This window comes from Aphidius gifuensis, linkage group LG5 (assembly GCF_014905175.1).
Source record: "Aphidius gifuensis isolate YNYX2018 linkage group LG5, ASM1490517v1, whole genome shotgun sequence".
Classification (NCBI taxonomy): Eukaryota; Metazoa; Arthropoda; class Insecta; order Hymenoptera; family Braconidae; genus Aphidius; species Aphidius gifuensis.
The window spans coordinates 12043023-12115111 of NC_057792.1; the positions used below are offsets into that span (position 1 = coordinate 12043023).

Genomic DNA, 72089 nt, shown 5'->3' on the forward strand with positions numbered 1-72089 from the left:
GGGTAGCAAAAAAATTCGAGGCCCTGCTACCGTTACGCGCTCGCGTATACTCTGGCGTTTATTCTCGCGTTTACTCTCCCGTATACTCCCTTGTAGACGTTCTCTCGTATACTTTCTGCTATACTCTCTGCTATACCGGCAAGCATTATACATGCACTATATATAGCGTATAAACTCGGAGCGTCAGCTGCTATGTGTGTATGCGTGTGCGACTTTTTGTTTGTTTATTTATTTAGATATTATTAAACAGTTCAACTGAGTTTAATACTTAAATAATTGATTTTTAAAAAAAATTCATTTGAACGTATCAAGCAATAGTTATCTCGCGGGTTTAAAGAATCATTATTATAATAACAATAAAATTATTATAAATATATATAAATGATAATTATAACAACAATAATTTTGATAATATTACCAATTATTCACAATAGTATTGATATTAATAATAATATCTATAATAATGATATTTTGAATATAAATACTAATAATTGTCAATATTTATATATGAATGTTATTGTCAATGTTATTATTTATATTATTAATATCACTGATATTATTATAAATCGATAATATTATTGTTATTATTACTAATATTATATTGATATTATTATTATCGATGATATTTTTGAAATTATTCTTTTATTTATACTATGGTTATATATGAATAATATTATTATAAATAATAATAACTCCACACTGCAAAAACTGCGCCTTTGGATTATAGGCACTGGTTCCATTGGATTCATGGAGCACGCGTTACAGAGCGCGCTGCTCAATGATATTTAAGGAACTCCAATCCCAGTCTAGTCGCTCCGCTAATCCAAAAGCGCTGTTCAGCTGTATTCGTTGAGCAGCCTGAGCACATCGCTTGCTCAATGAATACAGTTGAACAGTGCCTATAAATACAGAGAGCGACGCTTGTGCATGTTTGCATATATATTATGTATATATAGAATATATATTATATAATGCATATATATAAAATAAATTTTATGAATAAAGATCTAAGTAAATGAACTAATAATAATAAAAATAATTTTTTACATTATTTATCAAAACACAATTAATCGTTTAATAAATATGAGTTCTTATATTTAAATAAAAAATATCGAGGAATAAAAATTGATAAAATTATATTAATAATATTAAATTGATTATTATATTAAAAATTTTATTTATAATATTATATATTCATATTAATAAATTATAAAATAAATTGTCAAAAAAAATTTTATTTTATCATCAGTTATGTTTATTATACCATATCAAATATTTTTACAAATAAGATTTTATTAAAATATATTTAATATTTTTTTTTGTTCAATAAACTATTTGGTCGTGAATCACGTAATTCATTATAATAAATAATATGATGTTTGTCAGCAGTTTGAATTACTTTGTATGCATATACGTGGTCATCAAAAATAGTAATCATTTTTTGATAAATGAAAAATGGTAAATCAGAGTCATGAAGAGATACAAATTGAATTACTCCAAAACATGGAGTTTCATCGACATTATCTTCCATATATAAAACATACCTGGAAGATATTTACTTCCATTGATTTCTATCCAGTTGTAAATGTTACAATTTTTTTTAGATAATTGCTTGTTATCAATTAATAATTGATCAATTTCATCTAACGAAATATTTTTCGATGGTCCTGTTTTTACATTATTTGAGAGAGGATTATCAAAATACATTTGATATGCAAATTTTAATTGAATTCTAGTTGCAATAGTTTGACATAAATTTTTTGTTGAATTAGCTGTGATTGCAATAGCTCGTGACTGTCTATGTTTTGACTCAAAACGCATGCTCCAAAAATTAATAAATGGCCCAGACACATTCATTATAGTTGGATAATGTATCAAATGATGTTCTGTTGGTTTTAAAGTTCTATTTAATAATTTTTTTGCTAAGTAATGATGTTGTGCTACGAGGTTTTTTAAAAGTAATGATGATTCTTTTTGTAATGAAGTAGCAGTCGTGAGTGAAAGAATACGACGCAGGCTTAGGTATAATTCCCAAACTTCATCACCCTCAGGAATTGTATCACCAATAATTAAACCAAAGTGTCTAACGAAATTCCACATTTCAGAAGCTGACATTTTAATATTATTCTTTTTTAAACGTTCAAGAGTTATTGCTGGTGGAATGTTGCGTGAATCTATCATGCCAAAATCGTGATCTTTTAAACGCTGATTTAGCTCAGTGAGTGTGAATTTTTTTTGTGTTATATAATAATTAATTATCATAGGAATATCAGCGTTACATACATGCTCTAAAACGTCATGCATTAAATCTGCTGATAGATTTTTTAATACATGAAAACCTGGAATTTGATTGAATATACATTTACCATTGATTCCAGTAGCTGATGGATCATTCAGCTCTATATCATTATTATATGATAATTCAGTTCTCATATAATATTTATCTTCTACAGTAGCTAAAGAGCGTTGTATTTTATTTAATTTGCAAAACCGACATGAAAAATTTCCCGAAAAACCTTCAATAAAACCAAGTATTGAATGAAGACCCAAATTATCACCTAATATTAAATCAAGTTTAAAATACAAAGTTGTAGTGGTTTGAGGTAACTTTATAACCACTCCTTTCGTCTCTAATAATTCTAGCTCTTCAAGTAGTGGTCTAAATACTGCAAAATTTCCATGAATAATTCTATCGTTGGTTTTAAATATAAGAGCATCAAAAATTGTATTGAGTGATGACGAAAATTCAGGAGGAAAACATGGTATTTGAACGTACACCCCAGCCATTTTGTTATATCCTGCATGACTACCAAGAGCATTACCAGTTTCATAATCATCATAATAAACGAATAAAGGTAGTACTTGATTAGAATGAAAATTACTTGTTATTGATTTCCATAAATTACTTTGAATAAAACTACTGATTACTGATGTTTCATTGTCTAATTTTTTTGTACTTCATGACTGTATCAAAACTCCTGGTTTTCAAAAAAGTTTTAAAAATTTTATTAAGTGGAAAAAAATATCCTTTTGAAACATTATTTGATGAAAAAGTACCATCATGAGAACGTTTTAAGGCTTGATGATTCTTACCAATATGGTATTCAACTGGTTGAATATATTCTTTTTGGTTTTGTATTATTTTAATACGTTTATAATCAGAATTAAATTCAACAAAACTAGTAGTAAATACATGAAATAAACTACGAACATTTTGTTTGACATCTTCAATAGTCGATGTTTTTTTTGAATTATTTGTAACTTCATGGGTAATAATATTTACTACTAATTTTACAACACTCCCGATAATATTTGAACAAACCTGAATATCATTTTTTGTTAAATTTAAATTATAAAGTTCTAAACTCACTTCGCGAAGTTTGTCATGTAATGCTGTTAGTAATTTGAGCATTGTTAAAATATAATAATATCAATCAAATAAAATATAAGAAAATAAAAAAAAAAAAGTAAGAGAATTTTACTCAACTACTCGAGCCAATAAATTGTTTGAAAGATTTAAAATTTTACTAATTGCTGGTGATAATGGAGTATCACTGCTAACACGTATTTCGTAAAATTTTTATTGAATTATTTTCTAAATATTGCATGCAACTTTCGGGTAATCTAATTGAAGACTCAAAAAGCTTTTAAAAACTGTGTCAATTGCTCGCAATGTTGATGGTACTTCATATTGAATTCCATTAATAAAAACAAAAGATTTGACAATGTTTTCCAAGCTGTGTCCAACAACGATTATCATTGGTTGTGCTGATAAACCATATTTGTTTAAATAATTTGCTCTAATATCAATTTTCTCTTTTAAATCGTTTGTTTCATTCTAGAATAAAAACAAAAAAAAAATGATAAATATTTTTCTATCACAAAAAAAAAAAAAAAAAATTATTGCCATTAATAATAATAACTAATAATTAATAATAATACCTTGACATGCAAAATAAAATTTCGAACGATGTCTTTTCTTTCAGGACGCAAACTATTTTCTTTACTCAAACGAACAACTGGAACTGGACATAATGTTGTCAATAATAAAAATATTATTGTAACTCTGGAATCTGAAAATTTTACGTATACATTTAAACAAAATGTGATGCATTATCAAGACAATTTACAAAGAATAAATTTAAAGATAATACCTTCAGATGAATTAGAATTTAATGTATTTAATAGTTCTTTAACTTCATTCGTTTTTTTTTTTTATTCGAGAATAATAACTCAAAATTTGTTTTTCAAATAACGTATATTTTTCACTAAGCAATGATTCCTTGTCTGGATAAATGGCTTCAAAATCAATGTTTATCTGTAATTTAATTATAAACATTAATAAAAAAATTGTTTTTATCTAAACAAGATGAAAAAAAAATTAAACATACCAAGTCTACTCCCAAATTTTTATGTGCCAGTGCAGGATACTGTGAATAATAGTCGAAAGTTTCCAATCCTTGATTTGTCACTAATTCTTTTATTCTTACTCTTGATGTAACTGTCCAATAATGTTTCACAACTTCTGGAGGATCAATACAAGTATGAAGTAATTCTAATTTTTCTTTGCAATCATCATCAGGCTCTATAAAAAAGAATCAAAATTTTTTATATGAATTTATCAATTTATCATTATCATCAAATTTAAAAATAAATATTCTTCGTTAAGACAAAATACAATTGGTAAACTAAACCTTCTGAAACATCATCTAGTCGTCCTAATCGTACTACTCCAGTGTTATTAACAGATTTTGGTTTTGCTCCTTTTTTTTTATATGTCACACCACATTCAATGGCAATTCCACGGTACTGTTGATATATCTCAACAAACTTTCCTTTAGCACCAACTTTTTTTGAATTTGCTGTTGCAGGTGTGTATGGAATATAATAAGTTTGTTCACTTTCAGTTGGAAAAAGTTCTTTTATCATTCCAGTCAATTCTATAAATCGTTTTGGAGTTATTCTAAAATAAAGGCAATAAACAAAATATGTATATGAAATAAATATATAAATTTAAAAATTAAAAGTATATAAAGATAAATTCATCGAAGTATAAATATATGGTATACTATAAAAATTGTTATTACTATTGATTGACAATTAAGTTTTAGAATTTTAAAAATGGTAATAATTGTCTTACAACAAATCAGGATAAGCTCTGATTTCAATGTCTAAAATTTTTTCACACAAAAACCTCTGATGCCTTCCAGTTAACATTCGATTTTTTATATAATAAAGTAAAATGCATCGACCTATGAAAGAGTCATTCAATGTTGACAGTAAATTAGATATTGGTAATTGATATTCAGTTTGCTCCAAGTTTACATTTTCAAAGAGAATTTTTCAATTACTGAGAGTGAAGTCGATTCCAGTTGGTCATGTGAGGTAGCTAGATCTACTACTATATTTTCTTGAAAACAAATGATTTTAATTATTATTATTATTATATATATAATAAATAATTCTAATTTTAATTCGAGAAAATCACTAATTTATATTTTCACCTTCATCAGACAAAACCGAATAAATTGTCTCTGACTGTTGTATCACACTGTGTTGAGTATCGAAAGTAACCTGTTAAGATACCAACCATAAACATTAAATGTAAAATAATTGAAATAATTGAAATACTGATACGATAAATATTTAGAAAACAAATACAAATTGATCTTTATTTTTATCTTGAAACTCTTCTTTCCATTTTCTTTTGAATATAGCTAATGGCCCTGTCTTTCGTATCAGTTGATGCATCAGCTGATCATCAAGAGCCTTGAAAGGTTCTTCATCGATTTGCTCTTCTGTAATTTTTATCATTTTATAAAACAACTATATTTTAAATTATATAACATTGAATGAACTTTGAATCTGGGATTAAAAAAAAAATTGACACAGGTACATTTTAATTTCAACAGAAAAAAAAAAAAATATATATATAACAATCTATTACACTCATTTAAAATTATATATTTTAAAAATGGATTGTTTTTATTGTTTTTACCATATATTTGTTGAAACACAATTACCATTTTTAATAACAATTAATTAAAAAAAACATATTTATCATTTATAGACAAAAAAAGAGGTTATGTTGTCAATCATATTTATAAAATTATAACAAACATTGATATAAAAAAATACTTACGTTCAAAAACACTTTGAAATTGCTTAAGACCCCACTTAATTAATTTATTTTTAACATAGGTATCCATTTAGAAGAACAAATTAACAATTAAAATTATAAAACAATATTTATTCAAAATTTTTATCACTTGTAATTCATGATAGAGTGAGATAGCGAGAGAAAAAATATAGAGCACTTGTACTTGCGCATGTGTGCCGAAACGCAAAATCTGCTCAACGAATATGTTGGTACAGAACTTATAAATTAAAGGAGCAACTGTTACGGAGCAGTTGGACTGTTGGATTAATGGGACGGCTCCTATAATCCAATGGTCTATCAATACCGGAGCAGTGCTCGGTTAATCCAAAGGCGCAGTTTTTGCAGTGCAATAATATTATGTTAACAATAATATCAATATAATATTAGAAATAATATCGATGGTATCAATTATATTGTCGCATTAAAGAATGAAGTGCCAAAAACGTCAATTTTAAAGGAAAAAGGGAGTAAGTGCAAATTTATAAATTTTCGGGTTATTCATCTAATTTTAATTTTTTAAAAAAAAGGGAAAATTGGCGTAACAACCTTTGATAAAGGATAAAAGGCGTATGTCCAAGGATTTACGCCTTTTTTCCCGTTATCAAAATAATTTTTGATAAAAGATGAAAGGCATATTTTCAATTTTATTTGAAATTTATTTAATGGCAGGATTTTTTAAATTATTGATTGTATACTGATAATTATACATAATTTATTATCAATACGAAAAACATAAAAATAATTACAAATCTTCATCTTTTATTAAAAATGATTTTGAGAATGGAAAAAAGGCCTAAGTCCCTGAACATACGCACTTTTTTTTTTCTTTAAGCCTTAAAATTAGATGCAAAGCCCGAAAATTTATAAATTCGCACTCACGCCCTTTTTTTTTTAGAAAAAAAAAATTCCTAAAAGTGGCACTTACGCCCTTCTTCCATTAATGTGACGATATAAATAATAAAATTTATAGTAATAATATTCGAAATATAAATACTAATAATTATTATTAACTAATAATATTTATATTTGAATATTATTGTCAGGATTAATATTATTATTATTATTATTATTATTAATATTCAGCGTGACATAAAACTACTCTGAAAGAAGTTTCACTTCCCCCGCGCGTACTCGCAACACGCTAATTTTTTTTTTTTTAGTATAGTTTTTTCGGCTTAGTATTTTTAGTATAGAGTTTTCAGTAGAGTTTTTTTCGTATAGTTTTTTTGGTTTAGTTTTGAAATACAGGTGTTTAGTTTTATAGTAGGAAAAAGAATAGAGTTTTAAGAAAACATAAATAAAAGTAGTTTTTTTAATATAGTTTTTCTGTTTAGTTTTTTTAGTATAGTTTTCCGGTTTTAGTTTTGAAATACATGTGTTTAGTTTTATAGTAGGGAAAAAGAATAGAGTTTTAAGAAAACATAGATAAATGTAGTTTTTTTAATATAGTTTTCAGTTTAGTTTTTTTTAATATAGTTTTTAGTTTCGTGTTCAAATCGTATAAAGGTTCGGCTGTAGAATAGAAAAAATCATCCCGCTGTTAATTTAGTTTACGAACGACATAAATTTTTCTGAAGTTTAAAATGCTGCTTTTGTTATTCTATTTTTACGACTTGCATGTTTTTCAGATTTCCCTTTAAAAAAGGTAAGTTTTTATTTTAAGATGTTGTATAGGATTTTTTATGAACTGATTTTCTAAAAATTTTTTTGAAGTTTAAAATGTTTCTTTTGTTATTTTATTTTTACGAGTCGCATGTTTTTCAGATTTCCATGCCGACGGTTAATTTTTTTTCGATAGACTTTTTCTAAATGTTCCTGATTTTTATTATCTAATTTTACGAGCGACTTGCGACGGGTATTTTCAGATTTTTGTACGTGGAAAAGAGTCATAAAAACAGTGGGTTATTTTTTTGTATTTAAGTAAGTTTTACCGACAAATTTCTAAAAATTTTAAGATACACTTGTTATTTTTTTTGCTTTTTTTTCTGATTTTCTATTGGTAACATCTTAGCAAAAATGGACCTATTAGAAAAGATAAGTATTTATGGTGGTGGGAAAATGGGCCTGACTCAATTTTGTATACCTTCTTCCTTTTGTATTTTTGTGTCTTTCTTTTTACAGATATAATTTTGTGGATAAAAAATATATTTTTCAGGTTTTGAGGATAAAAAAAAAAAAAATTCGTTACCCACCATATTTTTTGTTTTCTTTTACATCTCTCAAATATAATTTTGTTTAGAAAAAAAAAAAAAATTCGTTATTTTCCCCCCTATATTTTTTTACACCAGAGGGCCAAAAAAAAAAAATTTCAATTGTGTCTGCACAAAAATATTTTACGAAACAGACGAATCTAAAAAAAAAAACAGTTTTACTGTGATCATTGCAGTGTAAAGATCTTTTTTTAAGTTGTTGGTAGAAAATAAAAATATATAAAATGGTGCGTGTTTTAGATGATGCTGAAATTGACATTAATGACAGTGCGGAGTGTAAATTTTAAACTTATAGTCTACTCGATGCTAGTTTAACAAATAATAGTATAGAACCCCGTTTACAACAAGAGCATTTAGATCAGATTTACGTGTATTTAACAAATCTGAAGTTCAACAACAACATCATTTGAGTGAAATTTCACAAACAGGTGGCGGTAGTGATAATAATTTTCAGCGCATAGATATTGTTGATGAAGTACAGACATTTGTGGCAAAATATAATTTAAATAAAGATTTGATAAATTTTAAAGTGGAAGAAATACCCGAAAATACTGTACTTGAAACATGAATTGAAGAAGCATTTGCAGAAGTATACAAGCTGATCATAAATTACTCAAATGATGCGCGTGATAATGTTATTCTCAGTTTTAAAACCCCTTCTATGAACTTGGAGGGACATACTCACTTGACACCCACATATAATTTTATATTTGAAAGTTTATGGGAGATTTAAAGTAGTATTTGCCAAAGTAATGACCCAGTACATGCCCACGGTCTATTTACTATTGATTTGGTTGTACTGAAATCCAGTGCCGTAACAAGGAACTTTTGCGCCGTGGGCAAAATTATATTTTGCGCCCTATTTTTATTGATATAATATATAAAAAAAACATCATTTGTCAGGTTTATTTAACAATAGTAAATATAACAAGCAAAACCGCCAGAATATATTGAAATTATTTTTTTTTTTTTACATAAAAATTGTTGTGAATAATAATATTAAAGACAAAATATTTTAAAAGTGATATAGATGAAGAATGAATCATAACAAAACCAAAACGGTTTTTGTCTTCTGGCGTTGTCGCTGAAAAATTCATCTATGATATTATCGAAGTCTATTGAAGATACAATCAATTTGGCTCAATGATTTTATTTTATTATAAAAAATATTGCAGAGAAATTAATCTAGATTATGAAATGATTTATTTGATTACATCCATTCCTTAGCAACAGTTGCCAATAGCTTTTTGATTAATTAATTATGGCAAAGGTTTCTAAGGAAAGGATGTAACCAAATGAATTAATTTGAAATCTAGATTAATTTCTCAGCAATATTTTTTATATTAAATAAAAATTTCTGTGTCAAATGGCTGAGGAATAAATCTAAACTAATAGTCATTTTATTTTGTTACATTCTTTCCCTTAGAAACATTTGCCATAATTAATTCATTGAAAAGCTTTTGACAAATATTACTAAAGAAAGGATGTAACCAAATAAATTAATTGAACATCGAGATCAATTTCTCAGCCATTTAGCACAATAGGTTTAATTTAATATAGAAAATATTGCTGGGAATTAATTTAGACTGAGAATTAATTTATTTGGTTACATTATTCCCTTAGCAACATTTTCCAATAGCTTTTTAATGAAATAATTATGGCAAAATTAGCTGAGGAAAGTATGTCACCAAATAAATTAATTTATAATCTAGATTATTTCCCCAGCATTATTTTATATATCAAATCAAAATTATTGTGTCAAATGGCTGTGGAATTAATCTAGATTATAAATCATTTTATTTGGTTACATCCTTTCCTTAGCAACATTTGCCAACAGCTTTTTCAGTAATCAATTGTGGGAAATGTTGATAAGAAAAGGATGTGACCAAATAAATAAATTCGTAATCTGAATTAATTTCTCAGCCATTTGCCATAATCATCTTAATTTATGTCAATAAAAAAATGATAGGCAAACCTTTAGCATATAGTCAATACAAGTAGAATAAAAATCGGTCCATTATTTTAACTTGCGTTCGTGATTAAGTCGGTTAAAATACGATGTTAGTAATAGGTAAAATTAGGTAGAATTTTAGAGTATAGAGGATCGTGTCTTGGCCGTTGTCAGATGAAACAAAAAAAAAATTTCAATCGAAATTATTAAGGTTGATTCCGAATATTTGAATTATTGATAGACTTTCGATTTTTTTGGCTTATTTTCTAAATGAAAATAGCGTTATTAATATACGTGCCCTTCGTGGCATAAATATTGGTACGGCGATGGGACTTGGAAGCAACCTTAAGTATTTTTTATTTTACGTTTTATTTTGCATTTTGAATATTGTTTTAGGACGAGTGTCTCTAAACGAAAAATAACAATTATAAGGACGATTATCTTCAAATTTAGAAAGACAATCATGTTTATGTAATATCCGAATGATCATAAATGACAGTAGTCAATTTATTTCCTGAAAACATAATTTTTTTTTTTTTAAATGTTGAAAAAAAAATATTTTTTTTATAACTAACATCTCTAAGTGCGCCCCCATTACACTGCACCTGGGCAGTTGCCCCTCTTGCCCACGTTGGAACGGGTGCATCATGTATTTATGGCTACGAATATAAAATTCTGGTGTGATTGGTGTCGTATCGGTTTCACAAAAAATGATTATCATAAACAATGTTGGACAAAATGTGAGAAATAGTTGAATTTCCTGTCATTTAAAATGAATAATAATAATGATGATTTTGAAAAATGTTTGATATGTAATCGAGTTTTTTATAGTGAACAGTGTTATGAAAAACATTTACAACCAGACTCGAATTAAAAAGATTTTTCAGTTTGTAATCGAATTAAAAAATGTAATGTTTGTCGTAAAGTCTACGACCATGACAGTGAACATTTGTGTGGTTATTATCATTGTGCATCATGTCAAGAACATATACAACCAAACCATTTGTGTTATATGAAGCCTCGACTGATAAAGCAGGGTACTCGTAAAGATAAAAAAGTTAACGGATTTTTTTTTCTTGATTTCAAAATACTGTGTTAGCTGAGACCATACAAAAATAATAAACAAATAAAAATCTATATCGTCGATTATTTTTGTGCGCAAATAGTGTGTGCGATTTGTTTGGAGTCAGAGAGTACGGAAAATTTTTATTGTAGTGAGACGCGCGAATTTAAACATCAGGGAGATGATGCCATTGAAAAATTAGTTGATTTAGTTTTAAAGTCAAAATCGAAATATTCAAAATCAATTTGTATAGTGCATAATGGCGGAGGCTATGATGCCCCTGAACCAATGTTGGCACCACTCAAAAAAGTACCATTATCAAAACAAACATTGTTAAAGGAACTCGGCTTACATTAGTTCAGTCCTTTAGAGGGAATTGATTTAGATCCCACAAAAATTGAAAAAAAACCTGGTTTTCGCCAAGATAGTAAAAATAATTTGAATACACTTTAGGGTAGACTAGCTATGGATAATATCAAAACAATCAATACCAAAAAGTCGATTTATGGCTAACATAAATAATACATTGCCACATGGCTATAATACTTCGTGTAATAGCAATAAAAAAAGACATTCAATATAAAGTAAATGAGCGTATGCGCTCAGTACTGCGAAAGGCGAATTCCAGAAAGGGTATACCCCTTCATGGTCTCAGGAAGTATTTAAAACAACGAAAGCTACATCATGTCAAGGCAAACCGATTTATGAGTTAGCAAATTCAGCTGGTGAAGTTATTGATTGTATGTTCGATGAGGGTGAATCGTCCCCAGTTAACAAAAACATTGAAGAAAGTGTATTTAGAATCGAAAAAATTCTAGAGACCCGTGGTAAAGGCAAACAGAGAGAATATTTCGTACACTGGCTAGATTGGCCATCGAAATTCGATAGCTGGATTCCTGCAGGTTATCTACAATGAATAATGACAGAAATTTTTACCTAACAAAAAGCACTGAATTTTTTCCTAATAATAATGCATCAGAATTTAGTATACAACTACTACGCGCAATCAATTTGGAGGGTGAGTGGGTTGTTGGACTCCGTGATATAAATATACCTATCGGTTTTTTACATATCTATCCTCAAGAAGGCTGTATTAATGTTGATGTAACACCGTCTGGCAGTATTACGGTGTTTCTACCTCATGGTTTATATCAAAATACCGAAGCGATAATCAATGCCTTGAATAGAGATCAAATACTTAATCAACATTTTGAATTCAAATTTAATTCTCAAACACGTTTTACCAGTATGAAAAAAATTTGTGGAAAACCTGTGCTCTAAATTTAATAACATTAACAGAAAAACTGACAGATATTCTAGGTTTTCATCACATAGACTCTGGATTATTATTTTCCAAAAATATTGTTATACGTGTTAGTGGAAAACCAGCCAGTTTGTTAAGAGCATTGCCAAACTTATTGTATGTTTATTGTGATATTTGTTTACCATATATGATAAGTGATAGAAAGAAACAAGTTTTAGGGTACAATTGTACCTTTTGATAGTAATGAATATAAAAACAAAACATAAATTTACAATTAATGTCGCCAAAAAGCCTCAATTTTTAAATACCTGTCTATTTATCATACCTTTAATAATCAAAAGACGTGAAATATCTAAAAAAATGTCAAAATTTTGAAGTATAAAGTTGAATAATTTGCTGAATAAAGAAAAAAACTAAAAAAAAAATTAGGTGCTGCAGTTTTTATTATTATATTATTATTATACCATGTATCGAAAAAGCGCCTAATTTTTTTTTTAGTTTTTTTTTTTATCCAGCAAATTATTCAACTTTATACTTCAAAATTTTGACATTTTTTTGGATATTTCACGTCTTTTGATTATTAAAGGTATGATAAATAGACAGGTATTTAAAAATTGAGGCTTTTTGGCGACATTAATTGTAAATTTATGTTTTGTTTTTATTTAACTTATTTTGTTTGAATTAATAATAAATTATATTTGTAATTCGTCTACTTTAAATTGACCGTGAATACCATAATAAATAATAAATAATAATCGAATACTAATTTTCTGGAATATAAAAATTTAAACGTGTATGTATACTATATATGTACACGGAAAAAAATTTTTAGCTGCAGCAACGAGCTGGATAGCTGTCTCTCGTGTCTCTCCTATCCACGGCTAACTAACCTTTGGATAGTTAGCAGAGGATTGTTATTTTGGCAATCCACATTTGACAGGTTACTATTCTTGTGAAAACAGCGTGCCTACTCGTTACATTAGCTACACTTTGGATAGCTGTGGTAGCTATCCAAAGCCTGACAAGCTGGTATCGCTGTAGTAGCTATTTAGGATTGCGTATATGCATAACTATAAGTATATAGACATACGAAGTACAAACAATATATTAATGTACATTTACTAATTTTTAAAATTATTATCTAATTAATTTTATACTAAATTTGATGCACCAAATAAACGCCAACTTGAATACAAAATCTTATGCTAAATTTTTAATAACTATATGGATTATTTTAGTCATTGTTAATAATAATTTGGTGGATCTGTCAAAAAAGAGAGGTTATGAACACAACAGCTGTTGACATTGAGATTATGTCGAACCTGACGAGTTGGTTAGCCACGCTAGCTATCCAGTCGGCTGGAATAACTAACCGATTGTCGTTTTAATATATCGGGCTTGATTATTAAATCAACTATCCTTTTTTAACTATCCAAACGCCTCGTGACTGCAGCTAAAAATTTTTTTCCGTGTACGCTTTAAATAAAAGGAAAAAGAAACAAATTCTGCTATACCATCAATGATAAATAACTAATACATGCGGCTGCATACACACACATATATGCATGTAAAAAAAAATTCAGGAGTAGGGATAGGCGCGGGGTATGCGCAACGTATCCGAAGAAATTAGACATTTCAGCTTGAAAATTTATTTTTTAGTAAGATTTAATACCTGGCTTTTACTGACTCTTATATCTTTTTTATTATTTGTTGGAAAAAATCGAGAGTAGGCTCATTGGAAAGAGAGGCATCGATATATATAATGAAACTGTTTTTATTTTTTTTTTTTAACAAATAATTAGAACGACATTTGATAAATTAAAAACGACGACGTCACGGACCACTGACTTAAAATACTTATACCCGGTAAAGAGTCTCGCTTTTTAAAAATTGAGGCGAGACTCTACCGAGTCTCTTGATAAGTATGGTGGGAATTATAATGTGAATTTCCAACCTTATTATTTACCAGTAATTCAACAGTCTTTTCAAACAATATCATGTATTATGAAAGATTCTAATGACCACTTAGTCTTATTTGGGAATGATCCTTTGACCATGACAGTTCATTTTTGAAAAGTTAATTAATTATGTCAATGGATTTAAAGTATTATGATAATCAAATTGGTGGTGGTGTAACAACCCATCAACGTCAATACATTACTCATAACCAGCGAGGAAACGGTGGTTTTCTCAAGGGATTGTATATTCTATGTTACAAAGAGTAGCTAGACCCGTTGGTGAAGAGCTGTGGCAGGCAGGAGTGAGTGTATCGGATGATGCACTGACCCATAAATCTGATTAAAAAAAAATTATTGGAGACACGATTAAAAGAATCTGGCCATCGACTTGGACGTAAAGCAGTAGATAATTTAGAAACATTGTGGAATAACCGTGGTGGTAGTAGCAGCAGTCATAAGAAAAAGCGACGTCGAAAGAATATTTAAAAAGGCTCTGGTATTAATAAACAAAGGGTTGTGATGAAGAATAAACGTAATCAGAAAAGTAGTGGTCGCCCACGCGTCGAGAAGCAAAAATCTCGTTCTAGAGTCCAGAAAGGCAGGGGTAAAAAAAAATGTGTGTGTTAGCACTACGTGTGAGGAAAGTGGAACTTCTTTCGCAGTCTATCGAAATATTTTATCGTGTAGGTGAACATGGGGCCGGTTTTTCCGTCCACTACTACAGTTAACTATAAAGATTAAACTCGTCGTTAGTTGAATCGTTTAAACCTTCTTCGACCTGCCAAGTCTTGAATTGACTCGATCAGGAACCAATGGATTTAGTTACCGACTGCGTTTTCATACGTATAGCTTCAGTATTGTAAATATTAATCGGTAAGGAATAAATTCTGAGTCAATAAAATTTTTTAATGTATAGTTAACTGTAATTGTGGACGAAGAAACCAGCCCTCAGAAGTGAATAAGTAAGAAAAAAAGAAATATAATCAAAGAGGTTTTCCGATGGTTTAGTGGAAAAAAATAAAAAATCAAATACGATTTTGTTTTTTTTCTTTTTGATTTTAATTTTTTTAAAATGAAGAATCTAAATCTTTTGGATCTTCAATTTTTTTTATTGATTCTGCCATTTTTTTCCTACTAATCTGTTAGCCTTTGAATTTGTGATAATTTTAATAATATTCGTCGCATTAATGTGAGAAGGGCGTGAAATATCGTAGCCGGATCATTTATTAGACAATCAAATATTGCCCTGTAAAATAACCTTGCCTGATATGTAATTAATTAACCCTGTTTATCCTGCTCACTTAGGACACATTAGAAAGGTAGGGAGATAAGATACTGCGTAATGTAGGGAGGTGTAAAAGGAACCTGAAATACACGCAAAAATAGTACACAAATTGAATACAAGTAATTTATAAAAACTTGAGTCAGACACAAAAAATATTATATATAATAATGTTAAATAAAATGGTAAATTTATTATTGAAATGCCACATTTTTACCAATAAAGTATTGATGTTGAGTCAAAAATTGTTAATATTTTGACCGACGTGGACTTTGACTGTACACGTGAACTTGATTGACTTCTCAATAATTTGTTACAATAGTTATTTTATTACCAATAAAAAAATTGAACGGTTATATGTCACTATTATGAAATAATATGGTATAAATTTATGTGTACCATATTGTTGGTTGAAATATATGATAATTGACGCAATTGCGTCACATTGAATTTATAATAAAAATTATAACGAAGATCACTTTTCTTTGTGTTTAATTTAATAATTATATGAACGCTTGTCTGGACTTCACAGATCGTGGTTGAAACAAAATTGATGACCATGAGATCGTTGATTTTATATTTAAATAATCAAATATTGTTAGCTAGCAAATTAATGTTTAAATCAGCCAACTACAATTTACTTTATTTAATATTCATTTGATTAAATAATTTGACACAAAGCATGCACTCGAATTTAAATTGAAAGAACAAGACAACTTAGACCATGCGGTCAGAATTTATTACAAGTTAAATCCAAGATGATTCTAATTAATTCGAATTAATATTTACGTAGCCAAATATTATGTAAATATAATTGAAAATATTTAAGTAAAATAAATCAGTAAAATATTGAATAAATATAACTTAAGTTGTTTCAAAAACAAATATTAAAAGCGGTTAAAGATGGAAGAGCTCGTAATCACTGGATCAAAGATGATCCAAGCGAAATGGGTCAATGGCACAAGCTGACCGTAGGGTAGGTCGGGAATATTCGAGGGTGCTCGGGGATGCGTTTGCTCCCTTAAATGTGTTACCCTTATAATGCGTAAGGTGGAGCTAGAGGTATCCAATTGCACCCTGAATATGTAATTTGGTAAAATATAATATATCTAAAATTAAATAGTTCAGCGCTTACCGCAGGATATTACAGGTGTAAGTGCCATTTTTTTTTCATTGAAAGAAAAAGGGCGTCAGTGCAAATTTATTAATATTTGGGGTTTTTATATAATTTTAAGGCCTAAAAATAAGGAAAAAGGGCGTAACAACCTTTGATTATAGTGATTACCTATGAATACATTATTTTATTATTTCATATTCTTGATAAAAAAAAAAATTTTCAAAAAACTGATTGAAATATTTATGTGACTTACGATTTGTAATTTTTTTTATGTTTTTCTTATTCATAATAAATTATTTATAATTATCAAGAAATAATAAATAATCTAAAAAACCCTACCATTGAATGAATTTCAAATAAAATTAGAAATACGCCCTTTATCTTTTATCGAAAATTATTTCATACATAGATAACAAATATTTTGTATGAAAATGAGTAAAATTGAATAAAAATGAGTCATTTTATCTGAGTATTTAATTATCAATACATTTTCAGTATAATCGAAAAAATTCTTCAATACGTGAAGATATAAAATTATTGATAAAATTGGAAGACAGTGAGAGAGGTAAAAAAAATTTTTGTGGGTTTTTAACATCTTTTTTTTTTTTTTTTTTTTATTCATGAATAAAACAATTTTTTCTCCTTTTTTTTTGTTATAGAAATTGCTTGGTGTCAATACGAAGCTAAATTAACACCAATCACTAGAGATGGAACTTTTAAGGACCTGCAAGGTCTCTTCCCTGAAGAAGTTGAAGAGTATAAAAGAGGTCCAACTACATGCAACGTGAACACAACCCTCAATCAGTTTGAAAGATGTCTTGAAAGAAATAAATAAATGTAATAAATAAGTAAATGAATACAGTTGAAATAAATAAATAAAAAAAATAATAAAACAGGAAAATTCAAAAAAAAAAAAAATCTTCTCATTTTTACAATTAATTCTCTAACCTAGAGAAGCTATGAATAATTCAATAAATAAATAAATAAATAAATAAATAAACAATAAACAAATAAAAAACAGAAAACGATTATGAGACATAAACGAAAAAAAAATAAAAAAAAAAAAAATGGAAAAATAAATTGAATTTTAAAAAGAAAAGAAAAAAGAAAAAAAACACACAATTAAATATATTTTTACAATTATTTTTTTTTTATTCAAAAGAATCTTATTATTATTATTATTACAATTATGAAAAACAAAAAAAAAAAAAAATATGTTTCTTTTCTCCTTTTTCATCCTATGGTCCCTCACCATCGGAGTCATGGATAGGGTCATCTATAGGGCATGGAACATCTGGCCCTTTTTTCTTTTATTATTTTAAACATAAAAAAAAAAAATATTTAAGTTTGCCTTTTTTTCCTCAATTATTTTCAAGAATGTTAATTGACCAGATTCACCGAAAAAATAAATTTTCTCAGGCATATGCTCAGCTTAAAGAGAATCCGAACGCTTTGGGAATTGTACAGAACATTTGCGAAATTCAAGATTACATAAGACATTACAATAGATCATTAGGTGGTATCACAGGATGTAGAAAGAAAATGACTGGTGCAACAGTTGCATGGTTGACTACTTGGAAATGTAAATTAGAGCATTTGCAGAAAAAAGACGGTATGGTTGATGAGTCTACAAGACACCAAAACCATGCTGATGCTATTGATGCAAGAATCCAATGGAGTGACTTAGAAAGTGCTTTTAGAAACCGAATGCGAACTGGAATGATTATTAATATATTACATAAAAATTTAGATTTATTTCTCGAAGATGCAAAAGTGATGTTGATTGATCGTTTAGAGAATGAATTGAGCAAAAAGAGCGCTATTAAACTTAATACAGTTTTGGCTTGTAATTTTCAAATTGTTAAACAAGAAGAATTGAGACAAAATATTTTAGTGATGGATGTATGGAAATATTGCAATCATCAAATCTTGATGATATTTTATCAAATAACTTTGAGATACTTAAAGCTGATCTAGAAGAGAAAGAAATGCGTGGTTCAGGTTGGACCTTGCATGAAATTCTACATTTAGAAATAAATATAAACGACTATGTACCTTTACGTGGTGGTTCATCAACTTTTATTGAAATGCCTGATTGGATTATAAAAACAAAATCAGTTGTAAACGTTATAAATTATAAAGATAATTATTGCTTTATTTGGAGTGTGTTAGCTGCCATGCACAAGGTTCCACATCCAAACAGAGTTACCTCATATGAGAGATACAAGAATGATTTAAATCTAGATGGAATAACATTTCCAATGAGTTGGTGTAAAATAAAACAATTCGAAAAAAATAACAATTTAAAAATAAATGTATATGGTATTGATAACACTGATGATTTAGATGATGAATCTAATGATGAAGAAGGTGATGGCGTTGATAATTCAAATGGTACAAATAAGAAAAAAAAAAAGAGACGTCAAGAAAGGATTGTTCCATATTATTTGGGTAATAATGATGCATCAAATCATCCAACAATTCATCTTTTAATTATTGAAAAGCCTGAGAAAAAAGTTGATGGATTCCAAGATGAATCAGCAGATGAAGATGATGATGAAGAAGAAGAAGAAGATGATGAAGATTATGATGAATATGATTTTAATAATATTACAAATAAAAGAAAACTTGGTGAATTCTCAAACCATCACTTTGCCTACATTAAAAATTTATCTAGGTTAATCAGTGCACAAGTTTCAGCATATAATGGTAAAAAATTTATATGTGATCGTTGTTTATCATATTTCCATTCTCAAAAATCAATTGATTCTCACAATCCTGCATGTAGAGAAAAAATATAATGGAGATGCCAACAGAAAAAAACAATATTTTAAAGTTTAAAAATTACAAATACCAGCTTCGAGTGCCTTATGTAGTATATGCTGACCTGGAAAGTATATTAGAAAAAGTAACAGATAATTCTAATAATTCATTGAAAAAAACAATTAAACAAAAACATATTCCAAACAGTGTAGCATATTATGTTAAATGTTCTTACGATAATACGCTCTCTAAATTTAAATTAAAAAGAGACGAAAATTGCATTGAATGGTTTATTAAAGAACTTGAAGAGCTCTCACACAATGTTGATAATATACTGGAAAATATCAAACCGATGAATCTTACTTTTGATGAAGAATTGCAATTTTTTAATGCAACAAAGTGTCATATATGTAAAAAATTGTTCACAGCGAAAAACATTAAGGCACGTGATCACTGTCATCTCAGCGGGGTGTATCGGGGGCTGGCCCATGTTGCGTATGTATAATTACTCTAATTAATTTTTTAAATTTTCAAATTTTTCAATTTTTCTCCGATTTTTTCCGTTTTTTTTTTATTTTTTAAATTATTTATTTTAAAATAAAAATTTATTATTTCAGATGCAACCTTAATTATCAGACATCTTGCATAATAGCTGTGGTGTTTCATGGTCTCAGTAATTATGATAGCCATTTCATAATTAAAGCATTGAAAAAACAATTTCCAGGTGATATTGATCTTTTGGCTTTAAATAAGGAAAGTTACGTAAGCTTCACTAAACGTGTCAAAAGTACTAGGATTAAATTACGTTTTATAGACTCTTATAAATTCATGGCTAGCTCAATAAGTACACTGGCAAATGAATTAGAGGATAATGATAAAAGTATAAGTCGTAGCTATTGTGAAAATTTGGAAGAATTTAAATTAATAACAAAAAAAGGTATATTTCTATACGATTATATTTATTGTTGGGGAAAATTTGATGAAGAACAATTGCCCTCAAAACATGATTTTTATTCTCAACTTAATGAAGAGCATGTAAGTGATTACAAAAAGAAAGATAATAAAATTAAATCTTTAATAAGTACAAATAATACATTGTTAGGTAAAATGGAGGCTAAAGACGAGGAGATTGAGACTCAAACAAATGCTTGACGAGTCTGAGAAAAAGAGAAATGATACATTGATAAAGGCGAGAACGATAGAGAAAGAGAGAAATGACGCGAGAGAGAGAGTTCGGTTTTTGGAGGGAAACGCGGCGAACATACAAGGTATGAATAACTAAAATCTGGGGGACCGGTTGGAAGAGATTAGAATGCAGTTAGTCAATCCGGACGTGTACCCACAAGTTGAAAAAATAAAATACCAAGATACCATGCATCCCAAAAAATTCATAAGTAAATTAGAATAATATTTAAATAATAAAAGAATTAAAAAAGATTTTTATTTATTAGAAGTTGAAAATATTTTATCGGGAAACGCGAAAGCTTGGTTTTCAACTAAAACATTTGCGAGTTTCGAAGCATTTAAAATTGAATTTATAAATAAATTTTACAATGACCCAATGAAAACAAGATTTAAAGACCAATGGATGAATCAGAAATATGATAACAAAATAACGTATGATGTATATTTTGAAAGTCAAGTTAGAGAAGCGGAATGTATAGAACCGGCAATGTCAATTTGGGAAGGAAATAAAAATATAGTTGAACAATTACCAGTAGAAATACAAAATAGAGTCTCTATTATAAGTTTTGATGAAACAGAAAGAATTATTAAAGCATTAGAACAGTTTAGTTTGATCAAAAATAAAAATACTGAAAGTGATAATAATAATAATAAAAACACTAACACTGAACAAAATAAAAGTAGGAGTTATTGGCCTCAAAACCAGTTTCTCCAAAACATCTGGCGCGACAGAGACAGATATAGGGGGGGGGGGTAACCATACATGGAACAGACCACAAGGTCCAAGTATGCCAGTGGTAGATACTACTCGGCCTCCACCTATGCACAATCACGTGTCACAATTCAACACAACTCAAAATAATAATGATAAACAAATAAATTCAATAGAACAAGATGTAAATTTTAATAATTTACATTTTGATTATGATGATGAATTAAAAAATGAATTATTAGGTAATAATAAAGATGAAAATAATCGGGTAGTAGAATGCCCAAAATTAATTGTAAAAATTGGAGATAATAAATTCTGTGGATTGGTGGATACCGGTAGCCGAATCACTGGCATGTCTGAACATGTATTTAATCAGTTGCCGGAGTCAAGTATATTGAATATTTTGCCAGTTGTTAACACACAAATCATATTGGCAATTAATAAACACAAAACCCCAGTGAAAAAACAAGCTTTTATCACATTTAAAATTGGTGACATAGACACAAAATACGGTATTAGTTATACCAAACCTCAACCAAGACATATTGTTAGGTAGTGATTGGTGTTGCAATAATTATGTCATGATTAATTATTCCAATAATAATATTATGATAAATGAACAAAATATTGATGCTAAATTGATAGCATTTAATAATAAAGTTGTTGTAAATAAACATAGTCAAATACAATATGAAGATGTTGTTGCACAAATAATTAGCAACATCACTGCACAAAAGATTATTGATAATAATAATAATGATAATATTATTGAGAAAATAATTAATCATGATAAAGAAGACAAATTTACACTAAGTGAAAAGCAAGAAATCACTTTTAACAATTCAATTAATAGTAATAAAAATAGTTTAAAATAAAATAAAAGTTACCCAGTACAATTTGCAGTAAGAGGTCCGTGTGAAAAAGAATTAGAAAGAATGTTAAACTTAAATGTCATCGAAAAATCAAATAGTCAATTTTGTAATCCAATTAGGCCAGTATTAGAATCAAATGGTACTGTAAGAATTTGTCTAGATGCAAGGGGTATAAATAAGTATATCGAAAATGATAATAAAAAACCACCAATAATTTGCGAGGTGATGCAAAAATTTAATAATAAAACAATATTTACCCTGCTTGATTTAACAGCTGGATATTGGCAGATACCGTTGCACCCTGATTCCAGGAAGTACACAGCATTTTTATACAATCAAACTATGTATCAGTTTTGTAGGTCCCCTTTTGGGATTAAAACCTCAGGCAATGCATTTATTAGGGCATTGAAAATTGTTTTTGGAAATGATTTTGATAATTTTTTAACATATTACATAGATGATTTGCTAGTAGCATCAAAAGACTTTGATGAACACATGATACATTTACAGTTAATTTTTGATAGATTAAACGAACATGGGTACAAATTAAATTTAACAAAAGCAAAATTTTTATATCACACAGTAAAATTTTTGGGGTATATTACATCAAGTCAAGGGTTTTCACCAGATCCCAGTAAATTAGAAATTATATTAAATTTTCAGGAACCCAAAAATAAAAAAGAGCTACAGCAATTTTTAGGGGTGTGTAATTATTATAGTAAGTTTAGTGTATCACATGCTTATTTTGTAAACCCATTGAGACACTTGTTATCTGATAAAAATACTTGGGGTTTCGGAAAAAGAACAAGCTCCAGCTTCTAAATTATTGAAAGAAAATTTTTGTAAAATCAATTATTTGTACCATTATAATTTTGATAAAAAATTTATTGTACAAACTGATGCATCATTAAAGGGTATTAGTGGGGTTTTATATCAGAATGATGATGATGGAAAACCTATGTTAATCTTGGTTGCTAGTAGATGTTTGAAAACAGCCGAGAGTAATTATAATACAACAGAACGTGAATTACTTGCCATAGTATACTCGCTAATTAAATTTAGAACATATATAATTAATCGAAAATTTAGTATTGTTACTGACTATCAGGCATTGACATTTATTAAAAGTAGTGCATTCCATTCTGGGAGGATTGCTAGATGGAATTTGCTTTTGCAAGAATATGATTTTGATATAATACATTGTCCGGGAAAAAATAATATTGTGGCTGATTTTTTCAGTCGCAATCCAGATTGTAAATTTCATGATGTTGAACCGAACAACGTATGTATTCCATCATCTGAGTTAGATAGAAATATTGAAGAGGGAAATAAAATCATAAATGCATTAATTTTAGAAAAATCATTTGTCAATGATTCAAAAAATATACACAAGATTCAAAGTAATGATAAAAAATTAATTAATTACGTGGAAGATAAAATTGTACTGAACAAAAATGATTTCGTAAAACATAATAATGTCTGGTTTCATAAAACAAGAGTAGATAACCACTGGAAAATAATAGTGCCCGAAATGTTGATAAATAAATTAATAATAGAAGAACATAATAAAATAAATCATGGTGGGGTTTATAAAACACTATCAATAATTAAAAATAAGTTCTGGTTTAAACACATGAATAAACGTGTTAGAAATATATTAAAAAAATGTGACACGTGTCAAAGAGTAAAGTATCTTAATAAAAATATCGAGGGTGATTATGGTCATGTATCAAGTGAGAGTCGAGGTGATTTAGTAACAGTGGATTATTATGGATCATTACCCAAATCACGAGGTAAAGTCCAGTACACATTTGGTCAGTCAGCACCAGATAAAATAAATGAAATCATAATGTTTCCAGCTGATGGAAATGTTAATAATGAATTTGAAAATATGATTGTTAAAGTAAAAAATAATTTAACACGAGGGTATAAAGTCAGGGGATTGAAACAAAAAAATAATAAACTTGAAGATATAGAAATTGAAGATTTAGTACCTATACGTGTGCCACATATATCAAACCTCAGTGATGGTACTAATCATAAATTTTTTAGACTGTACGAAGGGCCGTACCAGGTACATGAAAGGATTGATACGAATGTTTTTAATCTCTCTTACCCGGTTACTCACGCGGTAATGAAAGGTACATATAATCGTGCCACTTTACGTAAATATTATCATTGATCTTTATTTCAGTCACTTCGGATATTTGTCTAGTCTTAATCAATTAATAATAATGTTTTATAAAATAATTTCAAATTTTAAATAACTTAACTTGTAATTTTATGTATATTCGAATAATATGTACTCAGCAATTAATTTTATTAAATGTACAAAATGTAAATAACTATAAATTTTATACTATAAATAACTGTATATATATATGTAATGGGCATATTAAAATAATGTCTTATTGCAATGCTACGATTGTTTTGATATTGTTAATTGTTAGAAAAAAACGCTACGATTATTTTCATTAACCATGAACAAACATGTATAATGAAAAAGGGGGGTAGTTATAGCGTGTAACATAGTCACATATAATAATATAGGTATACTGGTGGCCTTATGTGACATCGGTGACTGATGTATGTGTGTAATGTGCGAATGTTTGTATGTAGAGGAGAGAGGAGAGTAACATGGCGACGGAGAGACTGTCTAAAAGGACGGTGCTATTTTTTTCCATGCTGCCGTCACTTGTGTAACTACCGGCGTGCCGGCAAGTAACAAACCATCACAAGTACAATTAAATTTACAAATAAAATAAATCAAAGAAAAACGTGGTTGAGTAAAATTAAATATACATTGTACGTACAAATTTCTCAATTAACCTGAAGGTTATTGTATCAATAACTATTATTACAACAACAACACAACAATAATTATATTTTAATTTGTCCAAGTGGAAATTATCTGAACAACATTATTGGCATTCAGGACGGCGTCCATTCGGTGAAAATTCACCGCCAATATTTTGTTCATACCAACAACATCAACACAGTATTTGGAACAATCTGGTATATTTTTTGTAACTGGCTTTGGAATAAAGCAATCAATATAATTTGTCATCATTGGGTCTGATCAACCCGGACAACATCATCATTCTTCTTAACGTCATCATCCAGAGCAACACGTAAAACAAGGTTGTAAAATAATTGTATGAATAGTGTGTGTGTGTGTGAGCATGTGTGCGAATAGGGTCACCAAATTAATTTAATAAAATTACAGCAATACTTGATTAATATTATATAAATTGTTGCGCTATTATTATTTGAAATACCTAGACATTTTCAGGTTAAATTTAATAGATTTGTTCGTTAATTTTTTTTTTAAAACAATCTTCATAATATCACATAAATTTAAAATAATAAAAATAAAATTTTAGAATATTACAAAATTATTAAATTAACAAATGCTCAGTATAGATATTTCAAACCTAATGGTGGACTGAGAAAAAAAACAAATGCCAAGTATGAAAAATATATTTTACCATTCATAAAATCCTCAACAAAAACTGGTACATCTTCACCTCGTTATAAGATTACAAACAAAAGTAACAAATTGGACTACGTTTATTGGAATGATCCCAACGAACTTGTTGATCGTCTCCGATTAATGTTAGCTTCTCAAGCCGCTGGTAATCTCAGTCATACAAATGAAATCATTTCTATAATTGAAGAATTAAGAGAAGCTGAAATTATCTATTAATTTATATGCATATGAGGCTTGAGCTTAGTTACTCACAAGCTGTCAAGATGAGTATTGATATTTTTGGACGACAATCAAAAAATAAAAGTTCATTACAAAGTGTTCGAGGTCCTCCAGGTGATGGTTTCAAACGAACATCAGATGGATATTATAATATAAATAATAAACAATTGTGTAATGTTGCTGATCCATCGGAATCAAATGATGCAACATCTGTTAAAATTACCAAGACAATTATAAAAAAAGAAACACGAATTTTATATCAATTGAATAAATCTCTACGTGATGATGTTGATAATAATAATATAGTAACCAATTTACTTCAGTCTCAATTTCAAGAGTTCATTAAGAATTATCGTCTTGAATTTGATACAGCGCAAAGTCTTCCACTTCAAAATATAGAATCTATTCAGACATTGGCGTCCAGATTAACTTCATCGAATAGAGCTTTTGAGAATTTTAAACTAAGTTTTGAAAAATCACTCAACACATTGAGCACTGAAATTGGAAATTTCGAAATTAAAATAATAAAAAAACTGACAATCTTGGATAATCATCTCAGGATACTTGAAAATCGTTCTAATGGATCATAAAAAAGCAGTAGTTGCTCATGAACTACACAGACCTGCTCTCAAAAATTATACTCGTCGTCATGTTTATATTTATTTTTATACATTAAAGGATTGGATGAAACTTGGCAAGCAAATCTTGTTGATATGCAAGCTTATACGTCTGTTAACCGAAACTATAAATATTTTCTTACAATTATTGATATATTTTCGAAATTTGCATGGGCTATACCAAGAAAATCAAAAACTGGGAAAGATGTTACAGCAGCGATGAAATCTGTGCTTGATGGACGTATACCACAAAAATTACATGTTGAGCAAAGGAAAAGAATTTTACAACAAGAAATTTGAAGCTCTTTTGCAAAAACATAATATACATATGTACTCAACATACAGCAATCTCAAAGCATCAATTGTTGAACGCTTCAATAGGACATTGAAGAATAAAATGTGGGAAAAATTTACTTATCAAGGATCCTACAAGTGGTTAGAAATTTTACCACATCTGCTTGAAAATTATAATAATTCAAAACACAGAACAATAAAGATGAAACCAATAGATGTTACGAAAGAAAATGAAAAACAACTATTGAGAAATATTTGTAAAAAATTTCAACAAAATTGTGATATCAAAAATAAATTCAAGATTGGTGATAAAGTTCGAATTAGTAAATATAAAACTGTTTTTGAAAAAGGTTATACACCAAACTTCACAACAGAAATATTTACAATCAAGGAAGTGAAATATACAGATCCAGTGACATATAAACTCATAGATTATAAAAATAATCCGATTGAAGGAGGATTCTACGAAGAAGAGTTAACTGAAGTTAAATATCCTGATATTTATTTAGTTGAAAAAATTGTGAAAAAACGTGGCGATAAGTTATATGTAAAATGGTTAAGTTTTGACGATACACATAATAGTTGGATAAATAAATCAGATCTGTAAAAAAAAAATAAATGTTTTTTTTTTTTTTTAATAAAATAAACTCTGTGAAAAATATTTTAATTATCTTTTTATTTTATAACCCCATGGTACAGTATCCGTAGTATTTAGTAACAATGGTCTCTTATCATCTAACCAACTTAAAGCTATTTTCTTTTGTGCAATTGTATTTACTTTATGTTTTTTACTTCTAATTAGATATTGAGTTTTTGTTAATAAATTATGTTCAAAAAGACAATTTTTATAATCATCAAAGGTAATTTCTTTTAAAGTTGAACCTTTAACACCTTTGGCTTTTTTAGCATCTTTTTTTTCTCCGAGTACACGGAATGTATAGAGTTTAGCTCTTCAACCAATAAATTCAGTTATAATTTTTCCACAACTTTCTTCTTTTATTAATCCTAGTACTTTTTTATTTACACGATGCATTTCAAAAATATTATCTTGAGAATAATCAGACGTATCGAATTTATGTAAATTTTTTTTTCATTTCTTCATAAATATTAAAATTAAAATCATATAACAAACTATCTGTGTCGTGGTACATTAATTTCGCATTGTTACCAAATCTAGATTTTATATAATTATAATGAAAATCATATAGACATGTTTTTGATATATCAAGTATTGAAAATCCTACATAAACTGGTTTATTGAAATGAATTTTTGTCCGATTCCTTTCAATAATAACAATGTCTTCTCCAAATACTGTGAGGCTATGGAAATTCGGTTGTTGAATGTAGTATTTAGCACCATATCTGTTTTCCCATCTGGTGACCATTTTAACATCTTTTTGCTTTCTTACATTTTCAATACATTATACAGCATTATTCAAAAGTTTATAATAATCTTTTTCAAATTGAGTTGTTGCCTCTTGTCTTTTTTTCGTATTCAAATCTATGTATTTTTTAGACCAAGATGACTGTCTAAATTTGAGAACTCGATGAATTTTCAATAATTTCATACCGAATTTAAATATTGTTTGAGATTTTTATAATGAATAATATATTTTTCTTTTGGATAAAAAGTTGTCATTAGTTTGCATTGTTTAGAATTAGGTGGTATTTTGTGCTCTGGACACAATGGAAGATCTTGATGGAGTTCATGTAATTCTTCAGGATATTCAAGATCGACTTCATAAATATAGCCTGTAGAAGAGTCGTCAGGTGTTGATAAAATGTCTTCTAAAGACCACTGATTATTATCCCACTCAAATCCACCGTATGAAAGATGTTGTGACATTGCCATTCCATATAAATTATTAACATCAAAGTACATGAGGTATGACTCATCTTTGATTGTATCATACTCCATACCCATGTATGGATTGTTGGCTTTTGCATAATGATTCAGACATACAGCTACTCCACCTCGTATTCCTTTCTCGATGAATAAGAGTTGTTCAGCATCTGTTAGTAATTCCAATTTTACACCAGTACATTTCAGCATACAATCCCATGAGAATCCTGGTGTTGTATAGTAATGAAGAGGATCCAAGTTGTATGATGATAAACAGTTTTTACAAAAATTTTCAAAAATATCAGCTAACAACAAAACATCTGTACGTAAATATAAATCTGAATAGTCACCAAGTGTTTTAATTTCAAATTTTTTCCAAACTGTTTGGGCATGTTCATAATCATCATTTGAAATATTGCTGTTATTTAATCTTGAATAAAATTGATCAATAAATGGAAGTTTCATATCTTCTAATCTATTCCAGCTATTGATGTATTCATATGGAAATACTCCTTTTCTTTTTAATAATTGAAATTTTTCTGGATCTTTACAATATTTTTTAGTAATTTTCTTATCGCATACAGCTAAGTTTGAAGCCAGTTTGTTAAGACTAGTTGCCATAAATCTGTAGGAGTCGATAAATCTTAAATTTACTAGTCGGCTACCTCGTTTATTTAAACATGGATACTTGATTTCTTTTGTAAAAGATATATATTTTTCTTTGTTGATCAGTAAAATTCTAATTGGGCCCTCAAACATGTTTGCTAGAGTTTCCAAAAAAAAGTGTGAGTCATAACCTGAAAGATTATGAAATATTACTGGTATCGTAAGTGAATCTGTATAGTTGTCATTACATTCAGGATGAGCTGCTCCACGATAATGGCCTGTGTAATGGCAGTGATCGTGATGCCTGATCTGTGCAGGAGAAAATTCATTTTCACAAATATGATATATTTGAGCTGTTTGAAAATCCATGATTTGTTCTTGAGTAAGAGGCTCCATTGGTATTGGATTATTCGAAATGTCATTTACTTGTTTCGTTCTTTCTCGAAGTTCTCTGACAAACCACTCTATACAATCAGGACCACGACGTGACTTGAATTCTGACAGAGACTTGTCATATGTACAATGAAAATAATATGCAGCACTGTGCGGCACATGATTGTCTGAATACTCTGAATCATTCTCTCCAGGTTCTAAAATACATTCAAGATCTGCATAGATGACAAATGGTGCTGGTTCTTTGAATCGGTGATTTTTAAATTTTAATATATTTTCACCTTCTTCTGGTAAAATCATTCTCACTTTATTATTATTTTCACAGTCAGTTAAATGTTTTTCATATGAATTTTGAATTTTGAAATGACAAAGACAACGACCACACAACCACTTTTTATGATAATTTTTCGAAATTTGTGAACTGACAAGGCGTGACAAATTTCGTATCCAAGCAAAATGAAATATTGGTTCATCAGTTGACAATCCACTATTCATAATGAGTAAATGAATTGTGTGTTTTAATGACTTGTGTTTACTCAAATACACTGGTGCTATTTCATATTTATCATAAATACCGTAGACATTTATTGATAAATCATTCATAATCTCAAATTTTGGAATGTCACATAACATTATTGGAAAATTTATCCCATCATATTTTAGAACTGTCTCAAAATCAGGGTATGATGTGGTACGATAGCTGTGCGATTGAGCTGGATACAAAGCCGCTGTGATTGCATACAAAAAACAGTACTCATCATTATTTTTAATATTCAAAACTGCTTTTTTTATTTGGATACTCTTTGGCAATTCGATAAATGTTGATAAACTACCTCTCAATGGCTCATAACGATTAATATTAATCATCAAATTAATAATTGCTCTTAATGTCCACCCAGAATCTTTTTCTTGAAAATCTTTGTGAGAAATTTTTTTGTTAAGTTGTCATTGAACCAATTTTTCAAGTCAGTAGTTGGTAATATCGCTTGATTTTTTGTATTAAAATATTTTGTCTCATCGATAGGTTCACTATTTTTTCACTTTTAAATTTTCATGATTTTTGAGAATATTTTTTAAACGGTTAATTGTCATCTTTTTAGAATCCTCTAAAAATGAATGTATATCAGTATGTTGAAGATTAACGATAGTCACTGATCGTATTCGACCCTGGAATGCTGAATCACCATCTAGCCACTTCACTCTATCACTCAGTTTTTTAATATGTCCAACACCAGCACCATGTTTTCGTTCACTTTTAAATTTTTCATTCAATGATCTTAGTTGGGATATTGTTGTTTGAATTCTTAATTTATTACCAATTGTTTTGGCAGCTTTCAATGCTTTATTTATAAGCCGAATATTTTTTTTTCCGAATTTCAACCAATTTTCTGTTTGATCTGGCGTACGAATTATTTTATATGCTCCATCCATAATCTTTATCAATTTGAGACATTGCTCTGAACTCATGTTGTTCATTTATTTGAATGCTCACGTAATCAAAAAGATCGATAATCTGACAGAGCCGTATACCTTACAGGCTTTATATAGCATAAGTATTTGAACAGTACTCATCATAAAAGGAATCAAGGTATATATTTTTTTTTATTTTATTTTTTTTATTTTTATTTTTGGAACAATTCATTTTATATAAAAAAAATTTTTTTTTACAGAAAATAAAATGAATTTTCTATCAGCAATCAATGTGGCTGCAGCAATTTACTATTGATAAAAATGTCTGATTTAACTCCTGGAGCTGAATACAAGATCACTCAAATTCGAAAAGCAAATACAAAATATGGAGTGAAAAGCATTGTGACAATTCAACATGAGTTTAATATGTTTTTACCCAATAAGATATCAATATTTTTGGAGGAAGATAAAGAATTTGAGGAGCTCAAAACTATGGTAGATGGTGACCATCTTGGTATGCGTACTCAACAAGTAGCACCGAACATTTTCTTATGTGAATTTATCGCTGTTTAAGAATAATCGATTGAAAATGTAATTTTGAAAACGAAAAAAAAAATTATCAAGGAAAAATGTAATTATTTAAATAAATAAAATTGATAAAAAAAAAAAAAATATTTCTTACAATTTCTTCAAAATAAATGGAAATAAGAAAAAAATATAATTTATAAAAATTGTAAAAAAAAAACTAAAACGAAAATAAATAAATATATTTATCAAAAATCTAAGATGAAAATTCAAAACGAATGCTGAAAAATATTTATAAAAAAAAAACAATATATACTTTATTTTTTTTTTGTTTCAAATGGAATATGTTGATAAAATTATTGAAAACACAAAAAATTTCGTGATATGATTTTTTTTTTATTCAAAAAAAAACAAAAAAAATGATTACATTGTTTTTTTTTATTAAAAAAGAATCATGTAAATTATTTTTTTTCAAAACTGATTGTGTATTTTTTTTTTTTTTTTATTCATAATTTAATTTTTTTATTATTTTTCAATTTTTTTTAAATATTGTGTATTTTTTGGTACTGCATACGTTCATATTCAGAGTAGTTTCGTATCCATGATATTTTATTTATTTTTCTTTAATAAAATATAACTTGTTGTCGTCTTCTTTGATCTTAGTATTCAATTTCAAAGTTTCTGGATTTATCAATTGTTATGTGAGGAGACTTCGCAGCCAAAAATTATTAGAAAGTGTTCTCACATAACAATTGAATGATCCAGAAACATTTAAATAAATTCGTTGATAAAATCTGTTCACTTTATTTTATTATTCAATCTTTAATGTGTAGTCTTAACGCGGGTATCATGCATAGGGAGGAGTGGTCAAGCGTTGTGAGGCGGTGCGTGGGTGGAAAATACGCGAGGGAGCGGTCACGCATATAAGTGGGTGTTGCTCGCGGCTAGAGTGAGAAACGCATGCTACCTTCGTACTCATCTCGACTCCTAATACTTTGTTTAAAATTTCTCCTATTTTAAATAGTTTTAAATAGATTTTTATTATTAATTTTATTATTACTCAATATTGTTATAATTATTAATCAGTATTACTATTATTTATTATTATTTTAATAAATATTGATTATTATTATCATTATCAACAAGTATTACTATTATTCACATTATTATTTTCATTTTACTATTATTAATATTATTATTATTGTAGCGCGTAACATAGTCACATATAATAATATAGGTATACTGGTGGCCTTATGTGACATCGGTGACTGATGTATGTGTGTAATGTGTGGATGTATGTAGAGGAGAGAGGAGAGTCACATGGCGACGGAGAGACTGTCTAAAGGGACAGTGCTATTTTTTTCTATGCTGCCGTCACTTGTGTAACTACCGGCGTGCCGGCAAGTAACAAACCATCACAAGTACAATTAAATTTACAAATAAAATAAATCAAAGAAAAACGTGGTTGAGTAAAATTAAATATACATTGTACGTACAAATTTCTCAATTAACCTGAAGGTTATTGTATCAATAACTATTATTACAATAACAACAAAACAACAATTATATTTTAAATTGTCCAAGTGGAAATTATCTGAACAACATTATTGGCATTCAGGACGGCGTCCATTCGGTGAAAATTCACCGCCAATATTTTGTTCATACCAACAACATCAACACAGTATTTGGAACAATCTGATATATTTGGTAACTGGCTGTAAAATAAAGAAATCAATATAATTTGTCATCATTGGGTCTGATCAACCCGGACAACATCATCATTCTTGTCAACATCATCATCCAGAGCAACACGTAAAACAAGGTTGTAAAATAATTGTATGAATAATGTGTGTGTGTGAGCATGTGTGCGAATAGGGTCACCAAATTAATTTAATAAAATACAACAATACTTGATTAATATAATATAAATTGTTGTGCTATTATTATTTAAAATACCTAGACATTTTCAGGTTAAATTTAATAAATTTGTTTGTTAATTTTTTTTAAAAACAATCTTCATAATATCACATAAATTTAAAATAATAAAAAATAAAAATTTAGAATATTACATTATTATTATTATTATTATTTATTATTAATATATAATTATTATTATTTGTTATTAAAAAAAATTGAATAATATTCTCATTCATCCCGAATCTTCTACGAACCTTCTCGAATGTTCTAGAACCGTCTCGTAGATTCTAGAAACTTCGAGATTTTTACCCCTGCCCCCGATCTGACCCCCCGATCCCGACCCCTGTCCCCTGGTCCCCTCACCATGGCCTAGAACCGGCCCTATATAACTACTTTAAGACCATGACTTGAAGTCAGGTCTCATAACGTTTATATTTGTATTCAAATAAATAATATTTTATAATTTTTGATAAAACTTAACATTATAACTAATATTAATTTTGATACTTAAATTGTTTTTATAATAAATAATCTTGTTGTTTGTCTGCCATAATTATTGTCTTGTCAAGTAATTTATAGTGCTACCCTTGATTTTACCTTTTCAGTGACTTAATTTTAACATTCTTTACTCGGCCCTCTCTCCACGAACCAGCATACTGAACGACCCAGGCAAACCCCTCAACTTAGTTTTAGAATTATAATTTCAGGAACGGATCAACATCTATGGATATCGTTGGATTAATTGGATTATTCGGATTTTCGTGACTATCGTGATTATTGTGGTTATTTGGCTATTTGGTATTTGGTATTTGGTATTTGTTTATTTGGCTATTCGTCTATTTGTATATTTGGTTAGTTTTAGTGACGTTTTTCCAGTAAGTTTTAGCGTCGTAGAGAAAAATTTACTATCCCCCCCTTTATCTAAAATAATTCGTTGATCCTCGACCCGAACTAAATTCTAGAATTGAGTGAGAAGATAACATGTCACGTTACAGTACAGATGTTCTTCTTTTAGCTGATATATTTGAAAATTTTAGATATTTTTGTTTGAAAACCTATAACTTAGATCCAGCTCATTATTACACTCTCGCAGGGTTGAGTTTAAACACAATGTTAAAATATACAGAGATTGAGTTGGAATTATCAATAGATGCTGATAAATTATCGTTTATTGAGGGGGGTATGAGAGATGGCTTATCCCAATGTTCACATCGTCATGTCATTGCAAACAAAAAGTATATGAAAGAATACAATCCAAATATTAGAGATTCATATTTAATGTACTGTGAAATAACTGTGAAATAACTTTGATATCATTCATTACGATCTATTGGTGATGATGCTGAGTGGGGCTATATTTTGGAAACAGATCTGGACTATCCGGTAGAGCTTCATGATGAACATAGGGATTTACCTTTGGCACCAGAACGACAAATACCTCCTTTATCAACAAGTAAACCCCCAAAATTATTAGCAACTCTTTATCCTCAAGAAAAGTATGTGATTCATGATAGAAATTTGAAACAATACGTATCTTTGAGGATGACAATTAAAAAAGTACATAGATTTTCGAAATTCAAACAACGAGCTTGGTTAAAACCATATATTGACTTAAATATTGAATTACGTACCAAGGCAACATCACTCTTTGCTAAAAATCTATTTAAATCATTTATTAATATTTGTTTTGGTAAAATGTTGGAGTCAACACGTTCACAAAGAATAATTAAATTAGTATCAAGATATGGTGGTCGAGGTGGGGAAAGAGCTTTGATATCGAAACCTAATTTTAACTCATTCATTATTGATGATTTAGTTATTGTTGAAATGAAAAGATTGAGTATCCTTTTTGATAAACCAATATATGGTGGTTTTACTATTTTAGATATTTCAAAAACAGTCATTTACGATTCTTATTATATTTATATAAAAAAGGAATTTAAAGATAATATTAATTTTGTATATATGGATACTGATAGTGCAATTTTAGAGATTTTTACACCAGATATCTATGAGTTTATTCGTAGAGAATGTAGAAATTTTGATACATCTGATTACTCTCTAAATAATCGATATAACATTCCTTAAAAAAATAAAAAAGTACCAAGTATTATGAAGTCATGCAATGGGAAAATTATGAAGGAATTTGTTGGGTTACGTTCGAAAGCATATCCATTTCTAGTTGAAGATGAGACTTGTGTCAATAATGTAAAACGTCATAAAAAAGCTAAAGGAGAAAAGACAACATTGTTGGATATATTGCCCGTTAAGGGATTTATATCTAGTAATGATTTCAGGATAGATGTTTTAAATAATCAACACAATAATATTTTATGTTTGTTATCGTTTAATTTTAATTTTTGTCATTTAAATTACTATTTAAATTTTATAGTATTGTTCAATTCATTTATTAAATTAGTTTTGAATTTATTTTATTGAAGTATTAATTTATCTAAGTCGATTTTTAGTCAGCGCAAGTGACAAGAGAGAGATTCGTAAGCTACGAGACTGCGAATGCAACTAACTGAAGAAAGGTCAAAGAAGCTAACTAGCTCCTGGGCCTCAACATGAAAATTCTGGAAAATTCTAATTGAAAAATGGAGAATCTAATTGATTGAATTATTGATCTATGATGTTAGCGCAGAATATCATGACTCTAGATTGAAAGAATTACATAATAATATAATTAACTGAATTTAGTATATTATACCCCGAGTGGAAAAAATATATTTAATTTATATTTAATGGAAATATAGATTAAATTTGATGGATATACAGTTTTGGACATACTAAAAGTAAATTAAAAAAAAATTTAGAAAAGATTTAAAACAAATATAAATTAAATTTAGAATATGTTCAAGTTTGGACACACTAAAATTAAACTTTTTCTAAATTTTTTCTTTATTTTTTTTTTTTTTAAATTTTTTTAAATCTAATTTTCGTATGTCCAAAACTGTATATATTTCGAATTTAATTCATATTTTTTCTAAATTTTTTCTAAATATAAAATAAATTTATTTCATATTTCCAATGAATATATTTTTTCCACTTGGGACAGAGCAACATCCTAACTATTATTATTATTATTATTATATATATAATAGACCTATTCAAATAAAAAAAATATTTTTTTTTTTGGCCTCCAGTGCGTGAAAATTTTTGTTCTCAATGAAAATGACAAAATAGATTAAAAATTTTTTTTTTCCGATTTTTATTGAAACGTCACAAAGGCATAATTGATTTTCATCGGAATAAATCACGACCAAAGCGCGGTGTCAACTAAAAACAGTCACAACTTGGCCAATTTTAAAGATAGAGAGGTTTTATTATGCTTGTTTTAAAGATTAATAAAAACTCTACAACTAATTTCTCATGATTTTTTATGCTACTATTTCCGTTTCGTTCGAAAAACAAACAATTGTCGTTACCAGAAGCTAATTTTCGATTCATTAGTAAATAAAATGCATATAAGTTGTTTATTTATGACGATAATGTTTTTAAAAAAAATTGCATTTTCAAGGCCTTCAAAAGAGGAACATTTTCATCTTATTACTTTTTTTGTCAGATTAATATTTAATAATGAATAAACCGTAAGTAGGTCAATATCAAATTTTTTACTCACTGAAAATTAAAAAAAAAACTGATAAATTTGTATTATCTCTGAAAAAATTTCTTGATAAGATCATCATAGGCTTTGATTTAACTGTTATTCTTTATTGCAGCGAAAAAACTAAAATATGTAAAGAAAAAACATAAAATGAGTTAAAAAACAAGTGTTCTAAATAATCGTTCGATTTTATTTCAACAAAAAAAAATTTCAGCATGAATATTACATCCCAGGTAGGAGTAAACGATTGTGCCAGGCTTGGCACAAGCTTGTGCACAAGGCTCACATGCTTGTGTCTAGCTTGTGCTACAAGCTTGTGCCAAGGTTGTTAAGTGATTGGAAATGTGCCTATGTTACAAGCTTGATGACAAGCCTTGTGCCAAGGCTCGTGTCCCAGCCTCGTGTCAAGACTCGTATTCCAGCCTTGTGCCGAGGAGCTTGACTCCAGAAGCTTCAAAAACAATTTAAAAATATAAATAAATTATTATGGTTAATCTATTATTATTGTTAATTTAATAATTCCGACATTGTTATTTTTTAATTCAGACAATTCTATTAAACGATAATAATTAAACGAAAAACTAGGGACGCGACGCGGGATCGATCCGGGGCCTCTCACGTAGAAGTCCAATGCACTATCATGTTGACCATCGGGGTATTGATAAAAGTGGTCGTCAAAATTTTTTATATAAATAAATTCTATTGAGACTAAACACACAGTCCTCGCAAATGCCTCACACAATAGTCAAAGCCTGATAATTTTTATTTGAAATTTATATTAAATTTATATATCTAATTACTATAATTTTTTTTTTTGAGTCAAATATATGCATAAGTCAAGTCTCGTGTCGGGCTTGGTGAAACAATGGGCACCAGCTTGAAACGAGGCTGTATTACGAGGCTCGTGTGAGGGCGGGAAAAATCAAGGGGACAGGCCTCGAAAAGGCAATTTTTTTTAAAAACATTATCGTCATAAATAAACAACTTATATGCATTTTAATTACTAATGAATCGAAAAATTAGCTTCTGGTAACGACAAGCGCTTGTTTTTCGAACGAAGCGGAAATAGTAGCATAAAAAATCATTAGAAATTAGTTGTAGAGTTTTTATTAATCTTTAAAACAAGCATAATAAAACCTCTCAATCTTTAAAATTGGCCAAGTTGTGACTGTTTTCAGTTGACACCACGCTTTGGTCGTGATTTATTCCGATAAAAATCAATTATGCCTTTGTGACGTAAATAAAAATCGTGTTCACGCGAGCTCCTCTAATGTGTGTCGTCACAGAGATGACCAGTAACCACTGCGCATCTCTGTTTTTCACTGCCCAATCAGCGCACACTAGAGAAGCTCTCATGTCGTCACGACAACGCTCGGCTTACACCGTACGTTGCCGTAACTATTCGAGTCTCTCGTTCATCATCGAGGATCTCCGGCCAACTTCGAGTTCAACATCAAGCAAGTCTCCAAGCAGCGTTCTGGAGTCACTTGCGTTTTGTGCTTCTACATTACACACCACATTATTTTTCATCCATTTATACCTGGTGATACACACCAAGTATAATTACTTTTGAGTTATTTTCACGTTGGGCAAAAGGTATACAACCTTTTGCAGAGTATATTTATTGAGTAATATCACCCTTTTGTATATATTTTTCCCTATTAAATAAACGCTATTATTTAACCACAAGTTCATCATTTCCTGTCACATTTATTTCATCCCTTTATACAGTCCACATCCTGGCGCAAACATTTGGTCCTTCTCGAGCAAAAGTAAATTCAATGTGTTCCCAAAATGGTGATATAAAACAAGTGAAAATTGAGTGTGTAATTTTTGAGTTATTGTGAGTGTAAATCGGAGCATCACGAGGTAAAATTTAAGAGTGTTGAGTGACCTCATGGGGAATGAAAAAAAGCACATCACCACGAGGTGGTGATGAAATGATATCTTATCTTGTTGCTAAAAAAAGGAACAAGTATCCAGGGTGGATGGATATCATTTTTTATAATCGAGAGATTTTTTTTTCATTCTCCACGCGACAACTTCCGGTGTGGTTTTAGCTTAGCGAGACCGCATGGTCAAAACTTGAAAAAAAAAATATTAATCATGCTGCTTGAAAAAAAAAAAAGAGAGTGTGAGACAATGAGAGAGAGAGAAAAGCTTAGTTATTTTTTTTCTTCCACACGGTCGTTTTGTCTAGTATTTTTCGAGGTTAAACGTGATGCTCACGATGTGTGTTAAAAATCCAACCCATGTCATCCAGTTAAATATCCAACATCCAACTATTTTTGTCATTTGTACCATGTGATCCTGAATGATAAGAGTATGAGTGGTTGGGATGTAGTAATATATTGGTCAAAAATTATGGGTTACTGTAAAATAATGTATAGTAACAAATGAGTAATTTTTTTTCAATATATTTAAGGTTATGGCGCAGCAAGGTCCAGAAGGTCAACCAGGGCCATCTAAGGGCGACACTGGTGACGTGAAATCACCTCTATTTGAGCCAGCTTTGTCGCCAGAGGAGCTTCTGGCTAATCAACGGGCAACAGCTATAAGAAACTGCCTCAGTGACGCCTACGTTTCCCAGCAGATCTTGAGTGAGCGTTTGATTCGTATTTACAACTGGGTGATTAATGGCGTCAAGGAGGAGAAGGTCTTCACAGCCAGTGAGCTGTCGGTCAGAGACTCCGAGACTGACCGAATTTACCAGCAGTACAGCGACGCACACAAACTGATTCAACAGCAGCTGTTACACCTCCCAAGAGAGCACCGTGAAGCTGAGCAATCTGCCAGGTCTTACTGGTTAAACAACAAATTCCTCACGGTGGAAGAGGGCTATTTTGAGACCTCAGCTCTGCTCAAAGACAAATTGTCTCTCTTAAGACCACCACCCAGTGCCACAGTAGTTCAAAACATCAATGAACTACCACCACTTGATGTACCAACTTTTGATGGTGATTACACTACGTGGTTAGGCTTCGCGGACATGTTTGATCAGGTCGTAATACAAAGACCTGGTTTATCAGACATCTCCAAATTCAGACATTTGCTATCGGCACTGGATGAGAGGACTAAGGAGAAGATCAGTGGCATCTCAGTTACTGGTGACAACTTCTCCTTAGCCTGGGAGAAACTAAAAAAAGATTATGGTAATCCAAGGAGGTTGGTAACAGCAGAGTTGTCAAATATGCTTGACCACTTCAAGATGTCAGCACCATGTGCTCAAGAGTTGTCACGAATAATCTCTCGTGTAGACCATTCATCAGCGGCACTACGCAAATTGGGTCGTCCTGTTGATTATTGGGACGACATTATTGTATATAGAGTTAGCAAGTTATTACACAACTCCTTGGCAGCCTCCTGGGAGAAGAAGATAGCAAACACCACTGAACCTCCATCCTGGTTGGAGTTTCGAAACTATCTGACTTCTCAGGAAAGAGCCTTGGAGTTGGTGGAGCAGTTAAATACATCTCCGAGTCCACAGAGTTCATTGCGAACTCATCATGGTGCAACAGCATCACCATCAGCTAACACATATTATTGTGAACTCTGCAAGAGCAACTCACACAACTTGGTGAGGTGCCAAAAATTCATTGACATGTCACCGGTCGCCAGAGATGAATTTGTTAAAACAAAAAGGGCAAAATTCATCTGTTTCAACTGCCTGGGCTCTCATGCAGTTGCACACTGCAAGATATCACAGACGTGCAGGAGATGTCCTGGGCAGAGGCACCACACCATGTTGTGCTACAAGAGCAGGTCCAAGAGGGCCACAGAGCCAACACCATCATCAACATCAAAGCCAACTACAGCTCCAACACCAGCATCGACATCAGCAGCAGCAGAAAAGAAAGTAAACACAACATAAATATTTGGGTTTTGCTGTTGTTGATTGAGCCAACAGTTGGCATTGTTAGTAGAGCCTCTACTGTCTCGAGATGGTCTCGAGGCAATAGTTCATCGTTTTTTTGTGCCTGAACAAAAAAAGACACAAATCACCAGAGCAACAATGACTTTGTAATTTTGTACAACATTCTCTACACTTACTATCTTTGATATATTCAGTATTTTTTTTTTATAATTAAAATCATTTTTTTTATACGTAAAATCATGTATTATTACTAAACTTAAATTCACTCTTGTATATATTTAAAATCATTTTTACATATGTATATATTTAAAACCATTTTTGATACGTTATTATTATTCTTTTTCTACATAAAATTCGAGCCAATAAGTTATCAGTTAAATATTTAATTTAACATTGTTTTTTTTACATTATATTTTGCAAAAATATTACTTGTTCATGTGGTCAATATTCATCATTTATTTTTCTTTTTTTTACACATATATTGACACAATTAATTAAAAAAAACAACAAAACTAAACATGTTGTTGTTTAATAAAAAAATATAAATTAAATGTACTTGATATTATCACGTTTCCACTTCTCCTTTCATCTCCATCTGCATCAAACTAGACGTAGTTTTTTATTGAGTAAATGTATATGCATATATATACATGGGTGCACTGCATTGAGTACGTATGCATATATATATATATGTGTTCATGTGACATTGACTTGTCATGGCATGGACATATATATATATCATGTGTAGGCCGGGCATGCATGTGTATATAGGTGTATGCTATTTGGAATTTTATGATGCTTACAGCTGTTATATCTCGAGCTGACTGAAGGGGTGTGGTCAATGCTTTTCTTCCTTTCTTCTTTTTTCTTCTTGTCTTGTTGTACATCGGCACAGGGTTATATTTGTTTCATCGGTGCATTCGTGTCATGGAGGAGTACTCGAAGGCCAAGAGTACTCAAATTGTTGTTACATTCTTATGTTTTCATGGTGTACATATATGTTTCAACATTTGCTTGTGTTCCTTTCAATTTCATCGTTGTTAAATTAGGTCAATGAGTTTAAACAGGAAACTACATTTGACAATTTTTCAACAGGGAGAAGATCAAGTACGAGTCCTAGTGGAGAGGCTCACACCTCGGCATCCAGTACTGCTGACAACAGCATTAGTGGACTCTCTTGATCGCTGGGGTAGGGTTGTCACTATCCGAGCATTGCTGGATCAAGGGTCTGAGACGTCACTGGTTACTGAGGAATTAGCAAACCGTCTAGGACTCAACAGATCGTCAGCATGCCTTGCAGTGGTTGGCATTGGCCAAAATTCCATGCAAGCTAGGGGAGAAATTATAATCACGGTGATCTCCAGGGTTTCACCATATCGCCGAGCTGTTTCAGCTTTAATTATGCCAAGGCTCACTGGGTTGTTACCATCGGCAGCCATTAAGAGGCAGCAATTACAAAATTGGCCTCAGATTCAACATCTGAAGCTGGCTGATCCCGAGTTTTATTTGCCAGCGCCAATTGACGCCATCCTTGGTGCTGATGTATACAGCACAGTATTAAAGGAAGGCGTCTTCAGAGGTAGAAGACTATCCAACAGCTCAGAGTACAGAGCTGGGTTGGGTGTTCTCTGGTAACACACCGAGCCTTGGTAGAGATATTTCTCTCATGACATCAAAGCATTATCACCAGGGCATCAAATGTCAGAGAAGAAGAGTTGTACCAACTTGTCAAGAAGTTTTGGCTACAAGAAGAGCAGTTTGAGTCATCAGAGTCATCAGACCTTACAGATGTCGTCTGTATGAAATATTTTATTTCAACCTATGAGAGAGATGCACACGGTCGTTTTGTGGTCAGGTACCAGTTTAAAAGGTGTGTAGACAACTTTGGTAACTCGTATGAGTTAGCCTTGAGAATGTGGCACAACCAAGAGAAGAGAATGGCTGAAAATCCAGCTCTTCAACAGGCATATTGTGACTTCATGAATGAATACGAGTCACAAGGTCACATGGTCGAAGCATCACCTGTTGAAGACCATTCTAGATGCTACTACCTACCACATCATAGTGTCATCAAAGAGTCGAGTACATCAACAAAGTTGAGAGTTGTATTTAACGGTTCACAAAAGACAAATACTGGTGAATCTTTAAACGACAACTTGTACGAGGGTCCCAAGTTATTGAATTCTTTGGTGTCTGTACTCACACAATGGAGAGCATATCAGTATGTTTTTTCGTGTGACATACGACAAATGTTCAGACAGATCATCATCCATCCTGATGATCAAAAGTATCAAAGAATTCTTTGGAGACATACACTCGACTCACCAGTTCAAGAGTACGAATTAACAACCGTAACATATGGTACCAAACCAGCACCATTTTTGGCTTTGGCTACTTTGAAGCAACTTGAACTGGAAGAGGGAGATAGGTTCCCGTTGGTTAAATCAGCTATTTCACAAGGGTCATATATGGATGACATATATGTTGGTGCTGATAATATACAACAAGGGGTTGACAAGGTGGTACAAATACAACAAATGCTTCACTCAGGTGGCTTCGAGCTGAGGAAATGGATAAGTAACTCGAGTGAGTTATTGAGTAAAATTTCAGTAGAATTTCATGAGAAATCATCCACCTCGAGTGATAGTAATCAAGTTTTCAGGACACTTGGTCTCAATTGGGATACAACAGCTGATTGTTTTAGTTATATTCCAATAGTATATAAAGAACCTAAAGCAATCACTAAGAGAGTCGTCTTAGCACAAGTGGCTCAACTATTCGATCCACTTGGTTGGATATCACCAGTCATAGTTAAGGGTAAATTATTTATGCAATCTTTATGGAAGATTAAGCTTGACTGGGATGAGCCAATTCCTGAAAATTTATTGGGTCCATGGAGAGACTTTGTCTCTCAACTGAGTCATCTATCTGAGATAAAAATACCGAGATGGTTGAATCTCACACCAACAGTTTCATCCATTGAGATTCATGGATTTGGTGACGCTTCTGATGCAGCAATTGGGGCTGTAGTGTACTTGGTGTCTATTGATACTCTTGGTGTAGCCAAGAGTAATATAATAGCATCAAAATCGAAGCTAGCACCTATTAAGGCCGAATCCAACAGCTCCAATAAAACTAGAGTAAAAGTTTCGACACCGAGATTGGAGCTGTCAGCCGCAGTGCTGTTGGTGAAATTGGTGAGAGATATTCAACAGAGTTTGGGTTGTCAGTCAGTAAAGATACACTTGTGGACTGACTCATCCATCACTTATTATTGGATCAAAGGCGACGCTAGTCGTTGGAAAACCTTTGTCCATAACAGAGTAGTATTTATAAAAAATACACTCACACAGGCAACCTGGCATCATGTGCCAGGTGAGGATAATCCAGCTGATATCGTATCACGTGGTACATCATCATCACAACTGCATACAGACACGTTGTGGTGGCAGGGTCAACCTGGATTATCAAAGTCAAGATTCATGGCCTGTGTTGAGTAACCCAGAGATAGACATGACTCAGGTTGAAGAAAAGCCATTAATTTGCAATGTGACGTCAACCAGACGTGAAGAATTTTTGGACAACTTCTCGTCATTGGTCAAAGCTGTTACAGCAGCAGCTTTGTGGAGAAGATTTTATCAGAGTTTCTCGTTGAAATACCCTGTAAATAAATCTTCTTGGATTACATCTGAAGAACGTCAGAATGCATTGCTGGGCTTGGTAGTAAATAATCAACGGTTATATTTTCATGAAGAGATTAAACAATTATCAAAGGGTGAAACCTTGTCAAGGTCTAGTTCTTTGATAAAATTGACGCCATTCCTTGATAGAGATGGTGCCTTGAGAGTCGGTGGCAGACTGAGTAAATCTCTCATGACAAGTGAAGAAAAATATCCGTTGATACTGCCAAAAGAGTCGAAACTTACTGAACTGGTATTACATGAGTGTCATGCAAATACTTTGCATGGTGGTGCACAACTTATGTTGGCCACCTTGAGGCAACAATATTGGATTGTTGGAGGACGTCTACCAGTCAGAAGTTTCATTAATAAATGTGTTGTTTGTGTGAGACATCGAGCTGAAGCTGCACAACAGTTAATGGGTCAACTACCAGCATCAAGAGTATTGAAATCAAGGCCATTTCTCCATACAGGAGTTGATTATGCTGGTCCATTTGAACTGAAAACATGGTCAGGTAAATGCAACAGGTCATACAAGGCCTACCTGGTTGTGTTTGTGTGTATGGCTTCGTCAGCCGTTCATCTCGACTTAGCAACTGACTATACAACTGAGGGTTTTTTAGCAGCATTTAAGCGATTTGTCAGTCGTCGTGGACGATGTGAGAAATTTCAGTGACTGTGGCACTAATTTTGTGGGTGCAGATGCGGAGTTAAAACGCATGTTTAAGGCATCCTCAAAAGAAGTAAAAAATCTGGCCAGTCTTCTAGCAAAAGATGGTACAGATTGGAGTTTTATTCCACCTGGATCACCACATTTTGGTGGTAAATGGGAATCAGTTGTAAAGTCAGCCAAACATCACATCAAAAGAGTCATAGGTGATCATAAACTCACCTACGAGCACTTCAGTACCTTTCTGACACAAGTTGAGTGTCTACTCAACTCTAGACCATTGTGTCCAATGTCTGAGGATCCTGATGACCTCCAGGCATTGACACCTGGTCACTTTCTCATTGGGGAACCACTTAATGCTGTGCCTGAGCCATCAGTGTTAGATGTCCCTGACAATAGACTCAACAAGTGGCGATTGTTGAGGAAGTTTATGGAGTCATTTTGGGACAGGTGGTCGAAGGAGTACTTGCAAAAGTACTTGGTCAGGTCAAAGTGGTTAAAGACATCTCCATGCATTAAAGTGGGTACAATGGCTTTGGTCATTGATGAGAGATTGCCACCCGGTAAATGGGCATTGGCACGAGTAACTGAAGTGTTTCCTGGAGCTGACGGATTAGTCAGGGCAGTCACTGTGAAAACACAAACTGCTGAGTATCAGAGGCCAGTGGCTAAGTTATGTGTCTTGCCAATTGAGGTCACAGATGAGGTTGACAATTAATTTGTCAAGGGGGGAGAATGTTCACGCGAGCTCCTCTAATGTGTGTCGTCACAGAGATGACCAGTAACCACTGCGCATCTCTGTTTTTCACTGCCCAATCAGCGCACACTAGAGAAGCTCTCATGTCGTCACGACAACGCTCGGCTTACACCGTACGTTGCCGTAACTATTCGAGTCTCTCGTTCATCATCGAGGATCTCCGGCCAACTTCGAGTTCAACATCAAGCAAGTCTCCAAGCAGCGTTCTGGAGTCACTTGCGTTTTGGTTATTCTACATTACACACCACATTATTTTTCATCCTTTTATACCTGGTGATACACACCAAGTATAATTACTTTTGAGTTATTTTCACGTTGGGCAAAAGGTATACAACCTTTTGCAGAGTATATTTATTGAGTAATATCACCCTTTTGTATATATTTTTCCCTATTAAATAAACGCTATTATTTAACCACAAGTTCATCATTTCCTGTCACATTTATTTCATCCCTTTATACAGTCCACATCCTGGCGCAAACAAATCGGAAAAGAAAAATTTTTAATCTATTTTGTCATTTTCATTGAGAACAAAAATTTTCAGGCACTGGAGGCCAAAAAAAAAATATTTTTTTTATTTGAATAGGTCTAATATATATATATATATATATATGTATGTATAATGTATATATTAAGGTGGTCCAAAAAAAACGTATTTTTTTTTTCGCGTTCTTCCACTAAAATTCATGTTTCCTATGAAAAGATGGAATTCGGTGAATTTGTTCAAAATTTTGAAATGATTTCTAGAGGTCGCAGTTGTCGTTTCTCAACGAAAAATTTCAAAATAAATTGTTTTTTTTTTTTTTTCACTCATTTAAATTTACGAAAAAAAAAAATTTTTTTCTTCGGATTGTTGAAGATCATGTATTGAAGTAAAACCAATTTCTGGCTTTTTTTTAATTAAACATTTTAACGTAAAAAAGTTGAATATTATTATACAGACTGTCCCCTTTCAATCTGATAATGTATTTTTCTAGAAGTATATGGCTTGAATCGAAAAATGATTCAAGTAAAAGTTGTAGGGTTTAAAGAGGTCCATAAAACAATAAAATAAAAAAATCGAAAAAATTCAAAATGGCGGAGTTTCAGGTATGAGCATAGCTTTTTTGAATAAATACTATATTTTTTTTTTCGTACCGAATAGTTCGTTACATTCAAACTAACACTTTTTATTTGAAAGAGTTCTCGGTAAAATCACTTTTTTTTCGGCCCGATTTTATCCGTTGATGGATTTTTCTTGAAAAATATGTCCTCAATTAAAAAATAAATCAAAGGAAAGTTGTAGGGCTTAGCAAAACAGACACGAAAACAAAAAAAAAATTTTTTTTAAAGTTTAAAATGGCGGGGTTTGAAGTATAAACATAGTGTTTTTTTAGGTTAGGTGTGTTTTTTTTTGTATTAAAAAATTGTTTACATCAGGACAAACATTTTTTCGAGATAAAATTTTTTCGGGAAAATCTTTTTTTTTCTCGAAACTTTGTTCATATCTCTAACTCCGCCATTTATGAATTTTTTTTAGGGAATTTTAATTTCCTATTGTTTTCGCTTTTCATTTGGACCCCCCCCCCCCAACCATGGTAGCCCCCCCCCTCCCGCCCCGAAAATTTTCTAAGTCCCTTAATCTAAATACGATAAATATGGGGAACATCATTAAATAATCATTGTAACAATAGAGAATGAAATAAATTTGTAGTCACGAATTTTAATATATATTAAAGAAGAAATTAAAATTCCCCCCGCAGGGAAGGCACAGTTGCTTCAGCAACTGTATGATCATTTTTTTTTTTTTTTTTTTTTTGATTCTGTCTGACCCCGCTTTTTTTCGAATAAAATTTTTTACTTCTTTGAACCCTACAACTTTTACTTGAATCATTTTTCGATTCAAGCCATATAATTCCAGAAAAATCCATTATCAGATTGAAAGGGGACAGTCTGTATAATAATATTTAACTTTTTTACGTTTAAATGTTTTTTTTAAAAAAAGCCAGAAATCGATTTCACTTCAATACATGATCTTCAACATTCCGAAGAAAAAAATTTTTTTTTTTTGTAAATTTAAATGAGTGAAAAAAAAAAAACAATGTATTTTAAAATTTTTCGTCGAAAAACGACAACCGTGACCTCTAGAAATCATTTTAAAATTTTGAAAAAATTCACAGAATTCCATCTTTTCATAGGAAACATGAATTTTAGTGGAAGAACGCGAAAAAAAAAACTCGTTTTTTTTGGACCACCCTAGTATATATATATATATATTTTTTTTTTCTTTTTTTCAATTAATTTAATTTTAATATCTATTGCTTCCAATTTCTCCTGTAACAGATTACATAATAAGAAAAGACAAAAGATTGATAATTATTAGTTTGGAACTGGTGTGACGTCATTGAATGGCAGCGGGCACAGCAACGTGACGGATCTGGTGTAGGTCCCATTGGGCGTCTTCACGACTTCGGTTCTGACCACTTGGTCAGCTCCTGGATATACTTCGATCACGCGTCCGAGTGGCCAACTGGTACACGGAGCATATTTCTCCACCAGGATGACTATTTCGCCAACCTTAATGTAAGCTATAATAATAATAATAATAATAATAACTCCTTTATTACCCAACTGGTTAAAACCAAATTACTGGGTCTAAAAAAAAAATACAGAAATACAATTTTGTTAATAATATAAACTTAAAACTAAAATACAATCTTTTACTAATTAATAATAATTTAAATTAATTATTTAAGAATAATCTTGCAAGTATAGATAGATCAATAGCCCTAACGTTAAGTAATTGTAATCAGATAATGCTTCAGCTAGTTTGATAATAGATAACATTAAAGTCGACAATGGTTTGCTCATGGAAAACATTGGATTTGGCTGATCCAGATAGAAAGGAGGAGGTAGATGTCGTAACTGCCTCGTGCCGGTACACTAATATTTATTTCTTTAATAATTTATCATAGTCAATGAATTCATTAACCAAATTAATACACACAGCAGCCACAATTAACTCACCCCTCCCTTCCAAAGAGATCAACCCCACTCCTTTACACATAATCAGTAACTGACTAACTTTGCTTGACCTACTTTCTTTTATATAACTCCAGAACAACCTTCAATTAGCTTTAATATTTTTGAAATAATTTTTTCTATCATTAACTATTTACTTTTTGACAAAATTTGATTTCATATTAAAAATATTGTAATCAATATCCATTTAACTTTAACTATAATTATTTCTATAATAATTTTTTGTGATATTAATTTGTTAGTATCAAGTGATTTCCATGCTGGATATTTAAAAATTACTTTCATTTTTCTTAATATCAAATACTATACTAAATTGCCTATTAAGCAGGTTGAAGAACGAAGCTAACATTTCATCTGGGTCGATACATAGTAACCATGAACCATCAAGTGTGATCAAACTTGACCAATTCATATATAACAATATGCAATTTAAATAATCAAAAGCTTCAAAAAAAAAAAAAATAATAAATAAATAATAATTTAGAGCCATTACTTGCCCACATGGCAGAGATGCATTTACATTTAATTGCTTTTTCTTTAAACTTATCCATGATGATTTAAATATTAATGATAGATGGTACATACTTGGTTGAACCATTCCTTCATGAGCATTTACTACCACACATACAATCGAGCTTGAAACAAGATCTAAAAATCTGCTTTAACTATTAATAACATTGTTATATTGAATTAACCCAAGGAATTTACAGAAATGTAAAAAATTAACTGAGAATTTATCATAAGTGTTAGCAAGTGTATGCTCATGAAGAAGTGGCAGATTAAAATCTCCAACCAACATGATTTCCCCTTCTTGCTTAATCAATAAATCAGATAGAGCGTCTAAAATGCTTGCATATAATACATATTGAGTATTATAATGTGGTGGAATATAAACTACTATCAGATTCAAAAGTAAATCATTATAATTTAATTTTGTTGCAACAACATCAATATCATCAAAATTTAGTTGAAAGTCCATAGATATATCAATGACTTGAATATTAGTTATTTTATTTATCGCCATTAAACAACCTCCCCCCATTGTCTTGACACCTTTTTTTCTATCTACTCTGTAAACATCATATACATTCAAATCAAAATATTCACTAGAATATCTGGAAGGATTTAACCATGTCTCAGTGAAAATATAAATGTCATAATCTGTTAAAATTAAATTACTAATCACAGTGTCAGCTTTACATAATAAACTAGTGGCGTTTTGGTAGAAAATCTGCAAGTTATTTATGACACTATCAGTGTTCAAAACAATAGATTGATGATTAATAGCTACTTCTTTATCAAACGACGACCCTGCTGAATTACGTAATCCCCATTTCTCTCCCTTATAAACAGATTTACTTCTCCATTTACAAGCCTTTGATCTAGTTCCTTCTTTATCTTGGCATACTGTAATCTTTGATGTGAAGTTCTGTCCAGTGCTACAAACACATTGTAATTTACTTGCAACTTTTTTTGTCTCAAGATTTGCTTCATACTCTGTAACATTAACCAAGATAAATTATCATCAACAAACGACATTAATATTGGCCTGGGCTTAATACCACCATTAACAAATTTTCCAAGTCGAGAACAAGTAACACTCTCAGTACAATTTTTAATTTTTACACTCTTAGATGCTTCTTCAAGTAGTTCTTCAATCAATTTATAATCATCAGTAGACGAGTAATTGTTATTCTCACCTTGTAGCTTAACACCATTTTGCCCAAAATTAATCACAACTTTACCAGTGTCAACAGCATCAGGACATCCATAAACAATAATATTCTTTTTCCTTAATTGTTGATCTTTTATTTCAGAGATACAAGATTGAATTAAATTATCATCATTTGTGCCAGCAACCTTATTATCAACAACAGTTTGAATCAATTGCATAGAATCATCAATTCTATTAACATCCTTACGTAAATCAGCAATATGATTGCTATTAGCAACAATATTCTTCTTTAAAGTCGAAGTAGAAAGCTTCAAATCTTTAAAAGAAGCTTCAATGGCATCTAAACGTTTGGTAATACCAGTTTCCTCAAATACACTCAATACAATATTTCTAATAGCCAATAAGGTGTCCATGGCTAACTCAGCTTTAGTAATTGGCTCAGCCTTGAGAGCCTGATTATTTTCATCATTCATATTATTTTTTGTTGGCATTTCATTATTTTCATCATCCATATTATTTTTTGTTGGCGTTTCAAACTTCTCATCAATACTATTCACATCATCTTCAATATCAAATTCAATTTCAGGTGATTGTAAAGACACATTTCTCAATGATCTTGAAACACCACAACATGCATCATAAGTACCATCTGGTAAATCTCTTGCTTGAACTACACATATCTTATGATATAATTTGCCACATGTACACGAAACTAAATCATTTGGCTTGATAGCAACCTTACAAACACCACAAATTATTTTACTTGCCATTTTACAGCAAAATATATTTGAAGTCAATAAAAACAAAATAAATAAATAAGATATGTCACTTTTTATCTCAAAACCAGCTGAGATTAAAGAGTGCTGCCACAAAATTAGCAAATTAATAATAAGAAATCACCAGCCAGCATTCAAGTTATAAAATGACCTTAATGTCAGCCATTATAATAACTGATAGTTATAAGTAAGTTACTAGATTAACCAAGTCAGAGTCTGCATGTGTAAATATGGCTTAATAACTCCAAGCTTATCACCCACACTAATTCATACCAAATATATGCGAGAAAAATGATTCACCAATACATATAAAAAAAAATGTCACACATACTCATAACAATAATGAGCAATATTGAGTAAATGCACTAATCAAGGATAAATATATGCATAAAATATTAAGCACTGCAACAAGTTAATAATCCTTTTTATAACAATTGAATATCCAAAATCATAATTCACACATATTCAAAGCCCCAAAAGTTCGGTTAGCAACTACACAACCATAGGCCACATGATCCACTCGACATTGTTGCAAAGAAATAACTCAAATTGAAAACACAAGCAGTCAATTACTTATTTGAATATTGAATCACAATAAGTATTAGTAATATTAAGCGCTTAAAATAACAATTTAGTTTATTATTATAATAATAACTGTATTAATAAAGCTTAACAGGCTTTGCTCCGGATAATTTTCCAACCATCCACAACGCCACCTAGCGGTAAAGATACATTCATTTTTCTCCACCAGGATGACTATTTCGCCAACCTTAATGTAAGCTATAAGTTGGAATGATGATAAAAGAGAACTTATTAAAGGTAAAAATTATACTCTGCCGTGGGGTTACGCAAAAAAAATTAGAAATAAAATTAAATAAATAAAACAATGTAATATGATTGAAATAAAAAAAATTTTATTTATTGAATTAAAATTTTAATTATTTCTTTATTTATTTACTACAAAGCTGTCTGATCCACCCACTGGTTGTGTGAATTATCAAATCCCAGATATTTCACATATATTTTATTTTCTTTCTTTTTAATAATTTTTTCAATTAAATAGACGTCAGGATATTTTATTTTTGTAATTCAGGTTGATAAAAACACCCTTCAATTGGATTTTGTTGAAAGTCTTCAAGTTTATATGTTACTGGAGATGTGTTATTTATTTTTATAATTTTAAATATTTCAGTTGTCCAATTAGGTTTATAATTTTTCTCAAAGACATGTTTATATATGCTTATTCTAACATGATCATTTAATTTAAATTTATTTTTCTGATGATATTGATTTAAATTTTTAAATACAGTTTGCTTTAAAATTTTTATATTGTCACCAACAACTTTTGCTGATGCCATTTTGATTGTACGATGTTTCGTGCTATTATATTGTCCAATTAATTTTGGTAATATTTTGACCTACTTATAAGTACCTTGTAAACTGAATTCGAAGTACAATTTATTTTTAATTGTTCTATTAAATCTTTCAACTATTGATGCTTTCATATGGGTAAAAGTTGAATACATCTGAACATTGTATTTTTTTAACATCGCTTGAAAAATGGAATTATAAAATTCTGTTCCTCGATCCACATGCAGATTTTTACAAACTCGTCCTTTTTTAAATATCGATTCCATTGCAGCTGATACTTCTTTCCCAGTCTTGCTTTTGAGTTCAACAGCCCAACTGAACTTTGAAAAAATATCAATAATAGTCAAAATATATTTATATCCAGAATTTACAGATAAGTGTTCAATCATGTCAACAAGATCAGCTTGCCAAGTTTCATCCTTATCTCGAATATCAACTTTACGTTTTGGAAAATTTCGGCGAGCTGGTGCATGAAGCTCTCATACTATGTCTCTTTTCAATTCAGTCATGTTTCATTGAGAGTAGTATGATGACTGAATTTTAACTAATGTTAATGTATAATGTTGGCCTCTCTTAGTTCTTTAATGATTGACATGATTTCATTATCGTGACTTGGATTGCCAGCTGTTCGTGAAGCAACTAGCAATCTTAAACGATCAACAAGCTCATTCGGATTATCCCAATAAACATAATTAACTTTAGATTGATTTTTGCTTTGAATTATCATATTTGTTGGTAGTAAACCAGAACCATGATGTTGTGTACTCTTCATGTGAGGCAATATGAATGTAATATACTTTTGTGATGCTGAATTTTTCACTGTATTTTTAGAATTATGATACCTTAAATGTGCATTTGAGTTGAGAAGAATTTGAGCATAATTTTCATCATCAGTTTGAGTGACTTTAGTTTTTTCTGGGGATTTCATAAATAATATTTCCAGTAGTCCTTGGGTTATTCCATACGTTTCATCAGCAACAATCATATGATCATTTTCGAATAGTAATTCAGCGTTTCCAATTTTATATTATCCACTGTTTTTTCTTTTAACCCCATAATCTTTATCCCATTGTAAAGTATCTATTTTATTTAAATATTGAATTGTTAAATCATTTTTAAGACCTGTTTCATCAGCCTCTTGCTCTATCAGTTGTAGATCTTCAATAGTATCATGGAAAGCCTCTGTTTCCTCATTAGAACTAAGATTTTGTTCTGTGTTTATATTTCCAAAATTACTTGAATGCGTTCTATCAGAAATGATACTGTCTTCTTCTCTCTCAGAATCATATGTGTTGTCTTTACTAATTTTGCTTCTTTTATTGTTTATTATCGGTGTTATTTTAGCAGCTATATTCTCAAGTGGTCCGATGACTGGTTTAAAGTACTCGTTAGCAGTTTCAGATATGCTTCCTTTCCCTAATTTTAATAATTGATGCTTCTTTATTACATCTCTAACTTTTTCTATTTCTTCAAGGAATTTTACTTCTTTTGACAGTGCTTCTTTCTTGAGAGGCATGTTGATTCAACAGGATTTGAACATGAACTAATATTTTTTTAACAAATTGTATCGTTATTTATATTTATAAAATAATCAAAATTTTTTATGTAATTTCCATCATTTATATTGCGATCTTTGTCAATACATAGGAAACAATATTTCTCTTTCCAACACTTGTTAGATATTCGAAGAAATTTATTATACTCCATATTAATATTTGCATGATCCTTCCAAATATGTTTGAGATTTAGCTGATCACAAGAAATTAATATTATCTCGAATCAAATGCTTTGGAATTCGAGCATACGATTGACACAAATAAAACGAATCAACATTACAATGACGTCCCATCAATGAAGGCATTTTCACGTAATGTTTGTTTATATATGCAAATAGTTTTGATTTACCGTTACATTATTTTTTTTCTATTATTATATTCAATAATTATTGTCATTTATATCTTTATATATAATATTTAACATTCATTTATCAACACAAATTAATTTGCAATAAAAAAGTTCATTGTCATTTTTTAAGCCTAAAATTAAATAATGTCAGATCATCAAAAAAAAAAAAAGAAAAAGTTACAGTGTTAAGGAAAAACTTGATGTTTTAAATCAGATGACAACAAAAAATATAACACCAGCTGAAATGTCCAAATGTCTTGGAATAAGTCTTTTAACTTTGTGCAATTGGAAAAACGATGAAAAATTATTAAACATTGAAAGGGAACAGGTTCATGCTCTTCAAGCCAACAAGACCAAACGTCTTTGTCAACTAGAAAATCCACTGGTCGATGAAGCAACATGGTCATGGTTTAAACAGCAAAGAAAATCAGGCGCACCATTAAGTGGTCCTCTTTTAAAATCTCAAGACTTTTTTTTGGCAACAGCTAGGATCATCAACAAAATTTGAGGCAAGTAATGGTTGGCTTGATAAATGGGAAAAACCATCACAACATCAGAACACTCATGTGGTGAAAAAAAATCAGCTGACTATGATGCTGCGATTGAATATCGAGATAAATTTCACCAGATAATTCAAGATCAGGGTCTCACTGCAGAACAAGTATTCAATGCTGATGAGACTGGTGTCAATTATCGACAAATGCCAAGAAGAAGTTTAGCTGCTAAAGAAGAAGTTGGTACATCTGGTTTTAAAATCCAAAAAGAACGAATAACAGCTATGGCATGTAGTAATGCATCTGGTACAATAAAACTGCCATTAGTTGTCATTGGAAAATATGCAAAACCACGTGCAATAGAAGACCATTTGAACAATCTTCCAGTGAGTTATAAAAGCCAAAAAAGTGCTTGGATGACCACTGACATATTTTCCAGTTGGTTTTACGATGAGTTTGTGCCATTCGTCAGTAAAAAGTTGGAAGAACAAAAAAAACCAATAAAAGCTATTCTTTTTGCTGACAATTGTAGTGCCCATAGTTCAAACTTGAAGAGTGGTGACATAGAAGTAATATTTTTGCCACCAAATACTACATCTATAATTTAACCAATGGATCAAGGGTGCTTACAAAATTTGAAAACAATTTATCGTAAAAAATTAATGGCGTTTGTTGTCCAAGAACTGGCAAAACAAAAGACTGTGCCAGAGGTCTTAAAAAGCATCACAATGCACGAAGTGATTGTTTGGCTTGCTGGATCATGGGACATGGTGAAAAAATTGGCCATAACAAAGTCTTGGAAGTCTGTGAGAATTTTATGTAATATATTTTTATTTAATTGTTTATTTTAATTTTATTGATTGTTTGATAATGATATTTTAATCATTGATTTAAATTTGTTGATTGAAAAATAATATTTTCTCATATTTTAAATTTACATAAATCTTATATTTTCAATTTAATTTAATTCAATTAAAATAATTTTAAAAATCATACCAATATAAATAATTAATTTATTTTATTTCAGCTGTGGCCAGATATCCAAACATGTATAACTGAATCTTAAAGTTCAACAAGTAACAATGAAATTGAAGAAGATGCACATACCGATATTGTTGAAGAATTTCAAAGAGTATTTAATGAGAATAAATCTGGTGATCATTTGGATAATGCTATCATTGACACATCGTTGAATTGTCAAACTGTCCAGAATGAAGAAGAATGTCTATCTCCTTAAGATATTGTAGATGGTTTGAGAGAAAACCAAATAAATATAAATATAAATGATGATAAAAATAATAAAGAGGATAAAAATATATCTTTAAAAGAAGCACAAACAAGTGTAAAAAAATTAATACATTTTTGCAAAACAAGAGATTTGTACTCGTCAACTTATTTGAAAACTCTACATGAGCTGGATCAGTCTTTGCAAAAAGAGTCATCGACTGACATTTAATTTTTTTAATGTTTTTTTGTGATAAAACATTAAAAAGAAACTAGTTCATATACTTCATATATTTATAAGCAGATGTTAATTTGCCAAAGTCATTTCACTTTAAATAAATATAATTTTGTTGAAAATTATTTTGTGTATTAAATATAATAAAATTGAATTATTAATTAATAAAATTATTTAAAAAAATACTTCTCTAAATCAGTAGAAAAAATTAAATGTTGCTTTCAAAATAATTACATTTAATACCAATCTGTGCACAACTTGTGCGCAGTATACATATACCTATCCTTTTCCTCTATCGCCCTGTCGCGCTCTCTCTATCCCTCATCATTTAGAAGAGTGGGAGAACCTCCGTATAAGGAATTCTTAGAATTTATAGAGAAGTTCTACTGTATAAGCATTATCAAATCCTCTATTTTTTTCACATTTTTTTCTTAATATAGTTTTAGCATCTTCAGTACCTTTTTCAATATCAGATATTCTTGAACCTTGCATTTTTGCAATATCAGCTAAATTAGGAATCCCTGATGACTGTACATCTTCTTGTCCATTGATGAATGCCAATGCTCCTGTTAATAAAATAAATAAATAAATAGTTAAATATAATTTTTAATGATCAAGAGGCACGGCAGTGCCTCGAGTCAAGTATGAGAAAGAAATATATATGTGTTGATGAGAATATGTGTGAGATGAGATTAACTACTACTACCCAATATTACTACTAATACTAATATTTTGTCCTCTTCCGTCTCTAATCTTTTAAAAATGGAAAAAAAAATTTAAACTTGACCCCACCTGGTTTTTCCCAAATGAAATTTTAGTATATTTTACATCAGGTGGGGTCGAGTTTAAAATTTTTTTTCCAATAGTTGAGACTCAATTACGTTTGTCAAAAATATGTTTTCTTCTTGTCTTTCTGGTATCACCTCTTAATTAATATATATTCACAATTAGTGACAATTTCGAATACTTGACACTTGTTTTGTAAAAAAACTTTGTTTTTTTTTTTTGCTGAGATTATAATTTAATTAAATTTAGTTGATTCTTGTGATGGACCAGATTGTGGTGAGAATAAACGTTTACTATTATTAATAAGACGTCCATTAACTAGACTATATTTTTCCTTTGTTGATGCATGTTTAACAAGTGTTATTGAATTACTACCAATAATTGATTCTTGTTGTGCATTGTAGCTCCTTAAAGAAACACAATATTTTTTTCACCTGACAGGAAGTTTAAAAAAATATATGAAAAATATTGCAAAATTAAAAAATTAATTTTTTTTAAATAAAATATATATTTTTATTTTAGTTATTATTTTTTTGTGTGATACCTTGAATTGCAGCCACAAAGGATAGCACAAAAGAAAGACCGCGATTCCCTACTTGTCGTTTCCTCATTGAAATTTGGTGCTTTAATATAAAAATAATAATAACTGAAATGAAAATTATAAAAAGCAAATTATTTTCCAATTTTTATGAATTCTTTTATTATGCAACTTTATTCATTGAATATTTGATTTTCAAATTGGAAAATTTATTTACTTTTTGAAAAATATATTATTTTATTCTAGTTATTATTATTTTTATATAAAATATCTAACAAATAGATTGTTTTCTTTTCGTGCTATTCTTCGTGGCTGCGATTCAAAGCATAAAATAAAATAATAATAACTAAAATAAAATAATATATACCTATATTAAAAAAGTAAATTAATTTTCCAATTTTTATGAATTCTTTTATTATGCAATTTTAATCATTAATTATTTGATTTTTTAATTGAAAAATAATTTGCTTTATGAAAAACATATCATTTTATCTTAGTTATGATTATTTTATTTTATGCTTCGAATTGCAGCTACGAAGGATAGCACAGAAAAGTGACTCGCTTGTCAATGAGATTGGAAGTGTTAAAATAAAATAATAATAACTAAAATGAAATAATATATTTTTTTAAAAGCAAATTAATTTTCCAAATTAAAAAGCAAATATTTAATGATTAAACTTGCATAATGAAAGAATTCATGAAAATTCATATTGGAAAATTAATTTGCTTTTTAAAAAATATATTATTGTATTTTATGCCTCAACTTAGAGCTACGAATGATAGCACAAAAGGGAGACCGCGACTCCCTGCCTGTCGGTGCCCCATTGACATTGGGTACTTTAAAATAAGATAATAATAACAAGCTAGATTTTAGAACACGCGTTTTTTCAACAATTTCGGTGTCGTTTAATTTTTTGTTGTCGTCTTTTTTTCTTGTTGGATCTCTGAATGCATTATTCACGGTCCGGCAAAACTCGGTAATTAACTCTCCACTAAGGTAATTAATAAAATCTGTCTTGAGGTCATGATCTGAACATAAAAACCAATTTAAGGGAACAACCTCGTGCAATAAAATTTGTGTTTTCAGTAAAATATCGTTTTCGTATAAAATTAATTTTACAATATGATTAAACTGCTCGATTGCTCCTCCAAAACTTTCTATCATTAACGGTAAAAAAGGATTCAATGGAACATCCATGGTTTGTAAGCAACTTTTACACTCTGATTTTATATTTCTAAAAACTTTTATAGCGAGTTCAGTAATGACAATATTGGTAAGCTCACAAGTATCCACGATGTGATCTTCCAGACTTTTCGATTTCCTTTCAGGAATTTGAAGTGCTGGAATATTATCATCAATATCACTTTCTGGATCTTATGCAATGTGAAGCTTGCCTCTGTCATCACCGGAGTCACTATCTGAATCTTCCAAGTATTCTAATAACGGTATAGGGCCAATTTATTGCCCATCTTGAGCATAAGATGTTTTATTCGAATCCTTTTTTGGTCCGTTATCATTCCCTATCGTTTTACGAACCTGATCCTCATTATTATAACTGATATTTTCATTATCATCAACAAAATTGAATAAGTCATCAAAACTTGATAATTTTGTTCTTTTATCTGCTTCGCAATTACTTTTCTTTGTGTAGGTTTCCGTACAATTCACGATTAATGCAGTCTTCATGCATGCTCAAGACGTTACACAATCAAGACTTGTACTGTCACTACAGATTGATCTAAAAAAACTCGAATAAATTTTCAAGAGGATTCTGTGTCGTTTGACGAGTATAAAATTTTTCGAACCCTTGAAATTTCAAATAATTCCAAACATTTTGAAAACTTGTTATGGTGGTTACAATGTTTTCAAATGTTGGTGGCTTTCGAGCAGTCATTGCTTTATAATTTACTAATTTTATATTACTGAATTTATCTTTAAATGATTCCCAAGCCTCCAAGTGATCAGATGTTGCCGTTGGATTGTTACGCGAAAGTTTAATTTTTTTTTGACCAAGTACTGAATCGCATAACCTATTCCAATCCTCAAATATATCAGCTGTTTCAAGCATTGACTCTCATTCTGGCTCACCAACGAACTTCTATTAAATACTTAGCTATCGAAGCACTAAAAGTTTGTACAGCATATTTAACCCTTATCTTTTCTTTTGTTGTGGGGAAAATATACCGATACTTTAATTTTCCCGTAGAACCAGAAGCCTGTTTTTTTCTAAACATGGAAATAACATCGCACCATCTAGCTACTTTTCCATCGTAATGGATTGTCTGTCCAAGAAAATCCCAAACACACTCATTGTTAGCCGGTTGGTTTTTCAGCCATTTCTACCAATCTCTTTGTAATAAATTTCTTAAGCATTTAATTGAATGTGGCAAATCGTAAAATATTGCAATTTCCGAACCGTCAACAAGAAAAAAAGAGCTACTCTGCGGTAATCCTGATAAACTTTTGAGCATGTTATAAGCGGCTACATTCGTTGAACCTTGATCACACACGCAACCAGGCACAATAAAACCACATTGCGTTATGCTACGGATAACGTGTGGCAATATCGTGGCAATTTCGTCTGATTGTATAACAGCTCCCGGAAACCAAAGACCAAGTGGTTGTGTAAATTGATCATAAAGCCCCCCCCCCATCATCATAACGAATGTTTTTTTACAAATGGCCTTGGAACGTCCACCCTCCGTTCCCAGGTCACGATAGCCTACAACTTTTCCCGATTTTTTATGCAAAAACAAGCCAGCCTTATTAGCAACTTCGTCAAACATTATGACAACGTGCCTATCTTTGAATGACAATTGGGCTGCTCTTTTTGCTAATGCTTTTAAAACGATAGGATTGAGACCAACATCGACTAATATATTTGCTGATAAACGCTCTAAAGTTGATATCGAAGGAATACAAAATGGCGTTTGAGAATTTAAATTTTTATAGGCCTTAGTGGATCTTTTTTTTTGACCCAAACAAAATGATTTAATTTCTTTTTTAGCTAGCATTTTTTAATGTTTTTTGATTCCGCATCTGAGTCTTAATCAAACTACGGACCAATAGAGTCTCAATATTTTCGGGGTCGATGAGTTTTTTATTTTTCTTTTTCTCCATAGCATTTATATATTGTAGTCTCTTTATTGTATTTTCTTGGCTTCAGACCGTTGACATGACAGACTTCATAATTGGATGACGATATAACTTGTCATCAGGGAGCTTCAATTTTCCCCACAAAATTCTCCTTGTTAATTTCGAGGTAGCAACTATTGAAATTCTCCAATTCAAAAATCAAATATTCATTAATTAAAATTGTAAAATAAAAGATTCATAAAAATTGGAGAATGAATTTGCTTTATAAAAAATATATTATTTTATTTTAGTTATGATTATTTTATTTTATGCCTCGCATTGCAGCAACGAAGGATAGCACAAAAGAGAAACCGTGACTACGCTGCTTGTCGTCTCGCCATTGACATTGGGTACTTTAAATTAAAATAATAATAACTAAAATAAAATAATATATTTTTTTTTTCTATTTATTTATTTATTTATTGTGCCATTGACATACATCTAATACACATTTATATTACATATATACATATTTTTAACACATTGTCTCTTTACAGACACCACATTTTATTTAGTATATTCTAATTTATACTTTTGCGGTATATATTCCTCTTACTTTCTTCACCCTTATTTTACTCCTCTCTCTCTCTTCTCTTTTTACATTTCTACATTATATTTTTACATTTTTACATTTTCATTTTTTTATCAATTTTTTATCTCTTAATTCTATCTTGTATCATTTTCTCTCTCGTGGCGTTCTGAACGAAGGCAGTTATAACTTCATTGGCAGCTTTCCATTTTTATTTTAATCTCTTTTTTTATTTTATTATTTTGTATTTCATTTCATGCACTCTATTTCAAATGTTCTTGACACATGTCTTTTACTATATTCCCTCTTAGCATCTTTACTACTACCCCCATCATCTCTTCCTCTCTTACCCCTTTAAACATTCTATCCATTTCCTTGTTTAACCTTTTGTCACATTTGTCTCACATCATCGGGCATACTAATATATGCTACAATGTTTCCCTGTACATGCCACACATCCTTTCACATTCTCTTTTTTATACGCTTTTCCGACGTTACCGCACCTCATCCTCGCCCAACTTTCTTTATTGTATGCACTTATCCCGTTCTCAATCCAATAATTTTCTATTTTTTCTCCCGTTCTCACAAATTGGTATAACTTGTAGCTACTTTCTATAATTCTCCTATTTATTTCTTCTCTTTTTTCTCTATCCACCTATACAGTATCCCGTCTCTATTTTAGTCATTATCTCATTCTTTTCCTCTTTTTTATATATCAACTCACATACCTCCTCACATTCAAACTGTTTTAATCTCTCTAGAAATTCTTTGCCCCACCTTGTCATATTCTTATTTAATATTCCTCTACATTTTTCTCTCGAACATATCTTCGCTAGTCTACTATCTTTCATTTCAATAATTTTTTCTATATAGTTTATCGCTCTTCTTGTCATCTTTTCTTTTATCGTATCAACCCCCGATTCTCTGCCCCATATATATTCTGGAGTATTTTTTTTTATTCCCATTGCTTTTTTTGTTAGACCTCCCTGTATCTTTTCTAAACTTTTTCTATCCTTCCACGCCTAGAACTCTGATCTATGTAGCATACTTGACTCTACTATAGTATTTATCAAGTACATTCTTTTTTTAAATTCTTTTCTATCAGCCCTTTTTATTAAATCCCATGTGTTACTAGCTGCTCCCCGTCCTTTCATTACTAGTGTCTCTATGTGTTCATCCCATCCCCCATCACTTTTTATTCTACATCCTAAGTATGTAAATTCCTTAACGACCTCAATCTCTTCTCCCCTATGACACCATTTCTCTTCTCTTTTTTCTCTTTTATTTTTTGTAATTATCATCATTTTGGTTTTTTTTACATTTACTTTCATATTGTTTTTTTTTCATATCTTTCTATTAACTTTATTGATTCTTTCATTTGTTCCTTATTTTCCGCAATTATTACCACGTCATTCGCATATTTCAACATATGTATTTTTTTCCCTCTACTACTATTCCCCCTGTATTTTTTTTCTCCCATTCCTCATCCATATCGTCAATAAATATATTAAATAGCATTGCGCTCATTGTACAACCTTGTCTCACCCCCTCATGCGCTACAAATTCCTCTAACAGCTCCCCATTTACCTTCACTCTACAACTATTCCTTTTATATGTGTTTTCTATCATATTCAACAATTTCCCTCTTATCCCTTTTTTTTTTATTTTATCAAAAAGTATTTTTCTATCTACTCTATCAAAGGCTTTCTCAAAGTCTATAAATAACGCTTATAATCTTCCATTCTTTTCTTTTAACTTCTTCCCTATTAATGAGTTTAACACATACACCTGTTCTATTGTCCCTCTATTTTTTCTAAATCCAGCTTGTGTCTCTCTTAATTTACTTCCTCCCTCTAGCCATTTGTCTAACCTATTATATATCATGCTCGTAAAAAGCTTATACCCTGCGTTTAATAAAGACACCCCTCTATAGTTATTTATTTTATCTTTTTCTCCTCCTTCAAATATTGGACAAATTATTGCCTCCTCCCATTCTTTAGGTATATTTCCTGTATCCCAGATTTTATTTGGACATCTCAATAGTCCCTCTCCGCTTATTCCCTTTAGTGCTCCTAAGAACTCCACTTGTACACCATCTGTTCCCGCATTTTTCTTTTTTTCACCTTTTTTATTGCTTTTTCCAGTTCATTTTCATTAAATAAACCATTCATTATTTTCTCCTCCATGTTTTCTTGTACCCTGTCGTCTCTTTTTTCTACTATAATTATTTTTTTATTATTATTTTTTTCATTTTCATTTCCCTCTTTCTCTATCTCTGCTCTCTCTTCTTCTCCTATTAACTTTTTAAAATAGTTAGTCCATTCTTCTCTCTCTATCTTCTCACTTAACTTTACGTTTTTCCCTTTTCCTTCAAATTTTCTTTCTTGGCCTTCCTCTTGTTTTTTTATCAGTACTGTCCGGTGCAAAATCACTCATCTCACTTTCATATTCACTTCTCTCGTCATTGTCATTCTCTTTACTTCCCGTCTTGCCTTCTCTTTTCTTCACTCACACTTTTTTTTCTTTCTAACCTTCAATTTTCACCTTCACCTTTATCTCTTTAATTGACTTGTTTCATTCACTTTTTCTACTTAATTATGTAATTTGTAGATTCACCTGATTTTGTTCTATCCACCTTTGCACTTTTTTTATTGTTTTCAGTTTATTATTTATTTATCAATTATATTTTTTAGCACATATGTTTTCTTGCGACCACTCTACAGCCAAGTCACGGGGTTTGCGGCCTGACCCTCTGCGATTTTGCTTATTTTTTGATATGTTGTAGATTTTGGCCTGAAAAAAAACCCGTATTTTTTTTTTTTTTTTTTCTTCGATTTTTGGGGGCGCCACCATCAAATTTCATGATATCTCAAAAAGCCCCTTTTTTTTTTTGCTGAATTTTTTATCACAGATTCGAGGACGCAAAACAAGTATTTTAAGCCTTTCAATAGAGTGGGCACTCAATGGGAAGTATTTTTTTTCGATTTTTGAAATTTCGATTTTTGAAAAAAAAAAAAAATTTTTTCTCAATTTTATTTTTTTTATTTTTTTTTAGATGTAAAAAATAAAAAAAAAAGGAAATTTACTCTTATGAAATTTCCAATTTCTTCTTAGTTTTTGAGAAAAACCATATAGTTTGTTTTTTCACTCTCGATTTGTTATGTGGTTTTTCTCAAAAACTAAAAAGAAATTGGAAATTTCATAAGAGTAAATTTCTTTTTTTTTTTATTATTTACATTTAAAAAAAAATAAAAAAAATAAAATTGAGAAAAAAATTTTTTTTTTTGCAAAAATCGAAATTTCAAAAATCGAAAGAAAATACTTCCCATTGAGTGCCCACTCTATTGAAAGGCTTAAAATACTTGTTTTGCGTCCTCGAATCTGTGATAAAAAATTCATCAAAAAAAAAGTGGCGCTTTTTGAGATATCATGAAATTCGACGGTGGCGCCCCCAAAAATTGAACAAAAAAAAAAAAAAAAAATACGGGTTTTTTTTAAGGCCAAAATCTACAACATATCAAAAAATGAGCGAAATCGCAGGGGGTCAGGCCGCAAACCCCGTGGTTTGGCTAAGATCGCCACATATATTATAACCCTAATTGGACTATTGATCATAGTCAGCTGTATTTTCATCATAGGGGATATCTAGCCTCTGCAGAAAATATAGATTTCGATGCATGGAAATTAGTTCTACCACGGGAACTACGATCTCGTGCTTTGAGAGAATGCCACGATTACCCTCAGGCGGGACATCAAGGCGTACTCCGAACTCATGAACGATTGGCAGTAAGATACTTTTGGCCAATGATGTATAAAATTGTGGTAAAATACGTCAGCTAATGTATCACTTGTCAGCGTTGTAAAGTGAAACAAAGGGCTCCCGCGGGTTACATGAATCCCAGAAAATTCATGGGGCCTTGGTCTCGTATAACGGCGGACATTATGGGTCCGTATATAAAGAGCCAAGCCGGTCACGGATATATCTTGGTAATACAAGATACGCTCACAAAATGGGTAGAAATAACTCCCTTGAAGAATGCGACAGGTAAGGCTATCTGTCAAGTTTTACAAGAAAGAGTTATACACCGTTGGGGCGTTCCCCATGAATTGCTCACGGACAATGGGACCGAGTTCAGAAACAAGGACCTGTTGTCGCTCTCGGAAGAAACGCAGATGAACCTATCGACGACTCCGCCGTATCATCCTTAGGCTAAACCCACCGAACGGGTTAATCGGAGTATCAAGATGATGGTGCGTGCTTTTTTTGATCTCGACCATAGAGAGTGGGATATGTATATGAGGGAAATACAATTCGCTTATAATACTTCGTACCACACTTCTCTTATGGCAACCCCGGCGATCGCAAATCTTGGACGAGAATTAGAATCGGAAGGTTCTCTTCAACGAGATTTGACAAAGGATCTCGAAACTGTTGAAATCGGGTCTGAGGAGTGGATTGAACACATGAGGTGTCATGACGCACTAAGACTAGCTTTCCAGTTTGCTCTCGATGAGGCTAGTGATCGACAAGCTGAACAGTACAACCGAAAACATCGAAATGTCAAATTCGAAGTTGGTCAGTTAGTACTGGTGCGAAATCGGGAACTATCCAAAGCCCAAGCGTATCGAACGGCCGCTTTGAACAAGCCATTCATGGGGCCGTGGGTTATAACGCAGAAGCTATCGAGGACAGTCTATAGATTGTCCGATCTCGGCGGTAAGGACAGAGGCGAACTATCGGTAGTTGACCTCAAACTTTATCATGACCCAGGGGAAGACGAGGAGATGCGAAGAGAGGAGCGACCTGAGAATTGACGATTGTTAAGTTTCGGGTCGAAACTTTCGCGGGGAACGTGGTGTAACGAGATTTGGCAGATCTCGCGTTCCCGAAAATGATTAGAGGTCTGGTCTGAGGGGTTTTATCGACTAACGGTTTGTGAGTGGCCTCGGTAGTGACATCTATTTTCGCCTAAATGTCAGTGTTGACTTGGTAGACATCCGCCACGAGTGGATAATAGGACGTTGTATATCACTCGCTCTAGTGTGGTTACTTACTGTCAGGGTAACCTATAATCGAGTAGCCAAATGCATGGAGTGGTCCGGCGGAAGACCAGCGTGGCTGCGGATGGACTTTATGTTCGACTACTTGGTGCACTAGAGTGAGTAGGCAATAGAAGGATATTTGGTAAAGCCTGTGAGGTACGAATATCCTCGTTCTCGTATTGTCTTAGATTCTGCGAGTGAGATAAACCAAAGTTAATGATCACGGTAATAACCGCCGCCGCGGGGTGAGGTTATTACGCTCCCGGCCAATACTAAAAACGATATACATTTCAGTGATGGTGCCAGAGTGACGTTTTGGTGGACCGCGCCCCTCTACCATTTCTTGCTGAACTAGTCGCTACCAAAATGGCCGTCGGCGGCCATTGCTCCCGAAACTACCCCACGGTCCGTTGGTTGCCGTTATACACCAGCTGGCTTCCTCCTGGCGGTACGAGAGGAGGATGGTGAGAGATCTTCGTTGATCCCATAGTAACTGAAGCTTCTACTTTATCGGTCGAAAAATCAGTTACAATATATATCTTGATATATGGTGTAATGTCCGAATATCTTTTGATATATTTACATATATATTTATGTATCAAGAGATTCGAAGACACAACAATGTTCATCCTCTAAATTATGAAGGGTACATTTAAACAAATTTTTTCATACACAAATATCTCTCGATATATACACAAATATATGAGTATATATCTAAAAATATAAAGAGATAGTTCTTGACCGTGTAGGAATTACAAAGACTCACAAGACGGCCAAGTTTTCTCCCAACGATGGCATTCAATGCGGGGCAGCTGATTGTGCGCCATTCATGAGCTATAAGGCTTCGCTAATTCACGGTTGGTTCTTCGCTTACCAAGGCTTGTGCCGACCATTCGTTGGCCAGCTTTTTTCAAGCCATTCATCGGCCAAATCTCGGTAAACTATTTGGTGGCTGAGACTGGAAACAAATGATTAAGCCAAGGCGTGGCTCATTAAGGGCTAGCCGGCTATTGATTCATTCATCGGCCGAGCCTTGGTTAATTATTGGGGGGCCAGGACTTGGAATATACAATTAATCAAAGAGTTGGCACATTAAAGGCTGCAGCCAACCTGTGACTTGAAATTTGTCGGCCGAGTGTCAATTGTTTTTTGGGTCACCAAGACTGATTGGTTTTGTAACTGATTTTTCCACCGATAAAGTAGAAGCCTCAGTTACTATGTGATCAACGAGGATTTCTCACCATCCTCCTCTCTTACCACCAGGAGGGAGCCAGCTGGTGTATAACGGCAACCAACGGACCATGGGGTAGTTTCGGGAGCAATGGCCGCCGATGGCCATTTCGGTAGCGACTAGTTCAGTAAGAAATGGTAGAGGGGCACGGTCCACCATATTAGTTCCAAAACGTCACTCTGGCACCATCACTAAAATGTATATCGTTTTTAGTATAGGCCGGGAGCGTAATAACCTCACCCCGCGGCGGCGGTTATTACCGTGAACATCAACTTTGGTTTAACTAACTCGCATAACCTAAGTCAATACGAGAATGAGAATATTCGTACCTCACAGGCTTTACCAAATATCCTCCTATTGCCTACTGACTCTAGTGCACCAAGTAGTCGAACATAAAGTCCATCCGCAGCCACGCTGGTCTTACGCCGGACCACTCCATGCATCTGACTACTCGATTATAGGTTACCCTGACAGTAAGTAACCACACTAGAGCGAGAGAGCGAGTGATATACAACGTCCTACCTATACAGCGTAGCGACATCGTAAATCACCCCCGAGAGCATGCACCACGCATCGGGAGCTTGGTTGGACTCATCAGTGACATCAACTAGTTCCAACCTAGGACCTAGTCGACGTCATCGTCTAAGTCGGCTAACTCCACCAAGGAGTCATGCCAGCTTCACCAATGACATCAACTAGCTCCTCCATAGGAGCATGTCGACATCACCAAGTCACCAGCCAACTCCACCAAGGAGTCAGCTAGCTCCATCGGAAGCCAACCACGGACTGTCACCAGTCCCGGTGCCATCAGCCAGCTCCGAGAGCCGGCCAACGACTGGCAGTGAGATGCCAGCGATCACCAGTTTTATGGACTCTTTATCCCCACTCCCGTTTGACCCACTCCATACGACCATCTGTGCGCACACCTCGATGCGACTCTCCGGTGGGAGTGTCGGAGTAGGGGATACGAATCTGTCGTAGCCAGTGTAGGAATCCGGATTATCCACTCGTGGTGGATGTCTACCAAGTCAACACTGACATTCAGGCGAAAATGGATGTCACTACCGAGGCCACTCACAAACCGTTAGTCGATAAAACCCCTCAGACCAGACCTCTAATTATTTTCGGGAGCACGAGATCTGCCAAATCTCGTTACAGTTTTTAATCTTTCGGCATATATAAATATATTAAGAGTCATTAGTAGAAGGGGGCTTTTCTGGGCGACTTTGTGGAATGCGGTTCCCTCCCCCCTCCCGTGTGTGTTGTGCTGGGGTGCATGGGCCTATAGTACAGGGTGCGTGTGGAGTAGGTCGCATGGAATTGTATAGGGATAGGTTGCATGAATAAGGGCGCGTAGTAAAAATGCATGGGCGACGTCACGGGGCAACGGTAAAGTACATATAGAGCATAGGCTAAGCGTAGTATAGAATGTGAATAGAGTATATACAAGCGTAGTATAGGAATAGAGTAAGAAAAATCGTACAGGTAGATTCTTGAGTTTTTTTAGCATAGAGTTTTCGGTTGTTTTTTTTTAGTATAGTTTTTTTGGTTTAGTTTTGAAATACAGGTGTTTAGTTTTATAGTAGGAAAAAAAGAATAGAGTTTTAAAAAAACATAGATAAAAGAAGTTTTTTTTAAATATAGTTTTCAGTTTAGTTTTTAGTATGGTTTTCGGAAAATATAAGAATGAAGGAGTTTTTTTTAATATAGTTTTTTGAGTTTAGTTTTTAGTTTCGTTTTCCAATCGTATAAGGGTTCGGCTCTAGAATAGAAAAAATCATCACGCTGTTAATTTAGTTTACGAACGACATAAATTTTTCTGAAGTTTAAAATGTTTCTTTTGTTATTTTATTTTTACGACTTGCATGTTTTTCAGATTTCCCTCTACAAAAGGTAAGTTTTTATTTTAAGATGTTGTATAGGATTTTTTATGAACTGATTTTCACAATTTTTTTTTTGAAGTTTAAAATGTTTCTTTTGTTATTTTATTTTTACGAGTCGCATGTTTTTCAGATTTCCGTGCCGAGGGTTAATTTTTTTTTCGATAAACTTTTTCTAAATGTTCCGGCTGTTTATTATCTAATTTTACGAGCGAGGTGCGGAGGGTATTTTCAGATTTTTGTACGTGGAAAAGATTCATAAAAACAGTGAGTTATTTTTTTTGTATTTAAGTAAGTTTTACCGACAAATTTCTAAAAATTTTAAGATACACCTGTTATTTTTTTTTTACTCGTTTTTGATTTTCTAATTTTCTATTGGTAACATCTTAGCAAAAATGGACCTATTAGAAATGATAAGTGTTTATGGAGGTGGCAAAATGAGTTTAACTAAAATTATTTTGACTATCATCCCTGAAAATTTTTACGACAAGTGTCAGTTGTGTTTTCCGGGTCTACTCAGTCACATCTTAACTAATAAAATAAAAATGAAACGTGTACTTGAAACTAACAAAGTTGACTTTGTCTGTAAGAAAAAAAAAGTAGAAGATACCCATGAAAAAAATACTAGATTAAATAATAAAGTCATTTGAAAATAAATAAAATTGTTTTTATGTCTTTTTTTTACAGGAATTATTGTATCGAAAAAAGATAAAAAAAATAAACAAATAAATAAATAAATAAAAATTTTGTATACCTTTTTCCTTTTGTCTCCTTTTTACAGATATATTTGTTGTTGTTAAAAGATTTCAGGTTACACCATATTTTTTTTTTCTTTTTACAGCTATCAAATATAATTTTGTTTAGAAAAAAAAAATGATCATACAGTTGCTGAAGCAACTGTGCCTTCCCTGCGGGGGGGAATTTCAATTTCTTCTTTAATATATATCGAAATTCGTGACTACAAATTTATTTCATTCTCTATCGTTACAATGATTATTGTTACAACTAAAATTTATTTAATTTTCATTCATTTTGCTTGTTCCTTCTAATGGGTCAACTCCATGTCCAGAATCGCTTTCTTCTAACCTTTTAAACTCTCCGTTTTTATTCATTTTGTTGTACTATGATTTTAGCCTGTCAATGTTAAATATTTATTACGAAATTGTCGAGTTTGATTGTATTTATTTTATTTACTTTTTTCTCTCAGTTGAATCAGGATTTAACGTTTTAGTTGTTGCTGGAGTCGTCGTTATATTTTTAATTTTTTTATATTCATTTATTTTCAATTCCTTTGATGCTATCACATCACCCTTTTTTCCCTAGAAATTTTCTGCCTCTTCCTTCCATAAAGTTAGTTCAATCTAAAATATATTTCCTTTGGTAAAATTATTATCTTTGTTTAGTTTAATCAAACTTTTTTTCATTTAAATTTTATTTTACTTCATAATCACTGTTTTAATAACCGTACTGACATTGCATATATAAATTCCACTTTATTTATTGCTATTATGATTGCGATGATATCTAAATAATGTCATTATTATTATTGAATAGTTTTCTTTTTTTTTTTTTTTTTTTTTCGCTAAAATTATTTTGCCTGCAAATGATTTAATTGGTAGATGTACAATTTCTTTATTTTTTTAATCTCGAAATTAATTTTTGGTATATTTTCATTTTCCTCATCGTCATCGAATTTTATATTAGCTTCTACTGGTATCATTATTTCTTTATTATTTATTGATGGGCATTGTTCATTAATTTTTCTCACTAATCCCCCAGTGATCGTATATATTTTGTTTAACTTGAAT

General features: G+C 31.1%; 5 protein-coding genes across 5 annotated transcripts; all 5 read left to right on the forward strand.

Annotated features, from left to right (window-relative positions):
- Nucleotides 1–24170: 24170 nt before the first annotated feature.
- On the forward strand, nucleotides 24171–27764 carry LOC122856383. Its single transcript, XM_044158058.1, has 4 exons — nucleotides 24171–24330; nucleotides 24442–24567; nucleotides 26925–27124; nucleotides 27459–27764. The coding sequence occupies exons 1-4, from the start codon at nucleotides 24171–24173 to the stop codon at nucleotides 27762–27764; spliced, it is 792 nt and encodes a 263-aa protein (XP_044013993.1).
- Nucleotides 27765–38965: 11201 nt separating this feature from the next.
- Nucleotides 38966–41849, forward strand: LOC122857623. Its single transcript, XM_044159875.1, has 2 exons — nucleotides 38966–39054; nucleotides 39884–41849. The coding sequence occupies exon 2, from the start codon at nucleotides 39887–39889 to the stop codon at nucleotides 41327–41329; it is 1443 nt and encodes a 480-aa protein (XP_044015810.1). The 5' UTR covers nucleotides 38966–39054; nucleotides 39884–39886; the 3' UTR covers nucleotides 41330–41849.
- A 1420-nt stretch (nucleotides 41850–43269) lies between these two features.
- On the forward strand, nucleotides 43270–44832 carry LOC122856384. Its single transcript, XM_044158059.1, has 2 exons — nucleotides 43270–44472; nucleotides 44686–44832. The coding sequence occupies exons 1-2, from the start codon at nucleotides 43270–43272 to the stop codon at nucleotides 44830–44832; spliced, it is 1350 nt and encodes a 449-aa protein (XP_044013994.1).
- Nucleotides 44833–44845: 13 nt separating this feature from the next.
- LOC122856386 lies at nucleotides 44846–45688 on the forward strand. Its single transcript, XM_044158060.1, has one exon. The coding sequence runs from the start codon at nucleotides 44846–44848 to the stop codon at nucleotides 45686–45688; it is 843 nt and encodes a 280-aa protein (XP_044013995.1).
- Nucleotides 45689–45695: 7 nt separating this feature from the next.
- On the forward strand, nucleotides 45696–46858 carry LOC122857624. The gene has a single exon (XM_044159876.1). The coding sequence runs from the start codon at nucleotides 45732–45734 to the stop codon at nucleotides 46398–46400; it is 669 nt and encodes a 222-aa protein (XP_044015811.1). The 5' UTR covers nucleotides 45696–45731; the 3' UTR covers nucleotides 46401–46858.
- The last annotated feature ends 25231 nt before the right edge of the window (nucleotides 46859–72089 follow it).

Excerpts from the sequence above, each read along its gene's own strand:
- LOC122856383 (XM_044158058.1), top strand. The coding sequence starts at position 24,171 with ATGAATAAACGTGTTAGAAATATATTAAAAAAATGTGACACGTGTCAA. Across the intron at positions 24,331-24,441 it reads ATCATTACCCAAATCACGAG|TAAAAAATAATTTAACACGA; the intron begins GTAAAGTCCAGT and ends TGATTGTTAAAG. Across the intron at positions 24,568-26,924 it reads TATATCAAACCTCAGTGATG|GATTGGATGAAACTTGGCAA; the intron begins GTACTAATCATA and ends TATACATTAAAG.
- LOC122857623 (XM_044159875.1), top strand. The coding sequence starts at position 39,887 with ATGGCGCAGCAAGGTCCAGAAGGTCAACCAGGGCCATCTAAGGGCGAC.
- LOC122856384 (XM_044158059.1), top strand. The coding sequence starts at position 43,270 with ATGGCTGAAAATCCAGCTCTTCAACAGGCATATTGTGACTTCATGAAT. Across the intron at positions 44,473-44,685 it reads ACAGCTCCAATAAAACTAGA|GCAACCTGGCATCATGTGCC; the intron begins GTAAAAGTTTCG and ends ACACTCACACAG.
- LOC122856386 (XM_044158060.1), top strand. The coding sequence starts at position 44,846 with ATGACTCAGGTTGAAGAAAAGCCATTAATTTGCAATGTGACGTCAACC.
- LOC122857624 (XM_044159876.1), top strand. The coding sequence starts at position 45,732 with ATGTTTAAGGCATCCTCAAAAGAAGTAAAAAATCTGGCCAGTCTTCTA.